The sequence below is a fragment of the Physcomitrium patens genome, chromosome 2, assembly GCF_059467195.1.
Source record: "Physcomitrium patens ecotype Gransden chromosome 2, ASM5946719v1, whole genome shotgun sequence".
NCBI classification, from domain to species: domain Eukaryota; kingdom Viridiplantae; phylum Streptophyta; class Bryopsida; order Funariales; family Funariaceae; genus Physcomitrium; species Physcomitrium patens.
Window position 1 is genome coordinate 18,619,940 of NC_143411.1, and position 72,089 is coordinate 18,692,028.

The window sequence follows — 72,089 nt, forward strand, 5'->3', positions numbered from 1 at the left end:
TAAAAATAACTTAATTTTTAGATTTCATATTTTTATATAATATATATATATATAATTTAATATCCATATAAAAAATAATTAAAATAAATAAAAATAATATTTTTATCTATTATTAAAATCATATGCTATTCTAATTATCTTTAGGATAGTATTTCCTTGTTTAAAATACTTCCTCTTTTATTCTAATATTTGCAGCACAAGATTGCATTTCACTATTATATTCACATGGTACATGGTCAATATTAAAATATTATGTAAATTTTTTTAAAATATTTAAAAGAAGTTGATAAGATAAGTTGTCTATAATAATTTGATTCATTAGTGCAAATTTAGAAGACCAATTTATGTGCTTCTTAAAGTCCAACATAGATGTCATTTATGGTAGTAGATATTTTATTGATATTTTTAAAAAATTTATAAGTACTAATTATATTTAATAATCTTCAACCTTAAAAAAAATTAGAAACTTTAAAATCAATTTATTTTTCAATGATAATGTATATGTAATAAATAACATACAAATATTCAATGTATCTTTTTAATACTATACTAAAAAGCTTTACTATGAATAGTCATATTAAGATTTTATCTATTTTTATACTTTATCTATAGATAATTATATTTAAATTGATTTTTTTTAATTTATGAATCTTGCTTGTATATTATATCTAAGTAGATGAAAAAAATTAAATCAATAAGATTTATTGATCACCAATAAGTAAATTGAAGAAGAAGAAAAAAATGATGAAAAAAATGAAAAAAATTGAAGTAGGAATAAATGTGATTTATATCCTAAAACTGAATTACATATCAAATTTTTAAAATTTTAATATATTTTTTATGCACAAGTTTATCTTATAAGCATATGCTAATTTTATGCTTATATGACAAACTATATCCCTAATAAATTATATTTCTATAAAAACATAATTTTTTTTAAATCAACAATTTCATTTGGCAATTCATAAATTGGCTAGCAATTGGACTACTACCCAAGGCCCCATCACCCCTCAACATCAATTCCCTACTTCAATGCATATTGTTCTATCTCCATATTTAGATGAGTAGAAAAGCCAAATTTAGAGGCATGTTTGCAAAAGGAGTGTATCATAGCAAACATATGTAAATCCAATGCAAGGTAGACGATCCATTTTTGATAATTTAAGCATTTCAACATATTTGCAGTAAGTGAAGAAATAAAAATAAAATACTTCTATGTAAGGAAACAAAAAAGAAAATGATTCCAAGTATTTTCACATAATTTGGCCTTTGGCCCAAAAATAGAATTAATATAAATATTTTTGGTGAAGATTCTTCTTGACCTATTTTTGACATATAGACCAGCCTAATTTCATGATTGCTTCATGCACACTCTCTTTTTGTTGCAATGATGTTTTCGTTGTTGTTGTTGGAAGCGCTGCTGCTATTGAAGATTACTGGCGCTATGAAGATCGGCTCTGCTGCTTGCATATACATTGATGGGAGGTCGACTATCGATGTAGGCGCTTTGACGGGCTTTGCAATGGAGTCAATTACCGATGCGGGGTCGGCCATGGTGGGCTCCACTGCTGCTATGGCGAGTTCCGCTGTTGGAGTGGTATCAATCTATGTATTTTGATATTTCATGGATTTGGAGTGAGGTGGCTTACTGTGTGTTCTCCCACTCTATGATGTATCAAAATATGGTTATTGTAGAAGGTTTGGTGATTTTGAGTAGACCAGCAATGCTTAAATTGTTGTAGAATAGGTTTCTTGTTTTGAATTGAGAGGAATAAGATACATGCTTAGTTGAGATAGGCACTGAAAATATTTCTCTTTAGGAAGAAATTTTATAAATACATCGGCTGTCATATGTGTGGTTGGTACATATTGTAATTTAATTTCTTTGGTAAGTATCTTTTCTCTTATGAAATGGTATTGTATATCCACATGTTTGCTTCTAGAGTGATATTTTGGATTTTCACTAAGAACAATTATACTTTGATTGTGTGAGTATATGATGGTTGGTGCATGTTGAGGGAATCTAAGTTCATGTAATAATTTTCTCAACCATATGGCTTCAGTGGTTGCTTTTGTTAAAGCCATGTATTCAGATTCTGTGGATGACAAAGCAACAGATTGTTGTTTCTTGTTCCTTCAAGAGATAACTCCTCTAGCTAGTAAGAAGCAAAAGCCAGAGGTGGAGCGATGGGTGTCCTTATCACCTGTCCAATAAGCATGAGAATAACCATGGAGAATATCACCTTGAGGTAGGTGTTGATATTTTATTCCAAAGAATAATATGCCTTTTATATATCTCATAGTTCTTTTCAAAGTTTGAATATATGTAGGTCCTGGTTTAGAGAGATATTGTGCTAAAATGCTGATAGCATAAGCATAATCGAGTCTAGAATTAACAATAGCATACATTACATTGCCAAGAACTTGAGAATAGAGATAATTAGATAAAGTAATATGATCTTCATTGCTTAAACAAATTCTTGACTGAATTGAGGTACTTAATGGATTGAAATTCAACATATTGAATTCATTAAGTTTATTTGTTAAGTATTTGGCTTGTTGGAGGATGATCCATCCTTCTTTTCGATTTCTTAATATGGCATTGCCTAAAGTATAATAGATTTCTCCTTCATCAAACATATCAAATTCTTGCTAGAGAATGTCTTTGACTTTTTGAATTAAAGGAAGCTTGTTGCTGATAAGAATATAGTCATCAACATAGACTATAATTATGGTAAAATCTTGATTATGTTCTCTTTTGATGTATATGTTTGCATCTGATTTGAGACGTTGGTATTTGTGAAGGATTAAGTATTGATCTAATCATTGATACCATGCCTTAGATGATTGTTTAAGACCATATAGGGATTTATTTAATTTACATACCTTATTAGTATATATAGAAGGTAATCCTTCAGGAATAATCATATAGATGTCTTCTTCTATAAAACCATTTAAAAAGATTGTTTTAACATCTAGTTGATGTATTTCCAAATTATGTTTAGTGGTTAAAGCAAGAACTTTGATAGAGTTAAGTTTGACTATAGGAGAGTATGTCTTTGTGTAATCAATAACTTGGGTAAAACCTCTAGTAACTAGCCTTGCTTTATATTTGTCAACACTTCCATCAGCTTTAGTTTTGATTTTAAAAATCCACTTTGAACTGATTGATTTTTGATTAGGAGGTAAATTTGTCATATGCCATGTATTATTTTTGTTTAAGGATGTAATTTCAGCATTGATTGCTTGTTGCCATTTTTGAGCATCAACCCTCTCCATTGCTTCTTAAATAGAGTTTGAAGCTTCTATGTGAGTAGAAACAAGGTGGGCTTGGTGATGTTGATTACATTGTCATTTATATTCTTTTCTACCTTGTATAAACTCCAACAATCTTGTGGTTGGTTGAATAATTCTTGTTGGTCTAGAACTAGTAGGAAGATTTGGAGCCTTCAATGTAGAATGTACTTCATCATTTGTAAGACGTAAGATCTCTTAATCATTTGGTAATGATAGTTGAGAAAAGTCTTCTATGACATCAATGTGAAAAGGAGGTTGTTCTCCCACATTTGAAGGAATAATATGTATTGGTGATTGATCTAATACATGTGTTTCTTGTGGTAGTGACATTGATGTAGAAGACATGCCTTAAAGAGAAGGGAGGATTTACTCATTGATTCTTTTAGTTATTGAAGGGTGTTTTAATAATTCTAAATCTAGTAAGAGTTCTTCATTGTGCTTTTGCAAGTATGTGATTGTTTTTGAATCATGTAGATTTTCATTGAAGAGAATATCTCTTGAAATAAGAATTTGCTGACTTTGTATATTTATAAGTCTATAGGCTTTAGATTCTTCACTATAGCCTAGAAAGATAGCCTCTTGTGAATGAGAGTCTAACTTCTTTCTTGTTTCTTTAGAAATGAATACATGAGCTTTGCAACCAAATATTTTAAGGTAGGATAAATTTGGTTGTCGTTTGTACCATAATTCAAATGGTGTTTTGGTAACTTGTACAGATTTTGTAGGGCTCCTATTTTGGAGGTAATTTGCTATTTGGAGTGCTTGATCCCAAAAATTTTAGGTAAGTTTGAATAGGATAGCATTCCAAGTACTGATCCTATTAATGTTCTATTTTTTCTTTCAGAAACACCATTTTGTTGTGGTATATAAGCTGCAATATATTTTTATTTAATGCCTTCTTTGTTACAAAATTTTTTAAAATCATTGGATGTATATTTATCTCCACGATCAGATCTTAAGGTTTTAATTTTGAAACTTGTTTGTTTTCCTACAAATTTTTTGTATAAGGTGAATTTTTCAAATGCTTCAAATTTGTATTTCATCAAATAGACTTAGCAATATCTTCTTAGATCATCAATAAATGTGATGAAGTAAGTACATCCTGAATGTGTGCCTACTTGCATAGGTCCACAAATGTCAGAGTGTATAAATTCTAACAATTGGATAGCTCTTTGTGCACATTGTGTAGAAAAATTTTCTTTATGTTCTTTACCTTCTATGCAAGGTTGGCATAAGGTATTTTTTCTTTCATCAAAGGAATCAATCTCCTTTGTCATGGTTTGTATTTATTTGAGTCTTTGAGGATTTATGTGTCCTTGTCTTAGGTGCCACAAATTAGCTTTATTTAATTATATTGTTGCTGGAATAGCAATTTGAGGCTTGTTTGAAAGTATAGATATACCTAATTCATATAAATCAGGGTTTAATTTGCATATTCCAATGGTTTGACCAAATTTATTTATAAGTGTAGTGGTGCCAGCTCTTATGCGAATTTTTCCTCTTGCCTTAACTAATTGTTTGGCAAAGAATAAATTCTTTACAAGTCTAAGTATATGTAATAAATCAGGTATGATCTTTTCATCACCATTTGTAAGTTTGATATTTACATCACCATGTCCTTCAATTATACATGATGTAGTATCATCTCCTAAGTAGACAATTTGTTTGTCTTCACTTTTGATGTATTTAACAAATCCTTCTAATTCATGACACATATGTTGAGTTGCTCCCGAGTCCACATACCACATTAAATTTGGGTTTTCTTTAACTGTAAGTGTTGCCACATATAGTTTATTTGTTTTGGTAGCAACATTTGTTTCTTTTTTGTTATTACAATTTTTACTTGCTATTCTTGTTCTACAATCTTTAATCAAGTGACCTGTTTTCTTGCAGAAAAAGCATTTCTTAATAGCAAAATTACTCTTTTCATGTGGTTTGGAGATACTAGTCTCTCTTTGTGAATTCCTCCTGAAATTCTTATTAAAATAAGATTTCTTATTATTATTCTGAAATTTCTTACCTACATACAAGGCTGAATTATTATCAAATGTTAAATTCATGTTTCTCATGAGTGTTTCTTCTTGGATCAAATCTGTTATCAAGGATGTTAATGTAATCCCAGGCTACCTTCTTAAGGAGCTAATGAAGGATCTATAACTTAGAGGCAAACTTCTCATTAAAGTGAGAATTGCTTCATCATTTGGAACTTCTGATCCTGCTGCCAACAATTGTTCCATATGTGCTCTGAAGGTATGTATGTGTTTAATAACACTATCACCTTCTTTCATTTTTAAGGTGTATAATTTGTCTTTTAAATACATCTTAGTTATTGCATCATGTGATTCAAATATTTTTACTAATTCTTGCCATGCTGAATTTGCTCATATATAAGATTGTATATGTGAAACAATATTGTTTCCTATGCAATTATTAATTATGGTTAAAGACAAGGTATCCTTGTCTACCCATGCGCTTATACTCCCTACTCCTATGGTAGGTAAAGCTGGGATTCCGGCAGCAATTTCAGCTTCCGTTGGTTCCACTGGTAAGAGTTCTTCACCACTTACTATGGGCCATAACTTTTCAGTCTTAAAAACTAATATTAGTCTATGTTTCCATATGTTAAAATATGAACCATTGAATTTTGGAACATGATTAATGTCCACTTTTTGTGTCATCTTCAATATTCTTAATTTGAAATTGAATTATAATTATTTATAAATTTGTTTTTGATCAATTCAATTTTATCTTTGCTTATAGTTTGTATGTTGCCATTTTTAGGTCTCGAATTGCTTTTCATGGTTTGATGAACTTCTAGTTCTTCATCAACCTTTGCTATTATAATGAATTGTATTGATATTATTTTCATTATAAACTATTTTTGTAATTTCAACAATTATTTTCTTAATAAAGCATTCACCAAAGCTTATTCTAAGGATCGAATATTTCTATAGCTCTGATACCATGTTGAAAACGTCATTATTATTATTATTAATATGATCAATTGACACACAATATATATATTGTGTGTACCACAGTGACACCAAGAGTCACAACTCTTGGTGTAAGGTCAATATAGAGTAGATAGTATTCTACACATGAGACTAGTGTATTATACAGTATAATTCTCCCAATAGTTGGACAGTCTGGAATTTGCTGGGATTGCCAATGTTCGGAATCAGAGGTGGGAACTGGTCGAGTAGTTGAGGTTGTAGAGGATCTGACAATGATAACTATGATAAAATAACTTCTCCACGGGCTTCTGAACTGTTTACTCATGAAAGCTGGATGAGTTAACGAGATTAAAATCAGATTCAACAGCCGTTTTGAGATTTTTGTTAACGCTGAATGACGAAAAAACTGACTGTGAGTACCAAGGAGAATTACAACGTCTCTGAAGGATATGATGGGTATGAATGTGCAATTATTCTTGTTCTCCTCCAAAGGAAGATGAATTTGAAGCTGCTGTGAAAAAATGCTGGGCACTTAGGTCACTGTCTCAGAAAAAGTCTAAAGGAGGACGTTCACGTATTCAGAAAGGAGCATGCAGTTCAATTGAGTACAAGGATGCCAAGGTCCTGAAACTGGACAAGTAAACCTGGCTGCGAGATGTACCAAGATGTAAACAATCAGATAATAGCTGCAAAAAGCAATAAAGCATAATGCTTTTATTGGCAGTCACAAAAATAATAGCAATAACTTTCTGCTGCACATAGCTAACTCTGTAGTTGCCGCTACAATCTCGTAGCTAGGAGGTTGGTTGAAGCGGGAACAATATACACAAAAACGTTCGCACTCCGTAATAATGTAATGTACAAATCTACCACAGTAAAATGAGAAAACAAATGGAACCGAAACACACAATTTCCGTGACAATGGTGGACTCTACGTCTGTCTACCAATAACAGATCTGTCGAGGGCCGTCGAAGTCCGAAGACATTATCTGCACTCATTGCAGTCATAAAGAATCCATGACCCACTGAAACCTGTAATCCTCTAAGTATAGAATCGGGGAGTGCAGGTTAAAAACAGGCACAAATCCCCTTTAGCATGAGAACTCTGTGGGTGTGTGCGCATGTGCGGGAGGAGAAGGGACCAAAGGCAAGCACCCACTTCAGCTCCAAATGAAGAGGCAATAGCCCCAAGGATTGCTTACCACCACCCCGTGTTGATGGCTAACTTTGATAATATCCTCCGCTTGTTAGAGGAACAGTTGACAATCCCACGCTGATACATCCATCGGCACAGTCATGTCAAGCCCCCATGGCTCCTTGATACATGAAAGCAAGGGTCGCGTAAGACTGCTTCTTCTGCAAAGATCCTGGGGTCTTCCGCATAGATCCAGAAGTCTGTAAAACCGAGAAGCACAAACAGAATATCAGCACAGAGGATCCCAATACTGACCAAAATAATGTAGCTTCATTCTTTAGCTCCCTAAAATTCTATTGAAAAATAGGCTGTGTACCTTTTGTATTTGCTCTTCGACTGCGTCAGTCTTATTGCTATCACTAGAAGCCTTGCTAGAGTCTCCAGTTAGGGCATCTCGCGTAGTCTTCTCCAACATGAGCTGCCTCATGATAGCGCCCTCTTCGAGCTCTGGGTTATTATGCCAGTAGCTACCTAGGAAAGTCTTTGCGCCATCAAGGCTGGGAAAGTATGGTGGCTCGAAGTATATTTGAGATAATGCATCTGCGGCAGAGATTTCTGCTTGTGCAGTTGCCTTGTACTCTCCGCTGCCCATGACAGCGATCACTAGCTGCTGATATGAGAAGTAAAACTGCCGAACTGCTGCCTCAACCGCTTGAAAGGCTTGGAGTAAATGTATTGTAGACGAGTGGTAGGCCAAGGGTCGCCGGAATGGCGGAGTTATGTGAGTTTGCATCCCGTGCGAATGGAGCAAATCCATCACTGCCTCCAGGAGCCTTGGACCGCCTTTGGGATCAGCCTCTACTCCCACCACCTTGGGGACCAGATGCCGAAGGTCTTTGCAGCCCTTACTGATTTGTCGTAGCTTTGTGGATCGCAAACAGTATGCACCTGAAGAGTTCACAACTCATCAGCACTAAAAATTGCGACTCATTGACGCAAGGAAGCTCAGTTTGAAAGGATCATACACATTGAGAACATGAGGGTTATCTCACCTCCGCCAATATGTTCTGTGCTGACAGCTGTCTCATCCTGGGAAATTGCAAGCTCCTCCTTCAAGCGCATGAAATCGTCCGGGTCCATGATTTGGAGTAAATCCATTGTGGAAATGAGAAGCTTCCACACTCGCTCGATGATCCAGCAATTCTTGGCAGCTAATCCAATATCTCCTGCTTTGACCATCCTCTCAACATTCTGCAGCAGGCCGGAAGCTACTTCCAACCATGCCTCCATGATTTGATGTACAGTCGAAAGCGTGTGATCTTCAGGATGCCCAGACATGACTTGTCTGCACGCATAAACCTGCAATAGAAACTCTCCGTAAGATTCCTTCGTGAAAGTACTCAACGCCATTAAGAAAAGATCTATGAAATGATTGTGGCATGGAAACTAATGCTGCGAATGCAATGCATACGACACGAATTAAGTGAAATCGATCACGGCGTTTTCCGATTGGGGTAGTTCACTATACTAAAGCTCGTCTAAAATGCCTGCACTACTGAGAAAAATGAGCAGAATAAGATTGTGAAATAGAATGTCCCGAACCTTGTGAAAACCAAAAATTTATAATCCAGAGCAGAGGTAAATCAAAGAGGCAAAGTCCTACCGTTGGCGACTGATTGACACAAAGAAACTCCATTAAATTTCAAATCTGTAAGTGCAGACCTAATTGAGAGGTTCTGTCCAAATCCTAACAACAAGCGAGGATTAAAAAGTTCTGCAGAAGTAGTATACCTCAAGAGGGGTGCAAATTTTGTCATACTCTAAAACCGGCTTGGCAGCGAGATTAGGCTCCCCAAGGCCAAGAGTGAATGGTGCCCGCGCCATTTGACCCTCAATGGCAAAATGTAACCGAAAGCTTACGCTTTGCGCAGTCCTCCAAGCAGCAAGGCGGGGCAACAAGCTTTCTTTGCTGAGCCTGCTCACGATGGGCTTCGAACCAGACTTGTGCCACACTACCGACTCCGTTCCCACGGAACTACAACAATTAGAGAGATTGGACGTGGGCGCCCCCTCATCTCCCTCTACGATGCAAGCTAGAACTTCCAGCTGCAAGTTTGCAAGCGATTCCAGTCTACGAAGCCACTCGTCGCGATCTATGTAGGGCCGAGTGTCGCACAGAACGCCTGATATCACGCGGAAGACCAGCTCTAAACTGTGTAAAGCAGGTCTTACTACGCTTTCGTTTTCCCAAGACGGAAAATCTCTTGCCCGCCATAGCCGCCTCAGCTCAGGGAGGTGCAGGTAAAGCTCATACGCTTCAACCTGCTGAGGAGTCGGTTGCACAAGAGTTTCGATATCATATTTCAAGAGTAATGCCGGTACGGGCGTTCCGGGGAACACAGGGCAGGGCACCGGGCAGCGCCCTTTAGATCCCAATTCATCTGTGTCCATGCGTGGGGGAACCTCCATGGTTACAGTCCTGAAGGTACCCGAGCGGCGGTTTCAAGACAGGTCACGGACCGAAACACCGAAGCTACAACCAGGAAGTTTAATGACACCCTACACGTGCACGATCCCCACAATGCAAACATCTCCTGTTCAGATATCCACGAAGTTGTCTTCTACGGGCGAGGCAACAGTCCAGCACCAAAAACACCCCCAGCCCCCAGAGAGTTTCAGCTCCACTGGCGTCGGCAGCTTTCGAGAGCCACTGTCGCAGGTCCTCCCAACGAGCTCCACACAAACAAAACGCTCACAAACCCACCCTCTGGATCGACCCAAAATGTTCAAAGATTCAAACCATGCTTCGACGTCTGATACCGTAACCTGGCCCAGAACCTTTAAAGCTCTGACAAAACCAGGATCCTACTACGACACAGGTTTGTGAGCGCCGAAGCAGAGACTGGCTCTCCAGGTTCACCAGCTCCGAACGATCCAATTGGGGCTGTTCAAGGACACGCTCGTCTGAAACACGGCGCAACTCGAGATCGCGGTGCAAGGCGACGCATCGGACGGACGTCCGGAGTCTGAGTTGTCGCGCCGAACATGTGTCTAGAGCTAGTAGCGGGGTCAGTACCCCAGCAGAGCACTAAATGATCACCGGAAAGAGGTTCTCACACTATCGATCAACCAATCAAACAAACAAAGAAACAAACGTATGCTAGAGCTGCCATCGACGCAGTGCGGATGCTGGTGGCTACCGATCGATAATTGGTCAACCACGACTGATGCAGTTCGACACATGAGGCTCCGCTCCGAGGAGAGCACTCAATGTTTTGAAATTCCCAGTCTCTTACTTTATTTATAAACATATCAATATCATGATAAAAAAATAATAATAGAACTACTTATGTGGAGGATGGATTTCACCTCACTGAAAGAGAAAAGAATGGGATATGAAACAAGTCTTCTCATTGGCCATGATCTTGTTTTTCGTTTCAGTAGTAATGATTTTAACTGGAAATTTGTATGAAGTTCAGGAAAAGTATCCTTTTTCAACGTGAGATTGAAGTGGAGTGTACATGAACTGTTTTTGTGGTTGATAACAGATGCATTTGCTTGTTCATTAAATGTGATTGTAGTGTACCTAACCATTGAGTTTTGTGCAGCCTTTGTCGTTCGCAGAAGTTGTTAATAATGATAAGTTGTAATAAATTTGTTTCATTGAGTAATGTAAGAAAAACAAAAAACAAAACAAAACCAACAACAAGAGGTTCACCTCTGGAATAACACATTTTTTGAAATATGACTTTATGATTATTATTATTATTATTATTATTATGTTTTTTATCTTGTGTTTTTTAAACGTGCTTATTTATATTACAATTTCAAACAGCCAATTTTATTTTTAAAATATATAATACACTACTTTTAAAGTAGTGTATTATGTTTTCTAATTGAGTTTTTGAAGTAATCTCCAGAATCTAAGAATTCTTTAAATGAAAAAGGTTATACTTTTATTGACACATGATCATCAGCAGTTCTTGTAACTATAATAATGAAAAACATATAATAATAATAATAATAATAATAATTTGTCATTTAATTACATGCAAAAACTGTTGGACATTAATACATTGATCAGTAGCAGCTAAATATCAAACTTGGAAGATAGTTTGGAGCTTTGAGCAGTAACCAAATCTCAAGTTTATCATTGTTTGATAGTTGATTTATTACTGTAATCTTCAAGTCTCGAGCAGCTCTTCCAAAACTAGATTCAAATTTTTACATCAACCTTATGCTTTTGCTTCTTCAGTCACATGCACAGAATTTAAATCTGTTTTTCTTTATTTTTTTTTTAGACTTTTGCAATAGCAGCTTTCATCTGAAAAAGATATAAAATAGTTTATACCTATTTCTCTGGATGAAATGATGCATCAGCATTGACTTGTAGAGGAGAACAAAAATCAAAAACAGCATATTGTTTCACTAAAACAGTGTAGTTGGTCAGTGAATAAAAAAAATATTATATATACCATTTATAATTGATATTTTTAATTGGATAATAATATATGAATTATTAAATTTACCATGAATACTGTACTAGCCAACTTGATCATTCACTTTTTATGATTGTACTAAATAGTGTCTGAAATACAAATTCCTCCAATGAATCATAGGAAGAAAATAAATAAATAAATAAATAAATAACAGAATGTAAAAAATTAAAAAATAAGAAATGGGTATAACAAGAACCCAACTACACAACTTATTCATGCAATATACGACTGCAGTATGAGTTCTAAACCTTAGGCATTAAACACTGAAACTAAAACCACGAGCACTAAACCCTGAAAACCCTAAACCATCTGCTTGAAGGTGAGAAATGGATGAATGAATGGTTTGGATGGATGGGTATGTGGATAGGTGAATGGATGGATTAGTATATGCTACAAAAGAATGAAGTGAGAGGGAGTAAGGCAACATTAGAGCACAAGTGGAAATCATAAAATTGTATGAATTTACTAGTGTGCAAGAGTGTGTGTATTGATTTTTAAAATAAAATAAAATTACAAAAAAAAAAACTTATTAAAAAAAAAATTGTGTTTTTGGGACTTCCAAAAATCATGTCTCAATGATCATGATGTGCCACCATCCTACCATTTTTTTTTTTTAACTATTTTTAAAATCTCATCCCAATGAAGTGGATTTATGTACAAAGGGCCTATTCAAGAGCTACATGAGCAACTCTTCTTCAACAAGTTAGCATGTCTTGAGATTACACAACATGTTTGGTGTTTTCTTTTACCACTTTCTTCTTGTGGGTTGTCGTTATTGTTATTATTTGTAATAGTGTTACTAATTTATTGAAAAATACCAGCCCATATAAATCACTGGAAGCTGTTGAGTTTGGGCTCCCCCTCTCTCATCTTCTAACTCCAATTTTGTCTGTAGATTTAGGTTTTAAGTTTGTATCCATTTGTTCGTCAACATGGTCCAATGCCCAGCCTCACAATAGCCTATGTATACACTTCTTTTTTCTCCTCAGATGAGTACATGTTTGCCTATGCATCAAACAATGAATTCCATTATCTTTGGTTTCAAGAGACAAAGAAACAAAATATTAAATTTAGATCGTAATTCTGGTGTTTTATCCTTTGGTTTATATGATATTGTTTAATGGGTCTTATGATATTTGTGACGATATGCTGTATCAAACTCATTACTGTTCACTGTTGTATCAAAGATTATAAAACACACTTTACAACGATAAGAATCATAAACAAATCAAAAGAAACTATTGTCATTTCGATTCTCTGTTCTTTACAAAGACAAATATAAAGTTGGTTGATCACAGAATTTGTAAGAAAAGCAAAGATTTTGATAAGCACCGAGTTTTATGAGTATAAACCCAAACTAGGAAGTGGCGGAAGATGGCATATAAAATTTAAACATACTAGCCAGAATATTATGTTACTCGTTACCAAGTAAACAACCCAATACATTGTTAAAATTTAAACCTATCAATATTTACTTTCTCTTCACCTGTACATTATAAATTATTCTGCACACTTCGTGTGCAGTTCTGTGATCAAGGTTCAGCATCGGACACACAATCTACACTCGTGGCTTGCCGGTAACGAGGAAATTCAACCGAGTAATCAGGTAAATCCAGTATTTCCCCTGCATCGAAAACTGCAAACTCAGCACTCGACCCAGAAATCGTCGAGAGACCAGTCTGCGAACCACGCGCCGGTGCCTGCCTTACACCGATGCAGAACGCCACATTCAAAGACTAGTTGCAGCATCACCACGGCAGCGGACTGGCCATAAATAACCATATCCTAATCAACAGCAAATCGACGAGCATTTCAATGCCGCGGCTGCGACGGTTAGAATCGACGCCGCGTTGGCCGCAAATCGAAACTAAAGTGACCAGTCGATGCGCAGCGGCGGTTGCATCGAGCGGTGCTGGATGATGCCAGGGGTGTTGCTTCGACGCTGAACGTGCGATGGGGGAGTGAGGTCGCCCCTGATGTCGGGATGGGGTCGATGTGGGGGAGCGAGCTGGGGTTCAGAACCACGCGGCGGCGATCATGACCCAATTGGAGCGGGACGAATCCTAGTTCAGATGCAACAGTGAATCTCGAAGGCGCCGTCGCCGTTGCTGCTGGTCCTGCTAGTGCTGCGGGTGCTGGTGTAAGCAATATGGGTCGAAGCCCATGACTTGCTGATGTGGAGGCGGATTATTATAGTCCACTAAAGCAGAATTTAACAACCCGACACTGGAGGGGTTGCGCTGCTCTGCTGCTTCCAGCAGCGCACCGGCGCCAGTGCATGTGCATGTTCATCGATCATGTCGCTCCCGCAGCGGACCCAAGTGGGACGGAGGGGGCCTCGAGGGATCATTGCGTTGCAGCTGCTTGACCGACTGATTCTTGCAACAACAACCCCACTTCCAAGGTCTGCTCATCCGGATCCATCATGTGTTGGATTGTTTTTATTGTTGGTTATTATGTTATTACTTTATTGCTTTCGATACAAGCTAGAGAGAGTTTCTTATCTTGCTTTCTTTTTTCTTTTCTTCTTCGTTTTTTTGAACACATGAGGAGTCGTTACTTCTGTGCTAGCTTTCGTCAGGCAGTGTTAGAGATTTCATAAACGTCCGGGGATTTTCACCATCAACCTCTTGGTACCAACCTGCCAATTTCCTAAAGAATATATATATATATATATATATATATATATATATAATTTCATTTGGAAATTTATGGTAAATGCTTAAGATGATTGTTTTGCGTACACAAGAATTTAAAGTTGGGGGTTTTATTTCATGCACCTATTTTGCATCATGTTTTTGGCGTGTAAGACTTCAAAAGACTACTAATGCAACATTAAAAATAAAGAATGAGTATATCAATTTTCTCACAAATGTATTCAAATTCAAATGGAGATTTCATTTCAAGTTGCAATTTTTCTAAGGTAGATTGCTGCCTTTAAAATTCACTTTAATAGTGTTGTCTTATTTTTATTTATGTATAGAGCAATCTCATTTCATAATTAGTTGTAGTTTTGTAACCAACAACACAACTGAGCTTTTTTGAAGAATACATTCAAGATTCAATGCTCTCTTATCTGCTCTGATTTGACTATGGTGTACAAGTTTGTTTTGATAGTCAAATAATTTCATGACTTCCATGCACATCTTTATAGTTGATTGAAATGACAAACTTTGAATTCTCAACTCCATGGGATCTCTATGTGCTTGTGTTGCATTAATGGTTCTTTAGATTATTTTTATTTTTATTTTCAAACAAGATAGAAAAAATAATGTTTTAATATTTTTTATTTTATGTTTTTTTCTAAAAAAACGATTTGTAGCGCACAGAGTACTACAAATACACACAAACCACATAATATATATATATATATATATATATATATATTCAAATACACTCTTTTCAAAAAATAAAAAAATAGTGTGATTTTAATCTAAAACCAAAATATCATAATTGGTTTATTCAACGGCTATCATTATCATTGTTTTGAAGATTTATAATAATAAAAAAGTCTCTATTCATTTGGAATTTTTTCTTGATAAAAACTTGAAGCAAAGAATATTTCGAAAATAACCTAAAATAATAATAATATTGATGAATGATAATTCCAAATACCAAATTAAAATTTTTAACTTGACAGACTAGAAGTTGTTGGAATGAGATGTGGCATATATCAAAATCCTCAAACAACTCTTGAATTAGGACTTTTTGTGCATGAGGTGGTTAAATTCAAATTTCATTATTTAAGCAACTCCGATGTGCACAATAAAATATCGGCAACAGTTTGAAGTTTTCTTGGTCAATAAGTTTTCTAGCCTTTAGTAGGGCCACTTATTGGTTGTAGATTTGATACTAAATGTTGTTGTGGGTTTTATTGAAGACAGATGATAATAAAATTCCTATTTATGGAAACATCTGGAACAGTTATCCAAAGCCAACACTGAACCCAATGAACTATCTAGCTCATGTCATTGACTTGGTTTTGGTTTAGGGTTGAGGTGAAATGCCACATCATCCTTTGTTGAAAACAGCCTCTATCTCTACACACAAACACATGCTAATTCATCCCATCTTAATAAGTTAACAAACTTGGCTTAAATCTTTTTATCCAATGAGCAATGAACAAGAAATATTGGTGAAGAAATATTTATACTACTAATAATAATAATGATAGATAAGTGAACAAATGAAAACAAACCTTTATGAAGAGATTGTGCTGTTTTGGAGTATTCTTATTGCAATATGTGTATATATATATATATATATATACATACATACATATTTGAGTTCTATGTATCCATATATGGAGAGGTAAGGCTATGAAAGCTTGCAATCATGTGAGAAGAAGCCCATACTCAAATTCTATCATTGTTTGTTGTAAAAAGTCTTGCTGATGCCAAAAAGCCCCACACTTTGACCCATGAATTCCACCTACATAGTTTAGGTTCTTATTTTTAAAATATAAAATAAGGACCTAATATTTGAATGCATGCAAAGAAAGTCAATGTATGAGATAGATGGGATTTGAACATTTTGTTTGTTGACAAAACATCATTCTTTGACACATAATGGATAAAGAAATAGCTGCAAATAAATGTTCTGAATAAATAAAACAAAAAACTCTTATATATATATATATATATATATATATATATTTACAAATAAATGTGGATGGAGCTACTCATTTCAATTTTAATATCTTTCTCTTGTGTCCTATGGGGGTCCACTTGTAAGATACATTCTTGCAATTGGGTCTCCAGAAAATCCTCACCACCAGGGTAGCTGGCGTGTCCACGTAGGACTATCTGCCAGCTATCTACGAGGGCACGCCAGCGGGGTCAAACGGGACCGCGCCGGCTGACTGGACGTCCAGCGTGGCAATTCCCTGGCGCCAGCTCACTTTGCCGGGGTCGGCAGTAGGGTAGGGTTGACGTCATCTGGCGCCCCCAGTTGGATAGGGTTGCCCAGTGGCCTCGCTAGTTGTGGAGCTCACGTGTGCACAAGCGTTGCATTAATACAAAGTCTTTGAGATCTGCGTGTAATTCATCGACTTTATTATTTTTATTATTATTATTATTATTATTATTATTTTCTCCTTTGTCCTTAAGTTGTATGCTTCACTATAGATATATCCCTACATTTTTCTTGCCCTAGAATATATTGTTTTTAGCAGCAAAGGAGCTATCAAAGTTGTGCATTGATATTTGAAGAATTTGCAATGTGTACAAGTTGGAAGAATTAGGCAAAATGAATGTTTCATTTCATGAATAAAGATGGGCGTTTTGAATACAGAATTGTGATTTTCAAATTCCAAAGAATGAAGCGTTATTTTAAAGAACACTCATAATTATAGAAATTGTATGCTCAAACTACCACAGAATTTGCGATTTTTCACAGTTTGCAATACATGATGAAATTATACAATAGGCACTTTTTGAACCTCAAATTTTCGCAATAGACAGTTTTAAGTAAGAAAGATTTTCAAGTACTTGAAAAATTTCAGTTACATAATGTTGATTTTTATTAGTAAATGAACCACTTAAATAATCTTGTCCATGAATTCACTCCTTTTAGCAAATTTATCTTCTTCATTGCTTTTACCAAATATTACAAAGTTTTGTAAACCCAATTTTGTTCTTCTGTTGATCATGTTGCTAAAATTCAATATCATGTGTGCAAGAGTTTCTCTCTTCTTGTACATTAAAAACAAATTACAATGTGAAGATGCCCAAAATCTCTATTTCTTTTGAAATAAAGCCACATAAGGCGTTGATTTGTCTTTTTGTTTTGTGAAGTACCAAACTCGGTTAAAAGTGAGAATACAATTCAAAAATGGTTTTAAAAAAAAATTACCATAAGAGAAATATGATTGAATCTCATTTGCTTTGTACCTTGTTATGCATGGAGGTTTTTCATTTTATTATTATTATTATTATTATTTTCCTCCCACTTGGCTTGACTTTAAGTTTTTAATATGAAATCCATATGTTGTACTCAATTTGTTTAATAAGGTACAATTTAATTGAAAGAAAGAGTTGTATGCTTTTAAAATTGTGATACGAATTTTATGGTTATAAATTTAATTGCTATTATTTGAGCTTGTGATCTGTATCTCAGTAAATGATGAGTTTTTAATGAAAAAAATAAAAATAAAACCTTAAGAGCAAAAACGCTTCAATTGTTTACTCATTTGTAATTCTATGATGGTATAAATGATGAGAAATTCAATTTCAAAATTTTAGATGTAAATTTATTTCATTTTTCATACATATAAATGTTATTTATTCAAAGATTAGAAATAAAATTATTATGTGAATGTGCAAATCTCCTCTACTCTTCCAAGTTCTCAATTCACTAGAATTCAAGAGATTAGACATGTCTCTTCATTGACCTTTCTTCACAACTAAACCCTAGAATTATAACACTCTTCTCATGCCTAACCTCTTATCATTCATGTCTTTCCTATTCCACAAATATTAAGAATGGTTAGCTCCTCGAGCATTAATTTCTCATCACAATTGACTTAATTAATTTATTTTTCTTCTTCTTTATTCACATATTTCTTCACAAGATACGGAGGATGGAATGTATGTCGAGATATTCAACCATCATGAATGAAACAAACAAAGGGTCCACTTGTTAGAAGAACACATCACCATGAGAAAGTAAGCCAAAATTATATACAAGCTCCTTCCTTCCATAAGGTCCATTTTCTTTTTGCACATTGATAAGCCATATTTTGCATTCTCCTTACCAATAGCTACATGTGCCCTATACAAAATTGACTTAAGTGGGAAGGTGGTCAAATTCAAGCTGTCAGATATGGCTTGCCATGTAACCTACTTGACACATCATGTGGGGCCAATTTTTGCATGATATTTTACATTACTTTTTATTTCATTTTTTTGTCTTGATTTTAGGGTCAAATAGGTTTCAAAGCGGAGGTTTTCATTCCACCAATTTATAAAAAGGATCTTTATTGAAAGACTACCACAGAAACAAAAAGAAGGACCTATTCATAAACAGCCATAAAATGTAGTTTAAAAAAAAATCAAAATATGAGAAGTGTGCAAGTTCAATGTACAAGGGGGACAAGTTGGGTTGTGGGGGTTCCACAATTGGTGATGTGAGGAATATTGTTGGAATGCTTGTTATCTGGCATGGCCACAGCTGCACTTGTTTTGTGGAATCTGAATGTTTGTGCCATCAGATCTAGTGGAATAAGAAAGTATATTTATCACACTCAAAGTGAATTTCATTCACAATGATAAGGTTTTAGGGTTAGGGCGAGTTACTATTGCAATGGAGATGTTTGCAGATTGTGTAAATGTATGAATAAATAAATAAGTATTTTTTATGTCAGAGGATCAGGATTCTATGCTGCATGATGCAACACAATTGTATAACAACAACATGAGAAGATGGAATAAAAAGAAGAACATGACATCAAAAATGTGTTGAATTGCCTCAAACAACTAAAACCTCAACATCTCATTAATATTATTAGGACAATTTTTTTCTGAAGGAATATTATATAGTTATTTAGGGTTTTTTAATTCAAATCATTTAAATTTTTTTTGAAGTAAATAATAATATTGTTATTGTTAAAACATTTTTTTAAATTAGTGCTACAGTGATAATTTTTTTTATAGGGGAGAGAAGGAGATATTTCCATCAAAATTGTTTACAAAAAATAAATTATTGGATAAAATTTTTAAGCACACAAAGTATCTTATAAATATTATTAAAGATGAAAATGATCATTAACTTATTGATACAACAATAGAATAGATTGAAGTACAAGAATTTGCAATTGTGATTGGTGGTTACTAAGTGGTGAATTTTAGATAGATCTATAAGAGGATAAGATGTAATAAAAAAATGATTCACATTAGATAAATCAACAAATCAAAACCAAAAAAAATATGAATAAAATACAAAGCAAAAGGAACTTCAAATGTAATGTTGAGATTTTATCAATAATAAGGAAAAAAGAAGTTACACAAATACTACACGAAAACCAATAAATTAGAACTAAGAAAATATGGAAAAAATCCAAACTTGCAGCTATGTAATAAATTTCTCCACAAATTCACTTTTACAACATATAAAACATAAAAAGTAAAAAATTATTTTAAAAAAAAGACATAATAATAATAATGAAAATATAAGAAAAATTAGATTAGTCATACTGATTTTAAATAAAATTTTATGTTATCTAAATATAATAAGAAAATTAAGATAAAAATTTGAAACTAAAATAAACTCATTATTTTTATTAAATTACTCTTTTTTTATATTATTGGCATTAGAACACCAAAAGTAATGTTAAATTTTAATGTTATTTAATTTTCAATGATCTTATTATAATTATTTATACATAAAGAAAATTTTAGAATCAATGAACATAAAAAAAAAATATAAATATTTCTAAAGAACTAATAAAAATTCTTAGAATCATGAACCATTTTTTAAGTGTATATAAATATCACATATATATATATATATATATATATATAATTTTTATATTCTAATTTTTATACTAAAATTAAAAAAAGAGTTTTGATTTTTGGTTATTTGATATTTTTTACCATTTTTAAAATAGAATTATCTACCTTCCACCAAAATTTATAATTTAAAAAAATTATATATATATATATATATATATATATATATATATATATATAAATATAATAGCATTGTATAAAAAAAAGTATTTTACATAGAGATAAATAAAAACCAACCGTAATTATTTAATATATATAAAATAAACTCAAAAATTAAAAAATATATTTATTTTAAAGATAAGAATATTTTTTTGATATATAAATATTTTTATTCATAATATAAATCATACAAAAAAATATGAGATTAAGAAGATACTAGTATTACAAAGTATTAGTATTACAAAGAAAAGATATGATTAGTATTAGGAGTTTTTTTTTTTTTTTATAACTTTGAAGAACACATTTATAAAATACAAAATTAATCAATAAAAAATTAATAGGAAGATTTGCTAATACAATAAAATTTCATAACAACATATGTAATGAAATTTTTATTGAAACTTATAAAATTTTCTTAATTATTCTTTAAAGGCTTTTGAAATCATTTAATTTATATTAGATAGTATTTTATGCAAGATTATGCAAAAGACATAATTCTTTTATTAACCAAATATTAAATTAGAAATTATATTATACAATTGAAAAAATAGCTAATAAGAAGGCATTTGAACTTGAAAATTTGGTGCAAAGTTTTAAAAATATTTTTAGTTTAATTTATTCTAAGATTAATTATAAGTAGTTTTTGGAGTTTTTTTATAAGGTGTTATTTTTTTTCTATTACAACTAAGCAAAATATAATACAATTTCACAATTAAAGATAAAACAAAATTAGATAAATACCAACCAATTTTTTTACTTGATAGCATATATAACATCTTTGTTGATATCTTTTAAATAGTACTATGACCATTTTATTATAAAAATTAGTAATCTTAATTAAGTAAATCTTGATAATTTTTCTATATATTAGACTAATAAATTAAAGTATTCGAATTTACTACTTAGACAAGAAGATCTAAGATTATTATAATTCTACTAAAACCAAATAAATCTTAAGATTATACATATTTTTTTGATACAAATTAAATTTTATAATAAAAAATTCTTGGTATAACAATACTTTTACTTGAAGTGGCATATAAAGTTATTGGTATAAGTAATAACTTTATTCTAAGATATTTAATTTATAAAATTATGCCTATATTGAAACAATGAGTTCAATCCATATTTCACTTATCATTCATATCATACTTACAAATACTACAATTGGTCTACTTCACACTATTGTAGTTATAATCCAATAGTTTTAGATCTCAATCCATATTTTTTTACCATGTGGTATTACATTGGTTTTAAGTTGATTATATATATTATTATGTTATACTTTTGTTCTTTGCATTACTATACTTAATCTATTTAGTTTGATTATCTTACATTTGTTCTCTCATGGTATCAGAGCAAACTTCCTTACATGGTATTAGCTTATTATTATTATTTTTTTGAAAACTTGAGTTCTTTTTTCATTGATTTAAAGTTTTCTTTCTTCATTTTTCTATTTGCTGCCATACTAACTCTATAAGAGTGTATTATCCAATTTATACATCTAACTCTTATTTTATGATAAAACTAATATCAATATACATTCTTTTATTGCTTTCTACAAACTACATATTCTAATGATACAATAACACTTCAATTTCTTTCTTCTCTTCTATTCCTTTGTTTCCTTTGTATAATATACATTGAGCATTACCAAATACAATACACTATGAATACTTATAAAAGTGTTTGTTCTGAAGAAATAATGCCAATAAGACTCAAAAACTACAAATTTTGAGCTATGACATTGCAAAGCATCTTTGAAAAAGAAGATATATTGGACCATATTGAACCTAAAAATAACTCTGCTATAGAATAAGACAAGAAATACAAGGAAAAGGTAATTGAGGATATTATTGCTACATGTAGGATCTTTGACATTAATTGCAAGTGCATATGATATTTTGAAGCCTTCTTCAAATTTTTACTAGTTCTTGACTTGCACCACACCATTGTTAATATCCAAGATCCATGAGCTGCTTGGAATCATTTTAAGAAAATCTTCTTCATCAATACTATATTTGATACTATGGTTGTATTTAATAATTGAGAACACTTTCAAATAAGTGAACAATAAGTTGTTAATTCTTTTATGCAACATGTAAATGTTATTATTAAAGATTTAAAAGTTATCAATCTAGAGCTACCTTTAGAAGCCATTTTTTACAAAATATCAAATCATTTATCAAAATATTTTGAAAAAATTATGATACACATGTAAAATAAAAAATAATTACCTTCTTTAGATGAGTTGTGGAGTCGACTTCATATAAAAGAAACTAATGTGGTGCTTAAGAAATCTTAAGAACTTACTGATGAACCTTTTTTTTATAAAAATTCAAAACATCTATTATAATCAACTCTATAAGGGCTCTTTGCATCATTAAGGGTGAAATTGTGGTTTATCAAATAGGCTTCAAAGACCTTGATATCATCATTAAGGCCTTCTATAAGAGCTCTTTATTTTTTCGCAATGCAAAAAAAAATGTCATATTTCAAATATATGCTATGCACTTGCTAACATGATTTTTCATTAAGAGTATACCAACAATCATTCATTTGCTAGAAACTCAAGTCGATTCTCTTTAACATCACTAATCCACAATAGTTATAGAATTAATATTATTAAAGAAAATTATGGTGATCCAAATCTGATTGATTTCTTAAGTAATAAAACTATCTTAGAAACCTTTGAGCTACTAATGCTTGAAAAAAAAATAAAAAATAAATGGATTTTAGATTTTGGTGCTTTAAAGCTTTTTATTGTCAACTATTTTATCTTCAACTAGATAGATTACTTCAAAAGTATCACAATCATATCATCTAAGGGTAATGCCTATATAATTATAGACCAAAGGTCAATCAATTTTTCTATGTCTAATGAAAAAATAAAAACTCTCAAAGAAGTTTTCTATGTTCTTGGTTTAGAGAGAAACATGCTATCTATCAATCAAATTACAAATCTTAGCAACTTCTACATTTTTGGACTTAAACAATATGTTGTCATATCTGCTACTAAATCTCATAAGATTATATGCCAAGATTAATGAAATTGTGAAAATAGACTATATAAATTAGAATAATTATCTACTCATAATTTTGATACTAACACTGGTACAACAATACTACATAGGTAAGATATAGAACTTCTCAAATTAGAAACATCTAGCAAAACTACAAATTTTTTGATTGATGGTTGGCACTTACATTTAAATTACTTAAATTATAAAAGTTTTGAATACTTATAAATATACCATCTAGTTTCAAGACTTCTTTTTTAATACAAATTGAAATTTGTAGTCATTATTATAAAAAAAACAAACCAAGTATAGAATTCTTAAATAAGCCAAGAGTAGAATTACAAAACCACTAGAATTCATATATTTAGATGTGTATTTAGTTAAATCCTTAGTTCACTCATGTTATTTTATTTTTTTTTATAAATATTTTTTCTAAAAAATCTTAGATATGCTTCATAATTTCAAAAAATTAAAATCTTGACATGTTTAAGAAATTTCTTGTATTAATTGAAAAAAAAACATTTGAATACATCCTCTTACTTTAATTCGATTGAAGAAGAGAATTCATTTTGTAATTTTTTTTCAAGTACCTATAAAAACATGGAATCACTTCACAATTATCGATTGTTCATATACTTCAATAAAATGGTAGTTTGAAACATAAAATAGAACCATATTAGAAAAATTTAAAAATATGCTTATAAGTAGAATTATATTTTTATTTTTAAGGACCAAAGTAGCTCACACTACTATGCAACTTGTTAACTATACTTCTACTCTTGCAAACTAAAGTATGCCACCTAATTATCTTTTCTATGATATAAAAATAGATGTTAGTTCAATAATTTTTTTTGGATGTTTTTGCTTTATAAAAAAAGATAGCATATAATAACACAAGCTTGAATAAAGAACAAAGTTTAAAATGTATTTAAGAATTGATGACAAGTCTAAGAATTATAAAGTATATCTTCTTACTGATTGCAAAATCCAAATTATTTAGAATGTCTTTTTTGATGGAACATGCTTTTTCAACTTAGATCTCACTATGACAAATCTTACCATTGAAGATCTTCAATTATTCTATTAAAAAGAAGCTATTTCCAACAACAACAATAACAATGATGAAGAAGAATTAAAGACCACACCTACTTCTAATACTACTATACTATTTCTTGGTAGTTTAGATATCCTAGACTCTTCCATACTCACTTTGACTTCAACTTCACCAATTTAATCCACATTAATTTCAAGCTTACTATCAATCTCAAAAGAAATATCTACATTAGCATCTATATTGAATATCATGCCTTACTATACAAACTTTGATGATATTTATACTTGGCCATCTTGCAATATCAATAATATCCCTTTTACTAAATCTAATTACGTTGATGATCTAGTCCCATGTTCTTAATCATTCAAACACTTATCAATTAGCTCTATAATATCATCTTCTACATTTTGCTTAAGAAAATAATCTATAAAGCTACTAGAATGGATATAAGATTATTTTTGTAGATTTATTACTTTACCTATTAGGAAACCATTTTCATATTTTGAAGCTTTCAAGGATGTTGGTTGGAGGATCTCTATGAAAAATAAAATAAAATCTATGTATAAAAATAATACTTGAATAGTCATATCACACTTAAGGCTTAGCTCAAACCAAAAAGTATCTTATAAAAGAAAAATCCAAGGTTAATAGTCCAAAGTTTTGAACAACAATCTAGAATTGACTTTGAAGAAATCTTTACTCTAATAGTAAAATGAAGCATAATTCATATGATAATAGTCTTAGAAGCACAAAAAAATTATAAATTTTTCCATATAATCACTAAGACTATGTTTCTCCATGGCAATTTAAAAGAAGAAGTATACATCATCCAACCACAAGATTTTATTGTAATTGGACAAAAATATCTTGTATACAAACTTTATAAAGATTTCTACAATGTTGTGCTAGAAAGTAGCATAATATGTAAAAAAAAAAACATCAAATTTTATGAATATTTAGATTATAATTTATAATAAAATAAAATAAAATACTTATTTAATTTATTTAAGTTTTTAGTTTAAATTTTGTAATTAAAAATAGAAGTTATAGAATTTATTGATAAGGAGTTTAGAAGGACTTTGATATTAAGGTGTCAAGGACAAAGACTCGATGAGGAAAAATATACACCAAAAGGCTATCTCGATATAATAAGTCAAAATATAAACAAGTAGGTATATTAAAAGGAAACTGGAATGGCTATTGCCACAAGACAAGAAACTAAAGACTCTTGAACCTGGACTAGAAGCAAGAAAGGAGTTGACAAGAGTGAAGAAGCCTTCACTCTTGTCTCTATATATACTATCTAACTAGGGGCTACGTGGCGACGTTCTATAGGACCTCCAATATGTGTTGACTTTGTAGGACACATGCCTTGACTTACAAGGCAAGTTTTTCTACGTGTGGGCCACATAGTTAGCTTGATCTTCAAGCTAACAACATGTGTGGCACATGGCCAACTTGTTGACCACGTTTCTAATCCAAAAAGTCAATTAAAGACACCTATGAAGTCAAAGCAGCGTCTAGGAAGTTTCTAGGAAGCTTCTATATGAAATATTATACAATTAACTTACTTTTATCTACTTTTACTTACTTCTACCTATTTCTATATGTAATTATTAGCTTACATGATTATGGCCGTGACATTACCCCCCCTTCTAGAGACGAGTTCCACGAGGAGCGGTCATCATATGTTGAGGAAATCTATGATGCGACGAATTGTATTCGCCACATACTCTGATCTCTGTTCTCTTCGAAGATGATTGATAGGGCCTCTCAACCATCGGTAGTGTCCCATACCAGGGCGGGAAGACCACCCAGTTATTTGATCATTATTGAGGCCTTCATAACTTCCTTCGAATAGAATATTCGGAACACCATCAGGAGTTGTTCCTACCTCTAGCAAAATCACCAAACATCGGGAGTCCCTTCCCAAATCGTGATACCAAACGCGTTGTATTTCACCATCTGTTCGAGGAAGAACATGTCGTTTTTGAAGATCTTCATCTCGATTGCGTCGTCTTGAAGGTTGTGACAATCGTAATGCCTCGTCCAGCAGGTCAGCAAACGAAGGTTTTTGAGTTGAATCTGCTGGTTGTTGGCTCTCCATCTAATTAGCGTCACAAATGCAAAGAAGTTACAAACAAGGATAGGAAATTGAATGTTATCTTGCCTCAATCTTGTCTCTTTTATAAGAGAGATTTTCATCTTGGTTTTGATGGATGTCGTTGATGAAAAACTTTGACTTTAGTTGATGCATTTGCTAGATTCCTAGATGGCTCCCATGTGCGTTCACTAATATCATATCCGCGCCAATGAACAAGATATTCCAGCTTATTTTGGCGCCGCCTTGAGTCTAATATCTCTTCCACCTCAAATTCTTCATTATTATCTACTTCTATAGGAGGCGGTGGCATTTGTCTTCTTCCTTATATATCCACTATCTTATATGGTTCAAGAAGAGATACGTGGAATACAGGATGGATCTTCATTGACTCTGGTAGATGTAACCGATATGCAACTGGGTTGATCTGTTCAGAAACAGAAAAGGGGCCAAGCCTACGATAGTCCAACTTGTCACAAGGTCGAGTAGTCTTGATATTGCGACGAAGTAGCCATACCTTATCACCGACGTTGATCTGTGGTTGCTCCTTACGATATAGATCTGCGTTTATTTTTTGTCGTTCTTGAGCTTCCTTCAATTGTGTCTTCATTATTGCATGTAACTCTGACAACCGATTTGCCATATCTTCTGCTGCAGGATTATCAACTTTTGAAAAATCAAAAGTATCAAGTCGTGGATGATAGCCATAATTGGCAAAGAAAGGTGTTTGTTGCGTGGAAGAATGTACCGTATTATTATAAGCAAACTCTGCCAATGGCAGAAGGGTTGTCCAATCATCTTGTTGGTAGTTGATAGTACACCTTAAATATTGCTCCAAGACTTGGTTTACGCGCTTTGTTTGTCCATCAGTTTGAGGATGAAAAGCCGAAGATAGTTTTATGTCCACTTTTAAAATCTTGAAAAGGGTCCTCCAAAATCTTGACACAAATTGAGTTCCCCTATCCAATATGATATCTTTAGGTAATCCATGATAGCGATAGATATTATCAATGAAAAGCTTAGCTGTTTCTTCACCTGTGATAGATTTTGTACATGACACAAAATGTGCCATCTTGGTGAAACGATCTACTATCACAAATATAGAATCATAAGATCTTGAGCTTGGAAGATCTGTGATGAAATCCATAGAAACAGAAGACCATGGTTGTTCTGGTATAGGTAATGGCTGAAGAAGTCCGTAAGGTCGATGACGAGGAATTTTTGATCTTGAACAAATATCACATGATTGCACAAAGTCTTTGACTGACTTCCACATTTGTGGCCACCAAAAATCTCTTGATATGAGTTCCAAAGTCTTATTATATCCAAAGTGCCCTGCTGCTGGAAAGTCATGATGTGCTTGAAGAACACGTAAACGTGCTTCTCCTTCTGGAACATATAGGCGTCCTTCAAAATATAATAGATTATTCTTGAACTCGAACTTAGAAGGATCATGAGACTTGGAAGAATTATTCTCGATATCATAAACAAGAGGGTCTGAGGACATACTAGACTGGATTTGCTTGAGAAAAGTTGAATCAACAGTCAATGTTGATTTCATTGCTCGGAGATGAAATTGCTCCGGTTTCAAGAGGACCGTTCTTTGTTGCTCAAAAGCTGCATCTCCTTCTTTTGGTGCAAAATAAGAACGTCTAGATAGGGCATCGGATAAACCTTGTTGTTTTCCTGGCCGATAAGTGATAATGAAGTCGAATCTTGACAAAGACATACTCCAACGAGCTTGACGACGATTCAACACGTGTGCTGACATGAAATACTCGAGGTTCTTGTGATCTGTATACACAGTGACTGGACTAGAAGCGCCTTCTAGATAATGACGCCATTCTTGAAAGGAATCCACGATCGCAAGAAGTTCTTTATCGTGGATCTCATAATTGATCTCGGCTGCTGAGAATTTTCTTGAATGAAAAGCTATCGGATGGAGTTTGTCATCTGTTCCCATTTGTGATAAAACTGCACTCAAGGCAAAATCTGATGCATCTGTTTCCATAAAAAATGCCTTGGAAAAGTCAACACGATATAAGACTGGTGCAGAGACAAACGATTTCTTCAAGGCTTTAAATGCTGCTTCCGCTTCTTGATTCCATTGAAATTTATCTTTACTAGTCAAGCGTGTAAGTGGAGCTGCAACTCGTGAGAAATCTTTGATGAAGATCTGATAGTAATTGGCAAATCCCAAGAAACATTGGACATCTCTTACCGTCCTTGGAATCTTCCAATCCACGATTGTTTGGACTTTCTTAGAATCCATCATGAGACCATCATTTGAAATGATGTATCCTAAAAAGTCAACTTGAGTAGTGTGAAATACACACTTTTCCATCTTGGCGTACAATCCTGCATCTCTAAGTTTTTGTAATACTTGATGAACATATATTTCATGTTCTTCGACGTTCTTGGAATAGATCAGGATATCGTCTAGATAGCAGACGACAAAATTGTCTAAGAATTCACGAAATACATCATTCATGAGATGTTGAAAAGCAGCTGGTGCATTCGTGAGTCCAAAGGGCATGACATTATATTCGAAATGTCCATACCTGGTTCGAAACGCAGTCTTCCATTCATCTCCTTCTTTGATCCGTACTAGATTATATGCTCCTCTTAGATCTATTTTTGTATAGATCTTAGCTTGATTCAACTGGTCAAGGAGTCCTGATATCAAAGGTAATGGATACCTGTTCTTGATTGTGATCTTGTTGAGTCCTCGATAGTCAACACACATTCGTAAAGATCCATCTTTTTTCTTTACGAATAGAATTGGAGCTCCTGCTGGAGATTTTGAATGGCGTATGAAATTCTTCGCTAAATTCTCGTCAATATATGTCTTGAGTTCAGCCATCTCATCTTGCGATAAACTGTAAATTGGTCCAAATGGTGGCTGAGTTCCTTCCTTGAGGTCGATTGAACAATCATATGGACAATGCTCAGGAAGAATATCTGCATTCTTTTTCTCAAAAACGTCTTGATACTCCTGATATTGACTTGGAATGCCACTTGAAGTCTTTACGCTTTCAGAAATAGGTGCAGCATAAATAGCAAAAGTTGATCCTTCTTTTGCTGCGTGTATAAATGCTTTTGCACCTATCAGTACGGGTTTTACTGTATTAGACTTATAATTTTTTACTTGGTTCGTAGAACTATTAATAACGCTTTTGGAAAAGTCAAGTTTACGCGAATTCCAATCTATTCGAGGATTATATTTTTCTAGCCAGGATAAACCTAAAATAACTGGATTGGACGGGGATTTAATTATGTTAAAAGCTATGTAGCTATCATGACCGTCTATTGTTACTTTTATAGGATGAGTTTCATGAGTGACATCTCCAGAAGACAAGGGACGACCATCTATGACTTCTACATGTACTGGTTTAGGTTTCTGTACATAGGGTATTTTATGACTTTTAACAAATTGTTCATCTAAAAAACATGCTGAGGCTCCCGAATCTAATAAAGCAGAGGCTTTGTAATTCTTAGGTCCTAAATATAAGTCTATTATAAAACAAGGAGAGGATTCTGAGGAGAGGATAGGACCTTCATTAGGAATTGTACAAGGTTCCAGCTGCACGGTCCCTATTGTAGCTGGACGAATCCGTTTTCCGACATGTTGTCTTCTTTGACCGTCGTACCCCTCATTTTATAGTTGCGTCGTTTCTTTGGACAATGTTGAGCAGTGTGCTTAGGTTCTCCGCAATATAAACATAATCCTTCTTGACGACGACGAATCTTTTCTTGCTCAGTTAGAGGTTTAAAACGTACTGCGTCAATTTGCATGTCTTCTACTTCTGAATGTATGTTTGGCAAAGATGTTGATGTTGCCATTGAGTAATAACGTTGAGGTTCCCGTGAATGATTCTCAGATCGAAATTCAAAAAGTCGATTATCACATTTTACCGCAAAATCGATTGCTTGACTCAAAGTTTGAGGATCAGGTAAGTTGAGCATCAATTTCTTTACTTCGTATTGCAATCCATAAAGAAATTGACTGATGAGTGCAGCATCATTCCACTTGATGTCAATTGCAAGTTGTCGAAATTGTGAAGCATATACTGTTACTGAGCGATTTCCTTGTCGCAGAATTCGGATCTTATTTGTTGCAACACGAGTTGCATCGTGTTCACCATACATAGATCGAAACTCCGCCAAAAAAACTTCCAAATTGTCTAATATTGGATTTCGTTGTTCAAGAAAAGACGAAAACCACGATAATGCAGAACCAGAAAGTAGAGTGCCAATAAACCTGACTTGTGATCCTGAAGTTGGATAGCTTTGCGGTTGAAGTTCAATTGCCAATTGTACTTGATTGATGAACCCTCGAAACTTTGATCTCGTACAATCAAATTTCTCAGGTAAGGTAATTCTTGGTTCTCTAGTGCTTATAGGATGTTGTACAATTGGAGAAGGAACGTGATTTGTTGTAGATGTTGAAGCAGCTCCGATCATCTCTATATCTCCACTTTCTGCTATTCTTGTTCTTTCCTGTGTTGGTGAATTGAGTTGATGCATCGCAAGCATTAACTCCCTCATTTGCTCTTGCATTTGTGCCATTGCACTCTTCATTTCAACAAGCTCTGCCATAATGACACTAAGAAGAAAAATTTGTTTGATATTGCTGAAGACAAAAGAAAAGAAAGACTTGATAACAAAGAAGATACTAAGAACAATATCAGTTTAGAAGTGGGTAATCCGCAAACTTCTAATACGCTTATGTCTTGTCAAGAGAAAGGGGTAATCCACTCTTACTCAAGAAAAAACAAAGCTCTGATATTGTAAGTGTACTCTTGTCAATCTGTCAAGGACAAAGACTCGATGAAGAAAAATATACACCAAAAAGCTATCTCGATATAATAAGTCAAAATATAAACAAGTAGGTATATTAAAAGGAAACTGGAATGGCTATTGCCACAAGACAAGAAACTAAAGACTCTTGAACCTGGACTAGAAGCAAGAAAGGAGTTGACAAGAGTGAAGAAGCCTTCACTCTTGTCTCTATATATACTATCTAACTAGGGGCTACGTGGCGACGTTCTATAGGACCTTCAATATGTGTTGACTTTGTAGGACACATGCCTTGACTTACAAGGCAAGTTTTTCTACGTGTGGGCCACATAATTAGCTTGATCTTCAAGCTAACAACATGTGTGGCACATGGCCAACTTGTTGACCACGTTTCTAATCCAAAAAGTCAATTAAAGACACCTATGAAGTCAAAGCAGCGTCTAGGAAGTTTCTAGGAAGCTTCTATATGAAATATTATACAATTAACTTACTTTTATCTACTTTTACTTACTTCTACCTATTTCTATATGTAATTATTAGCTTACATGATTATGGCCGTGACATAAGGATATAATATTTTGACATTTAGGCCTTCCCATGAAGATGGATAAGGCAAGTTGATGGAAGATTTTATTCCTATTATTCAAAGATCATGCCCAATCGGCTTCAAGATGTTGTCCAAGACCATATTAGAATTTGAAGCTACTTTAGGATAGCTATTTGAAGTTCAAAGATTAGAATTTATTAGCTTGTGTTGAGGGCTATAAGTTTTTTGCAAAAATTAAGGACTTTAGAGTTTTTATGAGAGAAAAAAGATGCTTGAAGTTAAGATCTTAAAATTGTATCTATTTTTTTTTTTTTTTTTTTTTTTTTTTTTTTTTGTATATAAAGAATTGTATGAAAGCTTTTGGAGATCAAAAAGTGTGGTTCAAAAGCTAACTTAAGAAACTTCAAAATTGGAGTTTGTAAGTGAGTTTTTTTCATAGAGATTTTGGTTTGGGCCATATCTTAAAAATTGACATGTTTAGCACTTGTTAGATATTAGGCCATATTTGAAGATTTGTAATTACTTTATAATTTTTTTTATTTCTTTATATTTTTTATTTTTTTATTTTTTTATTATAAATGTAGTTAAAGATATCAATTAACTTGTAGGAAAGTTTGAATTCAATTAGAAAGATAGATTAAAAGATATTGGATGATACAAATTTGAAAGAAAACTTTATAAGAATAGAAGTGGTTTTAAAATATCTAGTCACATCTTGGAGATTTTTGTACATTCAAGATTTGCATATTTGAAGTAATTTTCTTCATGAAGATAAGCTATAAATAAAATTTGTTTTTTTTAAACTTAAAACATGTTTGAATAATTAATGGTAACTAGAGGCTCAATGACTTCTTAAAGCAAATTCTTTTTACTATAATGGATTGAAATAAGCATTTAAAGCTTAGTATATCCAAATTGACTTCTTTTTATACAAACAAGGTTTTTTATAAGGAGAAGGCAATTACAACCTATACATTGTTAAATAAATAGGAAAAATATTACTATTGGTCTTTTATGCTGATGATTTACTATTCATTGACAATTTTCAAAAGTGATTGAATTGATTCAAACAACAGCTTATATTCAAATTCAACATGTTAGAACTAAGTAAAGAAGACATGACACTTTATTTAAAAGTAGAATGTACCAAACTTCTTGGAAACATCTTTATGACTCAATGTAGTTATATACTTTAGTTACTAAAATACTTTGGTATAAAAAACTATGTGCTTGGAACTACACTAATGTAGAAATAACTAAAGCTAATAGTTGATATGAATGCACAACCATGTGACCTTACATACTACCATTCTATGGTTGGAATATTGATCATTTTATAAAAATCTGCTTTGATATCTCTATAGAAATTAAAATCTACTTAAAATTTCTTACTTATCCTCAAGAATTGAATTTAATAAAAACCAATTAAATCATTAGATATATTAAACATACTTTAGACTAAGGCATTTTCTACCTATAAGAATCCAATATAAATATCATAAGATTTGTAGATATAGACTTGAGAAGAAGTGTGACTAATAGTTGATTTATAATAGATCCATTTTCATGTTGGATTCTAGTCCCTTTACCTAGCTTTCAAAAAAACATCGTATAGTGGAAATGAACTTCTTTAAAGCTGAGTATATTCGATTATCTACCACTTCAAAGGAGGTGGCTTGGCTAGCCAAGCTTACTAGAGATATTGGCCTTCAAATCACTAGACTTACTTCCATCTATTATAAAAACAATAACAACATTTATATGGCAATGAATCTTGACATAAATTCTATGACAAAATATATTAATATTCATCATCATTTTAGACAAGAAAAAAATTGAAGTGACAAAATTATACTTCAATATATTCGTTTACTAGAACAAGTTGCTAACATTTTTATAAAGGCTTTGGAAAAAGAACTATTTGAAAAATACAAGACAAAACTAAATTTCATGTCTTATTCAAAATTTCTATATTTTTAGCTCTATTATCTACATTGATTTACTTATTATCTCTAATTTCTGGAAAATCAAAAAAACTCTTATCTTTGGACAATTGCTCTATATCTACCTAAAGCTGCAATCAAAAGGCATTGATCATAGTATGCCACTCATTGAACTTTTCTACGATTTCTTCTAGATCCATTCTTTCAACTCTACTTTCTTTGGCCAACTTTCTCTTTTAATCTTCAACTATCATTTGCAATGAATACATGACTCTTAGAATTCTATCACTATATTTAAATTCTATTAATAATCTACATATTAATACTTCTATTATAAATAGCTTTGGTATTGAAATATAAAAAATAATCTATGTTTTAAAATTCTCTGATAATATCCAATAATACATGCTTTATTTTTACAAATATTTCTATCTTCTTAAATTTTCTTCTCTAATTTGCTATATTTAGTATAATTATTTTCATAAAAATATCTAATTCCAAAATTCACCAATTTTGTATTTCTTCTTATATCTTTATACTCTATTACAAAATTACTTAGATACTTATAAAGACCTACAACCTTCAAAGAATCTTGATCAATTTCTTTAGAATTATTACAACAACTCAAATAAGAATCTATTGATAAAACATTAATAATTCCTTTATTACAAAATCCAATCAATTCTTTCTTGCATACAACATTATAAATCCTTATCACTCTTTGGCTCTTCTACAATATAAGACATAATTATCAACCACAACCACATTGTTCAATATACCAAAATCAAAATACAATTAATTGGCATAGTTTAGATACACTCAATTTAATACAAAGGGCAATAAGTGAACTCAAAATTCACAAAATTTAATCCATACATATTTCACCAACACTCCAAAAAAACCAAGAAAATAAGCACTAATTCATCTTTTATAAAGACTTCTTATTATGGAACTTACTCTACACAAAAGTGACTCTACTCAATAGGATGTGATAGATAGGGCTTGCACAATAAATAGAACTACTCACCTATCACCACTTGATGTAATTATTATCTTAGAAAAAACAAGTTGAATCAAAATATCATTGTGCATTTGTCGGCAAAGAGACCTGACATCATTTTGTTAACTTTATGAAATTCCAATCTTATTGTATCTTTTTTTCTTTTTATTTATTTATTTTTTTGTAAAATTGGTATGACTTGGCTAAGCTTACTAAACATGTAAAAATATTATGTATTATATTAAAAAAATATTATTTTTTATAATAATTTATTAATTTTTTTCATAAGTTTAAACTATTTTTATAAATACATGTATAGTTTTTTGATAAGTTATATTCCAAAATGATTAAAAATGATACTTATATATTTATTTTTATATAGTTTCAATCAAATTTATTAATTTTATTATATTTATTTTATTTTTATATTAAAATAAATTATATATATATAATAAATAAATATATTAGATACTGTTTTAAAATATAAATTACAAGATTAATGCACATTCACACTCATATAAAATATCTATTTAAAACCAACGTACAAGTATGTATAAAATATAATTTTTACTTATTTAAAATATTTAAAGTAATATTTATTTCAATAATTGATGATTTTAAAATTAAAATAATTTAAAACCATAATGAATTTGAAATAGTTGTTACTATTAATTATATTTGTCTTTGCATAAAAATAATATTAATCTAATTATAAAGTATAATTTTTGATTATATTTATTGATCCAAAAGATATTGTAGGATTACCTTTGACAAGCCTATAAAATAATATTATTTAAAAATAATCTCTCATGTTTTTATTATTATAGACTATATGATCATCTTTAATTGAATTCTATAGCCATTATTGATTTCTTGGATCTACAAAGCTTTAAGATTTTTTATGACAACAAATAAACTATTGTGTTGATTGAATTTTTTTTTATCTTTTTTACTATTAGTTATTAAATAATAATGTAGACATTGATGAATATATTGTACACAACCAAATATTTTCAAAAGATAAGATTTTAATACTAAGTATTGTACTACTACAATTAGCCAATAAGTTGCATCAAATAACCATTATTGATAAGATAAAGGTTTATACCAATGCTATTATGAAGATGTTATGAAGCAAAAATATTGACATTATTATGTGGTGAATTAATTTCTATTATATATATATATATATATATATATATAGAAAAATGATAAAGCAACCAAAATTTTTACTAAATCAACCCACATGTTTAAACTATCATTGTACCTTTTCAACCCCATTTTCATTCCCAACCATTGCCCCCATTTCCAACGTTCCCAACCTCCTGCCTCCATTCTTAGCAATACTTAGGAATGTAGAATGGCTGCGAATATGGATAGCACTACAAGAGTATAATGCTCGTTAAGATAGCATGGGTTGCTTTAATACAAATTTGGGTTGCTTTATCATTCTCTCTTGTATATATATATATATATATATATATATATTAAAGTACAATGAATTATAAAGCATTAGTATTATGTTTATCAATTTGTAATAGCCAATAATGATAGAAAATGTATATTCTAAGGTCAAAATAATCTTGGTGTGCTAATGTTATGATTAAATTATTTATAATTATTTATAATTTTAAATTAACATTTATAGTTATTATAATTTTGATTATGCTAACTGATAATAAAGTTTAAAATTTTAATTAAAAGATGACATCGTAAAGATTCTATTAGATTTTTTATTTATTTAAATGCAATATATTTAATTTAATTTAATTTTTTTCCTATTCAAATGTATTTTAAAATACTAAATTGAAATTAGAGTGAAAATTTCAAACATGATTTATTTGATTAGATGTACTAATAAACAGTTTTGTTAAAATTATGAACTACTTTTTCTTTTTCTTTTTTTAGATGTAGCAATTCTGGTCATTGAGATTTCAAGTGAATGGATGTCACAATTGTAGAATCGAAGGATAATGCAAGATTGATGAAGCAGCAACACACAAACTAGTTGAAATTGTCACAGTAAGCAGAACCATTGAACGAAAAATGCATTGTTCTTATATTGAAACCAAGAATAGGACACGCGGAACAGTAATAAATTACAGTAAAATAGCTTGCTACAAAAACTGTGTAGAATCCAAGTGTACAAAGTAAATTCGAGGAATGGTGTTGAAGAATAATAAAAGTGGCAATCGGGTAATGTACGGTGTGGAATGAAACTAGCAAGCCGACCATCGGCGTGACGGTTTCTCCACCTCTGTAACTTGCAAACTTATTTCAGAAATCCGACCTTGTATCGTATTGGGGTCTTCATTCATGGCTCAGCGAGTGGAAAGTCATGCACAGATCGTGATAAACAGCGCTGGCCGATGTGGGGGAACTTAGTGGTGGATGATCCTGCCCAACAATCCCGACCTCCTCTTCGGCGCCGCTGTGTGGGTGGTGTCCAAGTCTGTGCCGGTTGTGGTTCCATCGAGGGAGTTATGGTGATGGTGCCCTGGAAGACCAGTATCCATTGAGTCAACCGTTGTGTTGTGAGTGTGGAGGCCATGCTCATTGTCAGATGATGATGAGGACGACGAACTGCTGGTTCTGTTCAGCAAGCCGCCAGTCTTGTGACCGTGGTGGTGGTGGTGGTGACCCATAAGGTTGAGGTCCGATGGGTTGACGAATTCGCCAGCGGGTGCCTCGCAGTAGCTGCACATGACCGCAACGTTCACGTTATAGCATTTTCCCTCCAAAGTAAATACCGAATTGCAGACTGTGACAAATGGGGCTGCACTGAACGAAAAAAAAAATGAGATGGAACGAGGTTTGGAACTTACTTTCCGGTGGGAACCTCGACCATTCGGGTGACTGGAACCTCTCGGATAACTGGTACTCTGATTCTTTCCTCGATGTCCTCGACGATGACCCGGGGAACTCTCTCAATCCTCGGAGTATCGACATACTCGACCAAGGGTACCATGTCGGTTACCTCACGCTCCTCAGGAACAACTCTGAGAAGAGGCAGTGAAACTACTAGAGACTTGTCCTTCATATTTTGAGTATGGATGATTTCATTATACTATTTGTTAAGTCGATATCGGATAACTTTAGATGTTATGATGCACTGCTACCATTGCTTGAGAAAATGATGCCTATTTCTTTCCATACCTTATTTCAAAATATGACTTACCATTTTATATCAGTGTTACGCTTAGCTTGAATATGATCAAAGACGAAAGAAAGTATTTGTATTATTTTAGTTACTCCCTTTTATTTGGTCTTCTGAGCGGACTAGCAAACTTGAGTAATGAGATTTTTAAGGCTCTCTCAATGCGCGAAGTCTAGGACAAAGAGAAGTCGAAGCCTCACCTATACACAATCTCGATCCGCGACTTCGGCACATCTCTAATAATGGGTAAACGATCGACGTGTTGAACCTCATCCATAACAACCCTAGTCTTGGGCACAATGATGGTGCGCTCTTCATTCACAATCTCCTTCACGTAATCGGTCTTCTCCACAGTTCGCATCTCAGGGTATCGCTGAATGACCTGCACCCTGGTCTCATATTCCTTCGGCTGCAAAACACATCAAGTCCAAGAGCTACAGACGGATATTGGATGTCACACAAGTACTTACATCGTTCCAGACTTAAAATTTCACCAACAGCACAGTAATCTTTACAACATGATTGTCACCGGAGCAAGTTCACATGCATCACATCGGCGTCGCAATGTTTTCTACATGTGACGCTACAGCTGAATTTCAGGAGCAATAAGAGCCTGAGATTTCTAGAAGGATGAAATGATATTTCGATGCTTACAAGGTTCCTTGCGTTGGGATTTGGGCAGAAGGCCTCTCCTTCGTTGCTGACAACAGTCCTGACTCCCTCTGCGCCATGTCGGCGTCGCATGCTTTCCTCATCGGAGCTGCTCAAAGAACTGCTGACGCTCCTGCTCCTGCTTTGTCCGGGGAGCCTCACGCGTCGGTGCCTGGGCCTTCCCACCCGCCCGGTAGCGGCGGCCTTGGCTGCCTCCATTCCTTGACCTGCTGCACCGCGACCCTCCATGCGAGCTGTTTCGGCGCCAATGGCCGCACGCTCTCCTGCAGTTTCCATCTCCTTGCAGGTTTTAAGAGATTCCTGTTTTCGAACTGAGTTACGAAAGAAACTCGACAGTGATTAGTGCCTGCACTTACCAGATTTACACTTTTATTAATATATTGACCAGTGAGGGATAATGAACCTGTTACTCGAATCAGCCAATAATAGTTTATTCAGCTTTTACAGAACGTTGGCATGAGACACATTGTTGGACAAGTTATGATCTACAGTCACGAATGCAATGTGCGCACATTCTGACAACAGCAGCCGAACCAAGCAAGCCGCACATTCAAAACACCAATGTAGGTACCTTCTGTGGCCGAAATCGCTCAAGGATTGCTCACAACTCCAGAGGAAGCCGACGCGGTGATGCTGACAACAATCCAATATGTACACAACTGCGCAGACTGCTAGAAGCTCAGAAGAGGGGAAGAGGATTTTTATGCTCTACAGGTAGGAGTCGAAGCACTGAAACAAGTCACTTCGGGCGATGTTCGAGACGAGATTTTCTGGTGTAGAATGAAGTATGAGGAGCTCTGGGGACTACTACTTAACTGCGAGACACACACAGCAAAGCCATTTTGAAGAACTCTCCTGCAGCAGAAGAACAACACGTGTGATGAAGGCCGAATGCGGAGGGATTAAGCCCGAGATCCCACTTCACTATTTTGCGCTTTTCACTGATTTGAGGCAAAGTCTCTCTAGATTGGACATGTGTACAATACAGAACCTGCTTGAATTGGTGACAAGTCCTATGCCAGTGCGCTACCTGTAGCTAGTGGCGTGATGGCATGAAGTCAACACCAGTCCCTAAAACTGAAACGAAATCATAAAATGTGATTATAGAAGTTAATATATTACTGTAGGGAGCAGAGATCAATGGTCCTGACATCCGTTCCATCAGCAAAAAGTCCAACTCATAACATCAATAATAATTCGATGATTCAGCATGAATACTAGCCATGAGCTATAGTTGTTTGTTTTTGTGTCCTGGAGTTATTAAGCGCAACCACCCAGTTTAGATTTCCCAAAGCCACAGCTTTCATTAAAACGATCCCACCATGAGATTCTCCCAAGACTTCATGCCTTTCAACGTAAAATCGTCGCAGGGGTGGTGTGATAACCAACCAAGCGGAACCGATCGCGAAACCAACAAGAAGTTGTGAGAAATGAGGAGAAACAGCCGTCGACACATGGCGCAAGGTATAGCCAAGGACTAGGTCACCGGCTGGCCACCGCATCTAAAGACACCCTGAAAAGGTGTTCATTTACCGCAAACCGCAAGCTGGAGGGGAATCAGGCTTGCCATATCTGGCTAATCAGCAAGCACTATTGCAGGATTTGGCGACAATTGGAAGGGTAAGCTGGTGTCAGATCGTTGTCCGTGGTCCTTCATCCGCCAGGTCGCAGTGGGCACTTTTACAGGCCATGCGGTCTCCTGCGGGACATCCATGTGTCTCTCATCGGTGATGCTCATGGGCTTCATGGAAGTGGTGACAACTTTTGGTAGATTCATCTTCGGAGCAAGCGTCGCACGAAGCAACGGACGCATCGGCACGCAGTCAAGCCAGCAACGAGGGAGGGCGGGCGAGTTAGCTTTGTGTGAAGTTTGTGGGATGCTCGAAGGAGCTTCTTTGTTGAAAAACGAGATTCATGGACCAGGCACAAGTGTGGAGGACGAACCGAAGAAAGGTCTTGTATATATTTTAAAAATAAATTAAAAAGATGTATATATATATATGGTTTTAAAAAATTTGTTAGAATCTTATATGGACATGGTTTTTATTTGGAGATATAAGTTGGCAATTTAAAGATTTTTGAGTTTGAAAAATGGTGTATCAATCCATGTAAAGAAGACAAGACCATTTGTATTATTTGATTTTTTTTTTCCTAATTTATTCTCTTTTTTTAATTTCTTAAAATAATTCATTTAATAATTACTAGAAATTGATAATCTTATAAGTGTTATAATAAAAAATTTAAATACAAAGTTTTATTATATATTTATTGTATTGGTACATTTAAAATAACAGATTGGCAAAAAATATTTTTTGATCTAAAAATGATTTGAGTATTTTTTTATTTAAAAAAATGAATTTAAAAATAAATAGCTTATGTATTTTTAGATTAAAAAATATTTTTTCATTTATTATAAAACTTAAATCATATAAATAATATTATTTAAAAATTAGAATTAAATACGAAATGTTAATTATAGTTTTTTTATAACTTTTAAATTAATATAAATAAAAAAATGATATAAAGGATCTTTTATTGAAAAAATATCAAAATCTTTTTAAATTTAGAGAACTAATTTTTTTAAATGAACAAACATATTTTATTTTTGAAGTTGATATAAATATTGATTTAAATATGAAAATAAAGTAGCATTGAAGTTCTTTAATTTTTTTAAAAAATATACTAAAAAATATTTATAGATAGAATAATGAATAAAATCGAAAAAAATATAATTAAAATTTATACAAATATATTCTATTGATACCATTAAAATATTTATTTATATATATATAAATAATATAATAATATATAAATAAATTTAAAAATATTCTTACAATATCAAGAACCAAATATTTTTATAAGCATGACAAATAAAAGATCTCTTTTATTCTAAAACCAATTAAAAGTAAGCAATGTAGAAATATACAATACTATAAGTTTACAATCACTAATGACATAACAAAAATAAGAATTCTATAAAATTTAAAATAGAATAATTATTAAAAAACTTAACCACTAATAAAATTTAAATAAGATTTTTTTTTTATCTAATCATGTTTTAACATATTAAAAATATATATATTTCATCACACCTAATTTTTGTATTTTAAGATACACAATGTAAGAAGTTTGTGTTGATTGATGTTTCAAAAATAAAGAAGCTAGTATCACCACATGTAACTATTCATTTAGTCTAGATTTGAGATGATAGATAATAAAGTACAATTTTAATTTAAGAACATAAATAATTTTTTTTTTAGCAAAAATTTCTATTTTAAAAAAAGCACTTAAGATTAAAGGATTCTTTTTTAATATTATAGATGATAAAAGTTATTAGTAAGTTTTTCAAGATATGTTCCATTCGCAATCAAATAACTAATTTTTAATTATTTTTTTGAGATAAAAAAGTTTTCAAAAAAAAAATAAAACATACAAATCATATTAATAAGATATTTTTCATAGATACCTATAATTAGTGGTATAATTATTTTATTTAATAATAGAATTAAGTAGAAATAAGATAAATTTTTAATAACTTTTTGAAAAAAATTTAGATAAAAATTTAATTTTATACATATTTATAAGTAATAAATAGGTTAGAAATTGATGACAAGAAAAATAAATAATTACCTAAATCAATATTGTTTGCAACTTTGGCAATACACCACTCATTGAGAGAAAATTGCTACTTTGCAAGTACTTATGTATAAAAGTGATCTTAATCACCAAAAATAAGATAATGCATATCATTGCATTTTAAAGGACTCATTAAGATGAGAGAATGACTATTGCATAAGACTTGAGTATTTATTTAGATATCAACTAGCAATTGAGTTTTAACTTTAAATTTATATAATATTTAAATCAAAAATTAAGTTTATTGAAATATCACTTTTAACTTCTATTTTATCATGATTTTTATCTTTTTTTTAAATAACAAAATTCAATACTAAATAATTTAGAATATTTTTGAAATTCTTTTTGGTCTATATAAAGAAAATATAATGTAATGTGTATTGCAATCAATAAAATTGGTATTTTATATAAAGTCAATTTTTTAGTATTCTTACATGCTTTAAAATTTCAACAACTTGTAATTAATATCAAGTAGAATGATATTACACTTATTAGCTATTTTTTCTATTGATTGCAATATAATATAAAAAAATTGATGTTATATTTACTTGATCCTCAAACCAGATACACTAATGCCATGTGATTTACATAAAAAGAAAAACGTGTTACTAAGTAAGTAATATTAATACTTATTCAAAGCATATACCATTGCATTATTATTATTATTATTATTATTTTATAGTAGTATAATTCTTCTCAACAAAATTTTTCTAAACAGAATTCAATAGTTTAGGAATATAAGAAATTGGCTAGTCGCACTTCTATTTTGGATTTTGGGCTAATATCACCTCTATTGCTTTATTTGAAGCATTTGTGCACATGTAGAACTCTAGGTCTTATTTGAAAGAAATTAAAATAAAACATTCTAGTATCACTTTTTAATCTCATTTGAAGCTTCCTTACATTTTTTTGACTAGGTGAACTCTTTAGCCTTCTTTATGAACTTGGTGATTAATTTGATGATATAAGTATAAAATCAGATATAGCACTTGTTGAATTGGGCAAATCTATTAAACACTAAAACATTACTTGGCCTTTTGAACTGATTCATATTTTCTATTTTCTTGATTTATTTTGGATAAAAAAATTACTTCTTTTAGATACCTCATAGCCCAATATGATATCCAAATAGACCAATAGTGAGCATTTTTTTAGATTCAAGTTTATGTCAGATTCTTGATACTTTTCAAAACACAACTGTAACTTATCTAAGTGACTAGTTATATAACTATAAACACTAAAATCATCTAAGAATAGTTTCATGAAATTACAAATAAAATCACAAAAAAATTTATTTACTACCAATTAGTAGGTCAATAGAGCATTTTTCAGTTCAAAGGGCATGACTATTCATACAAATGTAATTTTGTACCTATCTTCTAGAGCTATTTGAATCTAATCATAGTTCAAATATCCATCTAGGAAAAAATACACCTTGTGCTCTACCACAATATTCAATACTTCTTAAATAAATGGTAATGGATACAAATTCTTTTTAATAGCAATATTTGATTTTCTAAAATCAATACATATATGCAATTTTTAATTTTTTTTGGCACTATGACAATAAGTGAGAATCATGTGGCAACACTCAATGATGTTATAAATCTAGCTTGCAATAGTTTTTTTAGGTTATGCTTTATAATATTGATATAGTTCAAATTCATTTGATATCTAGCCTAATGTACTAGTTGCATATCCTTCTTTAACTCAATTTGGTGTTGTACTATTAAAAAAAGGCTTTTCTTCAAATCTTTGTATATCTACTCAAATACATCCTTGTACTTTCAAAAGAGTAATTTTTCCTATCCTACAAACTCTTCACTGATGTAAACATTGATTCTTAAGTACTAGAGGCCGTCATTAGTCTTCAATTTCTTTTTTTCAAGTGCTCTAATTTTTGTAAGGACAAGGCAATAAATTTTCATTTTTTAATATTTATTTGAATAAGAATCTTATCCACTTTAATATTTTTTTTATAAACTTAAAAAATTAGTTTAGATAGGGCTATTTTGTTCCTTCTATTAATTCTTGTTCTTTATCAATCTAAAAAAATATCATTTTTCTAATAGCCAATACATTTTTTTTGATAGCCAACCAATTTTCCTTCTCTTCATCTAAGGTAGATGAGAGGCATTGATAAGAGTGAAGAAGCCTTCTCTCTTACCTTTATTTTTACTATTCAATTAAAAAATTAAATGATAAAGTTCTATAGGCCATGTGTAATTTTCAAAAACAATTTCTAACTTGTGCATTTTGTGGCCAACTTGTATCATAAGTAGTCAACATGTGCAACACATGGCTAACTTGTTGGCTAAGTTTTCAACCTATTAATTACCTATAAACATTGATAAAGTCAAATCGGCATCTATGAAGCTTCCAATGACCATCTCAGTAGAATATTATCAAATTAATACACTTTTATGTACTTCTATCAAACTCTGCTTTTTATCCTAATTATTAATGTCAATATTGATGTTTGTGACATCAATAGATGGCCACCATGAAAATTATATACCACCACTTATCTTACTTTTATCTATATATCCATAATATAAATATGTAGCATTATAACCAGCTTTCACATAAATTCCATTATATATAAAAATTAAAAAACTTGAATTTTATTGTCTTTTGTTATAGTCATTAAATACAAGAAGTTGTTAAAGGTACATCCAAATTTTATTAAAGTCGCACCCTCCCTTGCTACTATGATTCAGTTTGTACCTATTCTTTGTCTTCAACTCTATTGTTGTTCCTCGTTCCCAGTCTTGTTCTCAACCACTGTCCTCACTTCATTTCAAACTCCACTCCACCTCATTCCGAATCCCACCTTATTTCTATCTTCTCTCAACCCTACTTGTCTTCAGTATGGATATCACAAATTTATCCTATTTTTAATATAATTTAAAATTTTAAATGCTAAGATTTTTTTCTTTTTATTTTTTTATAATATTTTTGGTGATGAAATAAAATTTATTAAATTATTATACCAAAACTCCATGCTTTTAGTGGATTTTTTGAACAACTAATTAAGTTTTAAAGATGATCTCCAAAATAAATTTGTTTCACATGGTATACATAAAAGAAGATATTTTCTATTATGTTTGATTTTATGAAGATTAAAGACTACAAATTATCAAATATTATATAATTAATTACATAAATTATATGTTTCAACTTTCTTTAGTTTTTTATTTAAAAAATAAAATAATCAAAAAAATAAATAAAATTTTTAATAATAAAATATAAATCTTAAAAATATCAAATTTATTAGTTTATTAATAATTATTTTTATTATATAAATTATTTGATTCTAAAAATAAAACTTATAATTAACTTCAAAATGGTTTATTTCATAATTTAAATTATATTTATGTACATAGATAAAATTTACATTTTAATAAATATTCTATATTAATATATTAATAAATTATTTTGTAGAAACATTTATATTTTTTACATAAATGTTTTTAAAATTATATCAAAAGAAAATACAATAGAATATAATATTGATTCTCTAAAAAACAAAATTAGATGAAATTAGTGAATACCATCTCATGGCTTTATAATATATGGCTTTTATATTTATTATATATTTTTTTAAGATGATATTTTTATTTAAGATGACAATAAAATTTAGCCTAATTAGTTTGACTAATTAGATATAATCTTTTTTAAGATGATAATAAAATTTATTTTCATTCTTATGAATAAATATAATTTATGATTCTAAACAATGAATTATTATTTTACATGTATGTATAATTATATTAAAAAATATGCTTAAGTTTTTTCAAATTGATGTTTTTCAACTTGAGTAATTTTTATTAGATTTCTTTACTTAGGTTTTATTCTACCTAGTTCATGACTCTTTCTTTATTCTAATTAGTTTGACTTCTATTCGAATTTATTTTGATAGGAATAGAATAAAGATAAGATGGAGTTTAGAAAAAAATAAACTTTGTGGATAGAAATGGAACCAAGAATGGAGGGCAAGAATAGAACTGAGGACTGAAGAGAGATACAAAATATTAAAATTATAAGTTTTTTTTATATAAAGTAATTCACAAAAAGTATGTGTGTTTTATAAGAATTGTCTAATTGAAGGAAAAACAATTAGATTGTCACAACTTCTAAGTTGAATGAAATTCTATGACTATTACTTTAGTTATTTTATATGTATGATTACTTGAAGTTATGTTTTGATATACATATTTAATCACATCATGTTGTGGCTGGAATTTCTTTTCTAAGTATATCTAATAATAGAAAATATTTGGCAAGATTCGATTCAGACAAAGGTTTGGTGAATAAGTTTGTAGGCATATTGTGCATAGAGTACTAGCAAACTTGAAGTTTATTGAGATTTGTAAGTTGCTATATGAAGTAATACCTAACCCCTATTGTGATGTAACACAAATAATAAGTAAAAAAGGCAAAGAAATTATTATATTATAAAAGATCTTACTTCAAATATTGTAACAAATTATCTTAAAAAATAGATAATAATCATAAAGAAAATAAAACTAAAGGTATAAATACTATATTTTGGTAATGTAAGCTTCTACTTATTTTGTACGACCATAAATAAAGCAAAATAAGGTAAACTAAAAAATGATATAAGCATATATAAGAAGAAGTTAGGAGTCGATTTTAGCAAAAATTAACTCAAAAAGACAAAATTTGATACTTGGAGAGGACCAATTATCAATCTGGGTCGAAATCAGACCCCAAGGCACAAAACCGAGCACCTATGGCAACTTAAGGGTTCTTTTTGCAAATCAAAGAGTAAGATTTGAGAGTAAATTTTAAAGGATTTTTTTAGACATTAAATTTTGTTGATTTGAATGTTTAATGACTTTAGAAGAGCTTTGCAAAGTCACAGTTGTTTTGGGTGACTTTGGAATTTGTGAAATAAAAAAGATATTATGTTTTGGAGAATTTTGTGAGTTTGGTAGTAGATCTACTATTAAAATTTTAAGGACTTCTAAGAATAAATATCTAAAGTATATGTTGTAAGTTTGAGCTCAATCAAATAGTTGAATGGAAGATTTTTTATTTTTTCTTTTGAAAATTTTCAAGGTTTCTTTTGAATTTAATTAAAGGTTGTTTAGCATTATTAAAGTTTAATTAGAGTTCATTTAATATTCTATTAGAGTTAGGAATTTTTTGTAACAATTTTCATTCTACCTTCTATAGTGAGGTGCTTGATGTATTCATGATCAAGACTTCATACAATGTAATACTGCAATATATTTTATTTGGAAATAAAACTTTATTGTGTCTACTAATACAAGGATAGATTAATTGTAATAGTAGAATATTAAGAGTTGGTTAAGGATTTTATGTTATTATATGTTGTGCATTAGATAATGGAGCTATACTAACTTGGAAGTAGCCATGGCCATACATTAGTTTTAGTAATTGGAGAGTGTTGTAGTATTTGAGGTAGTAGCTAAGGTTTTTATGTAAGTAACAAAGTATTGTTATGTAGTAACATAACCATTACATAAGAGTAAAAAGAAAGTATTTTATTATAAAATAACCTAATAAAAATATATAATAAAAAATAAAAAATAAAAAATAAAAAAATAGTAAATTTTTTAGTCTTAATGCTACTTTTTTTTTATAGAAGAGACTTATATTTACTTTGTAGGGAGATAAATGAATTAAATAAAATAAAATTAACTTAACAATTAATTTAAGCATATTTAGGAAAAGATAAAAAATAGATTTTAGCAAAAATTACTTCAAAATATGAAGAATTGATACCTAGAGAGGACCAATTGTGAACCAAGGTTGAAATCAGATCCTAAAGCTTAAAACAATGCATCTATAGTGACTCTAAGACTCTTTGATTGATTAGAGAGAAAAAATTGAGAGTAAATTAGTGAGAAGATTTTTGAGAGTTGTTTTCATGTGATTTGAAGATATATTGAGGTTTTAAAAGCTTTTCAAAGTGAGAGATTTATTCTATGGATTTGGATTCTAAAAAGTAAAAAAAGTTCATAAATTTAATGATTTTATGAGTGTATGGATGAAAAATTGTCAATTGGTCAATATGTGTGAGAAATTTTATATCAATTGAGTAGTTAGATTGAAGGTTATGAGAATTTTTGTAGATTATGGTTTTGAATGATTAAAATTTAAGATTAGTAAAAGCTTTCACAATCTTACAACATTGGATATTTTGATTAAAGAAAAAATTGATGAAAAAAAATTAAATACCAATTAAATTTTAGAGCGATTGAATAGTTTAGCAACAAAAAATTTGTATTGAAAGATTAACATTCAAGTTGGAGAAGGAAGGTGGCCAATATATATATATATATATATATATATATATATATTTTTCTTTCCATTGATAAATTTAATTCTTCTCAAATTTTGTATGGTTGTAAATTATTTGTAGAATTTTATTCAAGATCAATAGTTCAATTCATATTTATTGAGGTTTCAAAAATACTATAATAATTGATTAAGATTTTTTAGGATTAGTTAAGAAATAGAATTTAATTAGGATTTGGTAAGGATTTAGGATTTGATTAAGATTTGATTAAGAATTTTTCTAGGATTTGATTAAGATTTGATTAAGAATTTTTCTAGGATTTGATTAGGATTTGATTTAAAATTTGATTGGAATTTGATTAAGATTGATTAAGATTTCATTAGGATTTTTTGAAAGTTACATTAGGATTTAGTTAAGATTCAATTAAGATTTCTATTTTTATTATTTTTTAAATATTTTTTTGATATATATATATATATATATATTTTAAGATTAATTTATGATTTCTTTATATTTCTTTTGTAAGTTCTTTAAGATTCTTTTAAAATTTAATTAAAGGTTGATTAGCATTGTTATAATTTAATTGAAATTTGTTTAGGATTTTATTTGAGTTGTTAAGAACTTCTTGTTGCAAGTTCCATTTATCCTTCTACAACCAATTTCTTGATGCATTCTCAAAAAAACTTCATAAAATACGACATTATATGTTTATAAGTATATATGTGAATAAGACCCGGATCATGCATAAATTATATCAAGATGCTTATCACAAAGAAAATGTTAGATTGCATACAAATTGTGATCAAATTCGAGGATTCTATGGCCTTTGCATATGAAAATTTAGCAAATTGGCAAAAATCTTTCAAGGTGGCAAAGCAATTTTTGGTGGATAGTCATGTACTTTGAATGATAGATGTAGAGATCAATTAAAAGTCAAAAATCTTAAATTCTATTTATTTTTGTTTAGTATATAATTCTTACAAAATACAAATTCAACCTTGGTGGTGATCTTGGATAATTTTGAGATTGAATATTTACTGAATTTTTTTAAGATTTGAGAGAAGAAATTATAAATAAATTTGTTTTTAATTGTGCTAAGCAAGAAAAGGCTCTTACTTGCAATAAGAGTATCATCCACATATAAAGTAAGGATTTGTAAAAGACATGAATATTAATGAATCAAAGGATCAATATTTTCTTATATCACTTGAAAAAAATAGATAATCATTCAAAGATGGTAAAATATTAAATTAAAATGGCTTTTGTTAAAGGAAAAAAAATTAGAATATCTAAAAATAAGACCAAGTACAAGAAAGGCATTAACAAGAGTAAAAAATGCTTCACTCTTACCTCTATATATACTATCTAATTAAGAGCTATATAGCAACATTATATAGGACTTCTAAGACGTGTCTAACTTGCAAGACAAGTTTTTTATATGTGTGCTTCATGGTTAGCTTGTACTACAAGTTACCTACATGTGCAATATGTGGCTAATTTTTTGGCCAAGTTTTTAATCTATTAATCAACTACAAACACATCTAAAGTCAAATCCATATCTACAAAGCTTCTAAGAAGCTTTGCTACAAGATAATATCAAATCTACCTATATTTACCTTTTATCTAATAATTTTTATTTAAATAATTATGTATGTGTATAACAAGATGGCAAAATTAGATCCATAATAAAGGTAATAAATATTTCCATTAGTAGTTGAATTGATAAATTTGAGAGTTTCTAAAAATATGTTAATCATCTTCAATCATTTCCATAGAGAATCTTTTAATCCATAAATAATTTTATAAAGATAGCACACCATTTTAAGGTACAAAAAAGTGATGCCTTTTAAAAACTTTTAAATTTCTTCTTAAAAAGATCCATTCAAAAAGATAGTTTTAACATCTATTTGGTGCACTTGGAAATCAAGCTCAATTATAAAAGTAAGAATGAGTCTAATTGACTGATTTGCATCATTGATAAAAAAAATTCATTGTAATCCAATCTCAAAATCTAATTGAATTTGAATGCCGTAAGACAAGTTTTGAAACAATCTATTATTCTTAAGCTTTTAAACTTAATTTTGAATATCTACTTATATGTGATTACTTTTTGATAAAGAGAAAAATTTGTGAAAGTTCAGATTGCATTTACTAAGTAAAAATTTAGCTCTTTTGTTATTGTAAGTTTCTATTAAAAGGCCTATGGTAAATTGACTATTTATGTAAAAGTTGTGGATTTTAGAGGTATTATTATAACAAAAATAAGGATTTTATGATTTTAAAATAACTCACTATATTTAGAAAGAAAATTTAAAGATTTTAAATTATTATTCTTTGTAAGATCTTTGGATAAAAAAAATAAATTTATTTGAGCATGAAGATATATAAACTATGACCATGATTATTGACATGGTCTAACAATAAGGAATCATGGTCAAAGTTGGAGGATATTGGAGCTGAGCAGCTCCATTGGATGTAGTGGTTCAAATACAATATCAATTTTAATCTATACTAATGGTCCACCATCCATTGCATGGTGTATTTTTTTTAGTGTGGATAAGAGATAGTGATAATGACTAAATGTTTGCTAGAGTATCAAAGCAAAGCAAAAAAGAATAGAAGAGGGCAAAGCAAAATTAGGCAAAATAAAGGCTAATAATTCAGATTTTAAAGACACAAATTCATTGGTGCTTGTGGAATCAAGGATGCTGCTTAAGGTGAGACCAAGAATATTATAATTGTAAAGTGAGATAGAGGCTGCAAAAGCAAATCAACATCCATAACAGATATTGTTATGATTGAAAATTTTGGAAGTTGATTGAAAATATTATGTGTATAAAATATGTCTATGGATTTATAAAATAACAAGTCTACTTGAATCTTTGAATTGATTGAGCTATTGCAATGCGGGCAAGAAGAAGCATAGAAGTATTTTAATTTTGAAATAAGACATTGCTTAAAATGATGAACTTTCTATTGCTAAGTTTTTGATCTTTATAGCCTTTACTAAAAGAATTGTATCTTAGAAGGATACATTCATGGATTTTATCATTAAATTTGATTTGAAAAGAACTAAGAATTTTTGTAAAATATTAGCTACCAAAGATCAAGAAATGATCATTTTTGGATTTTATTTTGTATCATAGTTTAAAGGAGTAGTGCCATGAAGAATTGTTTTAGTAGAATATCTATTTTATTAATAGATTGCACATGTGATGGCTTTTTTCCAATAGGATTTAGATAACTTAGCTTTATAGAGCATGTATCAACTGGCATCAAGAAGAGTATAATTTTTTCTTTCAACAACATCATTTTGGCAAGAAATCTAAGTCATATTGAATTATTATTAAATACCATGAGCTTCCAAATAATTGTCAAAATTGGAGGAGATGTATTTTCTTATTTAATGAGAGCAAAGAGCTTGAAGTTTATATATCATTTGATTTTAAGCCAAAGATGAAAATTCTTAAAATGATAGAAGTATTTGCTTTTTTTGCAAACTAGATAAAGTACTATGTATTGAAAAAAATCATCAATAAAGATAAAATTGTATTCAAATCTTAAAAAGATTGGTGTTGCAATACAACTACTTAAATCAGAATATCCCACTTAAAGAGGTTGTATAATACAACTTACAATAATTTTTAATAACTTTATTACTATTTTCTTGCTATGTAAATAAATAGGACATATTTTTTATGGTACTTGCTTATTTAATAATATTGTGATTGAATTACTAGTAACCAATTATTAAAGTTTATTAGTATTTATATAATTAAATCTATGATGCCATAGATTGACAATCTTATTTGTTTGGATAATTTTTTTTGAAAGCTAGTGATATTTGGCATAGTGTGCGACCATTATCATATTATAGTTCTGCAATTGGTGGTCCAACATCACAAAGTTAGGTAACATACACATGGAATGAGGCTAAGGTTGCAAAAATTGAGCTCATTTATTTATTTATTTTATTGTGGAGAAGATTTGTTGCCATTGAGGCGGTCAAATATTGCAGTAATATGACTTGTGTTGCATTGTCTTATTGCAAGTCTAGGATTAAGGAGAGTTCAATTCAGCCATGGCCAAAGTAGGAGAGAGACATAAAAAAGGTGTTGTTGGGCTTTGATCATCACTGATTCCAATATCCATGGCTGAATTAAGTACATATTGGTTTTTGATATTATATAGCTTAGGCTTTTTGTGATATGTTGTTGACATTAATGGTAATATTGTAAGTTAAGATATTACTATTTTGGAGTATTGTTTTTTTTAAGATGTACAAGTTATCTTAAAGTGAATAAGATACTATTGTAGAATCATCTTATACAAGAATTTGATAAGTATAATTTTTGATTAAGATGCTATCACCTTGTTGATCATAGTCACTAATAGAGAATAAATTCTTTTGCAAATCAAGAATATAAATTACATTAGTGATCCAAATTATTTTTATATTGATCATAGAGATTTCAATATTACTTTGGCTATAAATAAAAAGTATATTATTATTTTTAAGGAAAATTTTATTTTTTTGAAGTGAAAGTGGTTCAAAATTAATGAATTGGTTTTTCTTGTGAGCCAAATGATATGTTGCTTGAATACTGATGAATTATTTTTATCTTTTTATGCTCCTAATTATGAAGATTTCTTTGAGCAATATACTTTTGTAAGATAGACATGAATATAAAATGATAAAAAAATTTCTTCTACATTTTTGACTTTTATTTTTATTTTCTATTTTTATGAGATATAATTATCATGTATGCAAAAGATTTTAATTTTTTGTTTTTTTTAAAAAATTATGAGTTCTAATATTCCATCTTTTTGGAATGAAAATGTAAAGTTATTGGCTTTAATTTTTTTTTTGAATTTTTATAATCTTTTCATAGTTTTTTTTGTAGTAGAACATATTTACACTTGCCTTTGTCTTTGAGTCTAAAAAATAGTACATATAATCTAAAAGAAGAGCCTTTCATAGCAATTTCCTTCTAAAGAAGGATATTAATTAATTTTGGTAATATTCTTGCTTTGATAGTACAAAGAGTTTAAATAATTTTTTTATATTTAGATGACATTGACATGTTAAGGTTAAGAACTTGAAGAAGATATGTAAATAAGTTAGAAATAAATCAAAGAGAGATGAAAAAATAAAAATAAAAAAATAAAAAAATTTAATAAGATACTAGAATGGCTATTGCCAAAGACTAGGAACCTAGAGACATTTAAAACTAGATTGGAAGTAAGAAAGGAATTAATAAGAGTGAAGAAGGCTTTGCTCTTGCTTCTAAATATACTACCTACCTAAGAACTATATGGCAATATTGTCATATTACATGAAGTTTACTTAAGAATGTACTAAATATTTGGCTATGGAAGGAAAAATAAAACTTGCAATAAGATGATCCTAACAACTCTAATAGAATTTTAAAAAAACTTCAATTAAATTATAATAATATTAATCAATTTTTAATTAAATTCAAAAGAAGTTTCAAGAACTTATAAAAGAAACATAAAGAAATCATAAATCAATCTTAATAAAATATACACAATAAAATAATCTTAAAGAAATATCAAAAATAGAAATCTTAATTGAAATTTAATCAAATCCTAAAAAAATCTTAATCAAATCTTAGATAAATTTTAGTTAAATTCTAAATAAATCCTAATAAAATCTTAGATAAATCTTAATCAAATCATAAGAAAATCTTAAATTCTAATATTTTATCAAATATAAATAAAATATCAAATCCTAATAAAATTCTAATCAAATCCTAAATCCTAATTTTATACGAAATCTTATACGAAATCTTTAAAAAATTCTAATTAAATTCTAGATAAATCTTAATTAAATACTAAATAAATCATAATTAAATCCTAAAAAAATATAAATCATAATCCTTGATCAAATCCTAATAATATTCTAAATCTTAGTAAAATCTTAACCAAATTAAATTACTTAATAGATTTTTCTTTTTACCAAAATATCTGCATACACTTCTTTGTCTAAATAATTTGACTCCCTTCCCTACTATAAGTGTCTTTTATTTTGTTCCATCAAGTTTTTGTAACAAGTATGTTTCATTGTCATAGACTTCTATCACTACATATGGTCCAAACCAACATTTATAAAACTTTTGTAATATATTATTTTGATTATCCAAACTATCATCATAAACTAAGACCTAATCACCTTCTTCAATTTGTCTAGGCCATAGTCAATGCGTTCCATCAAATCTTTCTTTACTCCTTTCTCTTACTTCTTTCAACCTTTCTATTGCTATTTCAATATCTTTAGGTCTTCTTTCCAATTGTTAAATATGTAATATTGAAAGCTTCTTTCATTTAAGATCATTCTTCCAACACAACACTTTCCATGTATGTATTGTTTCTTCTATTGGCATAATTAGCTTTTGTCCATACATTAATTTATAAGGCATATAACTAGTCACCACGCTATGAGTGGTGTAGACTATCTATAATGCAAATGATAGTAGTCTAAGCCATTGATGTACTTTGTTGTTGTATACATTTATTAATGCCTTAACAATAGATAAATGTCCTTGCTCATTCTTCCTATTACCTTTTGGATTATATATTTGTATCAAAGAAAGTTTAATTTCTATTCCATTGAAGAGTATTTTTGGTTCTTTTGCATCTAATCTACTTCTATTTGGAGTAATTTTTCCAATACAATCATAGCAAAAAATAATATCTTTTAAGATAAATCAACATACACTTTCAATTCTTTTTGTTCTTTATATTTGTCCTTCAACCATATTTGATAAATCTTCACATACAAATACCAAATACTTCATTTGTCTAAGTCTCATAGATATTGCAACTAAATCTATTATCCACTTATAATATAATTTTAGAAGATAAATTGGATGTAATCCATCTTGACGTCAAATATTAGAACAAATTTGAAAAATCTCACATGATCCTATAAAATCCACATCTTTGTACATGCCTTTTTACTAATATTTCTTTTTTAATTTAATAAAAGTTTTTCAAATTCTTCTGTATTCTATCTATAAACTTTCATAAAATTTCTTAATAATCTTTTATTGAGATTTTAAACCACATATAATCTATTGAAGTATTTTTTTTGGATGCTTCTATAAATATCCATCATGTAAAAAATATCTATAGGCTTTCGTATAGATTTTCTTAAATTCTTAATCTGTTCAATCTTTTTGTCACTTTAATGTATTTAAATATTATCCAATATCTTTCTATTTTTTTTTATATAAATTTCTTGAAAATATTTCCAATAGTATATTTAAATATAATTTTTTTTAATAATTTATTAGTATAAAAATTTGTACCTATATCATGTTTTAAATCAATCATATCTTTTCCATTGAGATATCTTATTTTTGATAATATATGTACAATTAAATTTTCTTTCTATGTAATTTATTCAAATTCAGGGTTTATAGATTTGATATATGCTATCTACCTTAATATAACAATAATAGAAGTTGAATAACTTATAATCATACCTAATAAAGATAGAACATATATTTTTATAACTATCAATGGACAAATCAAGTATTCTTTTTTTATTTTTCATAGCTATTATTACATCTCATAATTCTCTTTTGATTTGTGCATATATCTTCTATTTAGTATTCAAAAACTTTGTTCCAAATCTTACTACATATTTATTTTCTTGTACATCATCTTATCCAATTGCTCAATCTATTCTAATTGAACTTATATCAACTATTAATATTATTAGCTTTCAACATTTATAATTTACTTTCTTAAAGTTGGAAGTAAAAAAAGAAGTTCTTTTAATTTTTCCATGGCTTTTCTTTGTTCTTCTTTCTACTGAAATTTTTGATTCTTTCTTAACAATTCATACAATAGATCTGCTACATGTGCAAAATTAGATATCCATATATGATAGAAAATACATGCTTTTATAAACCTTCTGACTTTTGTTGTATTTGCACATTCTTTCATCTTTTTAATAATATCAATTCTTTTCATATTTGACTTACATCCATATAATCCGTACATGTGCCATACTATCAAAACTTTTTTTACTTTAAACATTGATTTTAACCTTGAGAAGGTTTAATGAACTTCTTCTAACCTTATTAAAGCCTTCTCATAATCATCAATATGATTTGCTACAAACTTCCTACATCCCTTTGAATTCAATGTCTCATCTTTTTTTTTTTTTTTTTTTTTTTTTTTTGCTTCATATCCCTTAATTGGAACATTATCTAAGAAAGACATTGTTATTCTTTGAATAAAATCCCTTAATATCTTATACATTCTATTCATCATGTATATCATAGAATTTATAGCTCTTTGTGGTAATGTATATATTTTGATCAATTTTAATGGTATTGTCATAATTATCAAATATTTACTTTGTATTGCCAATTTAAATTGATTATATCTTAAATAAAGATCTCACATAGAATAAGTTGCTCTCCTTATAAATATCTATAAATTCATCTATAATTATAATTAAATCCATATTTTTAATAATTATTTTATTTACAAGATACATATCTTGAAAAAACCTCAATATTCTATTTTTCTTAAGTTTTATGAACCATCAATTAGAATATAGTATAATAAATGGTTTTAAAATTCTTATTTTAATCTTTTTATTGAATAATTTAATTAAATTTGGAAAATGGATCTTTGGAATAAAAATTGGTCTTAAATTCCATGATTCATGTGGAATTATAAAAATAATAATAGATGCTACAATATTTAGATCAATGCATCCTATTTCATGTAATTCAAATGCAAATACTTTATCATGTTGTGAAAGCATTTTTTGAAACATCTCTCTTCATTCCTTATCAAATATTTTTCATACTGAACTTTCAAACCATCTAATATTAATTCATTCTTAAATTCATGACCTATTTTTTTAGATCTTTTAAATTCGATTGCATAGAAGCCTTCTCAATTCTTTCCTCAAAATCAAATGGTAGTAGTAATGCCACTGGTTTAATCTTTTTTGCAATAGTTTTATATGTTGTATTCACCTCCACCTCATATTTATCTATATATTCTTTCATTACATCATAAAATTACTTAGAATTCATATTTATTATATTATCAAAATCTAAATCCAATAACATTTGTAAATTATCCATAGTATCACCAAAGCAAGATTCTTCAAATATACTTGATATATATTCATCTTTTTTAACTATTTCAAATATCTTCATTTTGTATTCCATGTTTTTGACATTTTTTTTAATATTTTTTAAATTATTTATACTTTTTATGAAATATATCCATTTTGTAATAATCTTATAATGGCCTTATTTCTTCTACTAAGTAGAGAGCCATCACCCCTTCTAACATTGCAACTCTACTTTAAAATATGCTTCTCTAATAATTTCTTTAAATCTATAGAAATTTTAATATCTAATTATAATTTAAAAGCAAAATCCTTTGCTTTTTCTTTTACATTTTTTTTTTTTTTTTTTTTTTTTTTTTTGTAGAAATATTCTTTATTTTCTCTTCATGTATAAGATTTTTTTATTGTCGTGTTTATTCTTCTTTTATAGTTTTTTTGTATGGTCTTTCATTATTTTCATCACTAAATCATTCTACCTAGTAATTTATCAAATGTTATTGCTAACTCATTTTAAATAATCTCTAGTAGTTTTTTTCTTTTCAGCATAATTCATTGCATTTGATTATAAAGAACTAGATTTTCTTAAAAATTCTAAATTTATGCTTAAACATTTGCCCGGATTTGCTTCCAACTAATATGTTGATACTTCATTTCTTAAGTTTTCAAATACTTTCGTTGTAATCACCTTCATTCCCTCTTTATCAAAGTTTGTTTTCAATTTTTTTTCCACTCTCTTTTAAATGTATGATATCATCTTTAAAAAATATAAATCCTTTGCATAATACCTTTATAAAATAATCAAATTTTCTTTTTGAATGATCCATGCTATCACACCACATGTACTTATGCTCTACACCTTCTATTAGTTTCAATTTTTGTCTTAATAATATTCTTAATGATTGATTCTTTTCTTCAAGTTTTATAAATTTTATTTGTAAATCTCTCATCCCTTATATGATTTCATCAATGTCCATTTCTTCTTTCTTTGCTATAATCATTGAAGTTTGAATTATAGATATAACATGGATAGTAGACATTTTTACCTTAGATGCTTAAAATGGTCTTTAAATATCTACCATATCCTTTCTTCTTTTCCTTTTTGTAACCAATTTTACTATCTCTTCTACTTTCTTCCAATTTTTTTTCAATCCTTCATCTTCTTCTTTATCTTCAAGTAAGATTTTCAACTTCTCTTGCAACTCTCTATTAGCTGCTTTAAGAAAAAGTTCTATTTTATTTGGATCTAATAATTGCATTTTTTTTTTTGATAAATAAGAATATTATTTTTTAAACTTTCTTAATAATAATGTTGCTAGAAGATTCTTCTTAGGCCTTTTAATCCATTCAAAAAATGACTACTTTATAAATCAATTACTATCTTTTAAGAAAAATTCATCCTTCAATAATTGTGAAAAATTCTCTCATGAACCTCCAAAATGTCCTATAATTGACTTCATTTGATTTCTTATCTTTGGTATAGTAGCCAATTCAAATAATTGATATGCTTCAATTCTATCTCTTTTATATAAAAATTTAAATATTTTTTAATATCCTTTCCTTTAAATTAATCAATCTTGTCTACAACCACTTGTAATGCTTTTTTTGACATACTATCTTTGTGATCTTTAATCTATTGTTGTTGCATGAATAGAAAAAAATCCTCAAATATGCTTACAGAGTTGGAATCAAAATACATATATTTTCCTCCACTTATAGTTCCACTTTCAACTCCACTTGAAGTACTATCAAAAGCCTTTTCCTTCTATTTTCTTACTTTTCTTCTCTATAATTCAAATAAACCAAAAAAAATTCCAAATACCTTCTACTTCAAGCTTTTTATATCAAATTCACCAAATATATTGTATAATATATATTCTTACTTGAAAATATACTGGACATGTAATTGTCGAAGGTAAAAAAAAAAAATACAACAACTATTCTACCAAGTCTAATAGAGCCTTAAATAAACTTCAAGTAATCTCTAATAAATCCAATCAAAATTTAACCTATCAAAATAAATTTAAACAAATTTACAAAAGAAATATAAAGAATTCTAAAAAATATTAAAAATAAAAATTCTAATATAATTCTAATTAAAACCTTAATTGAGTCTTAATCAAATCCTAATTTAAATCTTAATTGAAACCTTAATTAAATCTTAATCAAATCTTAAATCAAATTCTAATGAAACCCTAATGAAATCTTAAATCTTACACAAATCTTAGATAAGTTTTAAATCAAATCCTAATCAAATTCTAGATCTTAAACAAACTCTTGACAAATCCTATAGCAAAATAGAACCTCAACAACTAATGATCAAATCATTGATATTAACTCAAAATTTGCACACTTTTTAATTTCTTAGTTAGGAACAAGTATAAGAAAGATGAAATCAATTGTACTTAATAGTTGAGAGAAATGCAAGGTAATCCAATCAAATGTTGGGCGGCCTCCTACTCCAACCTAAATGCTAAACTTTCAATACCAATATTTTCTTTTTGAATCATTGAATTTCTTTCAAATTTCATATAAATATTGCAAAGCAAGTCTAATATCTATATAAAAATATTTCTTTTCAATCCAATTAATAGATTATTGAAGATCTTAGAAACACTTAGTGACCCTCAAATTCCAATTTCTAAGTCTTCAATCTATAAAAATCTTTATATACTTTAATCTAACTACTCAATAAACTTCAAAATTTGCATATAAATTAATAATTAGCACAAAAATATACTTTCCAAATTTCACCTATATATCTACTATAATATTCAAAAAATCGTCAAATTTATAATCATATTTTTATTTCTCAAATCTTAATTCTATCAAAAAAATTACTAACTTTGAAAATCCTTTAAAATCTCAATATTGATTCAAATGATATGAAACCAATGCCTAAAAATCTCTTTTTAAATTTTTCCTTAAATCTCACTTTCCAATCTACCAAAGAACTTCAAAGTCATGGTAGATGTGTAGTTTTGTACCTCAAGGTTTGATTTTGATCTAAGTTGACAATGGGTCCTCTTTGAATATCAATTCTTAGCTTTTTAAGATATATTTTTCTAAAATATAATCTTAATTCCTTCCTATATATGTTTATATCATTTAATTTTTTAATCTATTTTGTTTTGCCTTATTTATGGTCCTACAAAGCGAATAGAAGCCTATTTTGTAAAAAGGTAGTATTAACACTTTTTAGTTTTACTATCTTTTTAATCATTATCTATATTTCTAAAATAATTTTTAATAATATTTTAAAATAAAATTTTTCTATAATATAATTTTTCTTCTCTCTTTTATTTATTAAACGTGTTACATCATAACAATGTATAAAGTCAAAATGATGTCTTTAAAGCTTTTAAGAAGCTTTATTAGAAAATATTATAAAATTAATCTATTTATACTTATTTCTATTTAATCATATGGATAATTATTAAAATAATTATATATGATTGTAATATTATCTTCATTTCTAGAATCAAATTTCATAAACAGTGGTTATCATCTTTTATAAATCTTGCTATTATTTATCTTGGTTTTGATAGATATCATTAATAAAATGCCTTAATCCTTATTATTGTATTTGCAAGCTTCTTTATTGGCTTTCTAGTATATTCACTAATATCATATCCATGCCAATGAACAAAAATATTCCAACCTATTTTGGCACTACCTTCAATCTAAAAATTCTTCTATCTCAAACTCTTAATTATTATCCACTTGAATAAGAGAAAGTAGCATTTTTTTTCTTCTTGAGACATTTTTTGTCTTATATGACTCAAAAAAAAAACGTAAAATATGAGATGGATCTTCAAAGACTTTAGTAGATGTAATCAATAAGCAATAAGATTGGCTTTTTCATAAATAAGAAAAGATCTAAGCCTATGATAGTCCAATTTATTATAAAGATAAGTAGTCTTGATATTATGACAGAGTAATTATATCTTATCACCTATGTTGAATTATATTTGTTTCTTAAAATAAGCATATGTATTGATTTTTTTATTGTTTTTGAGCTTCTTTTAATTGTGCCTTCATTGATGTATGTAGCATTGACAAACAATTTGTCAAATCTTTTGCCACAAGATTATCAACTTTTGAAAACTCAAAAATATTAAGTTATGTATATTAATCATAATTAGTAAAAAAAGGTGTTTATTAAAAAAAAAGATGTATCAAATTATCATATTCAAACTCTACTAATGACAAAAAAATTATCTTATCATTGTAATGATATTTAATAATATATCGCAAATACTACTTCAAAACTTGATTCATCCATTTTACTTGTTGATTATTTTAAAGATGAAAGGCCAAAGATAGTTTTATATCTACCTTCAATATCTTAAAAATGGTTTTTCAAAATCTTAATATAAATTATGTCTCTTTGTTTGATATAATATACTTTAGCAATCTATAATAGTAATAGATATTATCAAGGAAAATCTTAGCTATTTCTTTATTTGAAATAGATTTTGTACATAGTATAGAATGTATCATTTTTGTAAAGCAATCTATTATTATGAATATAAAGACATATGAATTTGAACTTAGAAGATCCATAATAAAATCTATAGAAATAAAAGACCATGGTTATTTTGATATAGGCAATGGTTGAAAAGTCCATAGGATTGATGACAAGGAATTTTTTATCTTAAATAAATCACATGACTGTACAAAGTTTTTATTAGCCTTTTATATTTGCAGCCACCAAAAATCTCAAGATATTAGTTTCAAAGTCTTATTTTTTTCTAAAATATCCTGCTGCTAAAAAGTCATGATGTGCTTGAAGAATACATAAACATGCTTCATCTTCTAGAATATAATAGCAACCTTTGAAATATAGTAGATTGTTCTTGAACTTGAACTTAAAAGTATTATAAGACTTAAAAGAAGTATTCTTGATATTATAAACAAGAAGATCAAAGGACATATTTGATTAAATTTTCTTGACAAAAGTTGAATTAATAGTCAATATTGATTTTATTGCTCAAAGATAAAATTACTCAAGTTTTAAGATGACTATTCTTTGTTGATCAAAAACTGCATCTTCTTCTTTTGATATAAAATAAGAACCACTAGAAAGTACATCTGAAAAACCTTATTATTATTTAAGCCAATAGGTGATCTTAAAATCAAATATTAATAATAACATGATCTAATAAGCTTCGTGACAATTCAACACCTGCACTAACATGAAATACTTAAAGTTCTTGTAATCTATGTATATTGTGATTGGACTAAAAGCACTTTTTAGATAATAATGCCATTCTTAAAAAGAATATATAATTACAAGTTCTTTATTATGGATTTTATAGTTGATTTCTATTGCTGAAAATTACTTAGAATAGAAAGCTACTAAATGGAATTTGTCATCTGCTTCTATTTGTAATAATATTGCACCTAATGCAAATTTTGATGCATTTGTTTCCAAAAAAAATACCTTAAAAAGTAGATACTATTGTTATGTATTTATACGTAATATATAAAAATTAGATAAGAACTATGAAATATATTAGCTTTTAGTTTATATTTTTTTATTAAATAAAATATTTAAAAAATAATTAAAAACTAAAATTAATTAAATAAGTTTTAAATTAAAATAAAGATTAGTAAAAAATATGTTTAAAATATTATATATATATAAATATAGATAAATAAATCTTATTAACAATAAGTATCATAGTTATTAGAAAAAACTAAATTTGTATAAGAAAAAAATAGGATTTATAATAATTAATTATTTAAATATCTATTTATTATAAAATTTAGTAGATATATCTTTAATTGATTTATAAATAGGTGTGAAATTTTTTATAGAAAAATAATTTATAATTTATAAAAAATATAGATTTAAAAAAAGAGAAGAAGAAAAGCAATAAGCTAATAAAGAAAAGAATTAAAGTTTTAGACATTAAGTAGCAGCTTGGAGCTTGTAGAAGTGAATGGATGATAAAGTATTTGGGTGGCACCTAGAAGGTCCTTAGTTCAAAATTCCACAGTAGTATATGGGAGAGAACAAGAGAAAATATTCTCTAAAAATTCCAAATTAGTTTATTGAGGATATCTAGAGGGTTGGCTCTACAATACTCACATTAGAGGATTATGTTGGGTGATAAGGACACTTGTCACCTATGGCACAAACAAAGAATCTCCTTTAATAGTAGTATGATGTGTAATGCTCAAACCTTCTATATATTTGTCTTCTTAATAGATTGGTATGTAATTACTTTTAAAAATAAAAAAAAACCACAAGTTGGTAGTCGCTAAAGTGAAATAGCATCAATTCTATAGAATCTTCAATCTATTTTTTTTTAAATAAAAAAAATTAAAATAAAATAAATAAAATAAAAAATAAAATAAAAAATTTAGGATTTAAGATTTGAAAGTAGGATTTAGGATTTAAAAATAGACTTTGAGATTTAAAATTTAAAAATAAGATTTGGAGTTTAGAATTTGCAATAGGATTTAGGATTTAAGAATTGGAGTAAGGTTTAGAATTTAGAGTAGGATTTATGGTTTAGGATTTTAAAAGAATAAAAATCCTCTTAAGAATGAGATATAAAGATTCTTTTAGGATGTTTTTGTTTTGTTGTAATTTTCTTTTGCAAATGTTTAATGGAGAAATTTATTGATATGAGGGATTAAGAAACTTACAAAGAATTCTTGTTTTATGGACTGTTGTATATGTTGTAAAGTTATAAGATAGTAAGGCAATTAGTAGCAATCAAAAACATCATTTTTTTTAAAGCAAAATTTTTCTCTATGCCATATAGGTGCTTCCATTGAGAGAGCCTAAAGTCACTTATTTTTCTATTAAAAATAGTAGAAGTTATTGATTTAGGTTTTAGAATGTTAAATAAAGTTGCTTCAAATGACTTCTTTTGAATATTTGCACAATTTATAGAGCAACAACAATAAGTTCAAGAATATGGCAAAGATACCACAAAACCCTTATAAGTTGTAGTTGATAAATTTGGACGATTTGAAAGAAGAAATATTACGAAATTTCTTGAGATCTTCATATGTAAGATGGAGATATATCAAGTTTCAAAAATAAAGATAATCTTTTCTTTAATCTTGCTGTTATTCTTAAGATTAAAGAAAGAATAAAAGAGTTGTATAAAGACTCTATTTTTTAGAAAAAAATTGTATAACATCTTAAAGATGAATTTTTTGAAAAATATTAAAAAAGAATAATCAATAAGATATTTTTAGAATAGATTGAACAAAGGCTTGGATGTCAAATAGATCCAAGAAAATTAATTAAGAATTTTGAAAAGAAATTCAGTCAAATATGAAGGTATGAAAGGCAATTACTTGATATTAAAAAAATTAAGTTATTTTTGCAAGCAACAAACTATAATTTGAGAAACAAACAATTCTTTTATTTAGTACATTTGAGAATGGCTTTACTAATGATTGAAAGAAGATAAAGGAGGTAGTTGGAATTTTAGTTAAGTAACAAAAGTTCAAGACTCAAAGTTATTTGATATGATTAAATCTCGTATTTATTATTCAAACTTCTTCATTAACTCAAAAAATAAGATTATTTATGATGAATAATTAGAAAAATTAATTAAAGATATAAGAGATTTGAGAGTGGAATGACAAAATTGAAAAGATTTCAAAAGCCTAATATATCAAATATTTTGGAAGGACCTAAGAGATATGTGAAAAGATATATGTGTGTAATAATCTATGCCACAAGTTTAATGAATGTGATAACTATAATTCAGCAATCCGAGAAGGTATTGTTTATGTTAAAGAAAGAAGCATAAATCTTTCAAGCTTTGATGAGCTTCTAAAGACCAACTTTGAAAAAAGAGATTTAAAAAATTAGATATAGCAATAAATTAATAAGAATAGTACCATATCAAAAAGAAAGGAGGGTCTTATGCCATTAAAGTATGACAAAGAAAAGTAAAGGTTTTGGATTCACTAATAATTAATGCTTTGAACAAAGAAGCTAAGGTTATTAAAAAAATGATTAAGTGAAAAGATCTGGTGTCATACTAGTTAGTAACATAATATATAAAAATAATATGAAATGTTATGAGAATTTAGATTTTAATTAAAAATAAAATATAAATATAAATATAAATAAATATAATAAAATACTTATTTTATTTATTTAAATTTTTATTTAAATTTTTTAATTAAAAATAAAAATTATAGAGTTTATTAATAAAAAAATCAAAAGAGCTTTGATATCAAAAGTATAATATTTTGACTCTTAGGTCATTCCATGTGGGTAGATAAGGTGAATGATAGAAGACTTCATTTCTATTCATTGAAGATCATATCTAATAGACTTTAAGATATTATTTAGAACTACACTAAAATTTGAGGCCACTTCAAGATGGTCCATTTGAAGTAAGGCAATACATTTGAAGTTTAGAGGTTGGATTCAAAAATTTTATATTTTAAATTAGAAATTAGATGAAAAAAATGTATGATTTGGATTTTAAATAAGAGATATATGATTGTTTTCTAGTTGGAATGTGAATTTGGTACCTACTATTATTCTTTCAAGCTTAAAAAGAGTTGAAAGAAGGCATTGAGTAATCAAAAGAGGGCATTAGAAATTTAACCTGAAGAAGTATATTTTATAAAAAAAGGATTGATAAGTTCTAAATTATAACAAAAGATGAAGAGTTATTGAAGTCTTTCCTTCAAAATTAAAGTTTGTAAGTGAATTCTTTTCATAGAGGTTTTGATTTGGACCAAATCTTGAGTATTTGGATAAATTTTTGACTCAAAATATCTTCAAATATAAATAATTATGTTAAAAAAATTTATATAAAAAATTTATGATATTTGAGTCTTAAATTTTTGAAATATGATGGATTTAGTGCATAGATGCCAAAAAAATAATATGTTTAATACCTACTAGAAATTAGATTATATCCAAATATTTTTAATGGATTTATAATTAATTTTTTTAAAAAAGATAGTTAAGGATATAAAATAATCTATAAAAAAATTTGAGTCCAAGTAGATGAATAGATTAGAATTTATAGGATAATACATATTTAGAAGGAATTTCTATAAGAATAGAAGTGGTTTTTGGATATCTAATCATATCTTGAGAACTCTTGTGAATCCTAGATTTATATGTATGATGTAAATATCTTCATAAGCATAAGCTATAAATAAGATTTGGATATTATATACTTACAAGTTATTTGAGTAATTAGTAGCACCTATAAGTCTAGTGCTTTTTTGAGGCAAACTCTTTCTATTATGACACTAGTTAGTGCTATGAGCATTAGAGATTTTTTAGGTGAAGATCAAGAAGTTATTGGTCCATATGATATTGCAGTTAAAGAAAAAAGAGGTAGAGCTACTCAACAAGAAAATTTTATTATACTTTCTAATAAGAAGAGAATATTTGGAGAAAAAAAAAAGAGAGAATGAAAAAGATGCATCAAAGAAGGCCAAAGGTAAAAATCTTACTTATAAACTTCAATCTAACATTGAAATGTATTTTAATATAAAGAATATTTTAAAAGAAAAAATTTTGAATGTCAAAATTGAATTTATCTTGAAAAAAATCTTAGTATGATAAAAAAATATTTCTATGAGTTGATCATTCATATAATAAAAATAAAGAGACAAACAACAACCAAAGCTATTATAATTGAGGCATTAAATACTTACATGATTCAAGATGAAAAAGAAAAGATAGGACATGTATTTGTCCAATCTATAATGCCAAGAGTAAGGAAAAAAGGAAATTTAGTAGACAAGGCTTTGTTCAATAATAATATGCTTACAGAAGTACATCAAGCATAAGAAGTTCTAATTATAAAAAGTATTAAGTACGATGATCATGAAGAAGATAAAGTGAGCTATTTAATTTTTGATTGGACTAGAGTAACCACATAGATATAAGTAAAGTTTTGTAATTTAAATAATTTAATATTAGCTTTGGTTGATCATGGATTGGAAATTAACATCATATCAAGGAAGGTATATGAAAAGGGTAAGTAGCCAATTGACATGAATCATAGATGGATAATTAGAGTAACAAATAGAAAATAAAAAGTTCTTTATGGAGCTTACTTAGCAATAAAGACAATGATTAGACATGCAGAGGTGGAGCAAAACTTTTTTATGCAAAATTCAGTTACATATTTGATAATTCTTGATCAACCTTATATTAGTATTGCAAGGATGGAAATTAGAATTTTAGATGATGGTTCCTATTATGCTAGGATTTGTACTTGTGATGAAAAATAGGTAATATAATTCTTTACAATTAAGCCTATTTATAAGAGACATTGAAACCAATTAGAAGAAATATCTTTGAAATTCAAAGATAGATTTTTGGATTTTTAGAGAGCATCCTTGTAAAAAAGAGACATGAGGGTGCAAATAAAAATTATACCAAATTTAATATAAATATTTTAAATAATATATATTTAAATTTAAATGATAATAGATTTATAAATTTTAGAAAAATTAAAGATTTGAATTTAGTAGAAATAAGAAGAATGAAGAAATAAGATTTTAAAAAAATATATGAGTTTGATTTAAAGAGATGGGGCTATTGATGAAGTAATAGAAGAAGTAAGTTTAGAAGACAATTTGATGTTGGTTTTGGAAAGCATAGTGAAAAATAAAGAAGAAGTATGTATAAATTTTCATTCAAAAGAAGCTTATAAAAAATTGAAGGAGGTAATAGAAAGTGTAGAAGATGGTACCGGCTATGGATTATTGCATGAGGCTATAGTTCAAATAAAGTATAAGTTAGTAGCCAAAAAGGTTAAATTAGTAGCTATTCAATTACCACCTAATACCATAAAATATATCAAGCAAGCACTTAAATAATGAGGCTTAAGGGAGAAACAAAGGATTGAACATTAATTCATTAAGGAATCATTGGCTAAAATAAAGATTAGAGGAGATGAATTTTTAACAACACCAAAAAAAGGGTATTTCAAGAAATTCTTATTAGATATGATAAGATATTTTCTTTGACTCATAATGAAATAAGTTGTATAGATCCTAGTATTTTTGTACCAATAATAATTTTCACTTTGCGATATATTTTATGGAATTTAAAACCTATTTTGGTACCAAGAGCTTTACTTCTTAGATTAATAGAATTATTGAAGGAAATGATGAAGATGAAAATTATAAAACCTTCAATTTTTCTTTATTCAAATACATGGTTCATAATGCCAAAGAAATTAAAAGCATTGAGATCCATTGAAGATATACAACTAACAAACAAGTTAATAATTAAAAATATGGAATCCAAATCAGTCATATATAAAGTAGTAGAATAATTTGCCAATCATGCTATCTATTCTATTGGAGACTCATATTCAAGGTATTATCAATTTTAATTGGTAAATAAAAATAGGGATCTTACAACCATGAAAATTCCTTTAGGTTTAATGAAGATGTATATCTTACCTTAAGATGCAACCAATTTGATGGCTCATGTGTAAAATGCAATGAATTAGATATTAAAAAAATTTGTGTCAAAAAAGACTATTCTATTTTTAGATAATATATTAATAAAAGATTGTAAATATAAAAAAAGAGATGAAACCATTGATGTAAATGATTGCAAAATATTTATTAAAAAATATATTGAAGATGTAGCTCAAATATTGGAAAAGCTTCAATCAATAAATTTGACATTATGTTTACAGAAATTAAGTTTTGGAATTGAAGAAATTCTAGTAGTTGAATATATGTGTAAAAAATATGATAGGAAATCAAATCCAAATAAGATGAATATTATATTCAAAATAAAAGTATGCAATAGTGTTATTAAAGTTAAATTTTTTTTGAATATATATATATATGTTTTATCATATTTTGGTGCCTTATTTTTCTACATTTCAAAGCCAACATATAATTTATTGAAAAGATTAAAAAATTATTTGAAAAGAACATGACAAAGCTATTGAAAATTTTAAGAAAATTTTAACTTTACCATCTATCCTTAGATAAGTAGATTATCAATACAAAAGATCAATAGTAGTAATGGTGGATATTAGTACAATAGCAATTGAATGGATTATTAGACAAAACGATCAAAAAGAGAGGAAATTTGTTATAAGATTTCGAACCAAAATTCTTACAAACAAACAAATGACATATCTTCAAGTTAAATATGAATTTTATAAAAGCACTTATGGCATTAAAGATTTAGAGGAATTATTTGATTGGAGCAAATGTGATTTTAGAAACAAATTATCTACCATTACTTGGCATTGTAAGTAATTATTCTATTCTTAATATTGTTATATTAAGATAGATTACTTACATCCAAATATTAAATCTAATTTTAGAATATATCATTGAAAAAAATAATTTGATAGAAAATATATTATTTAAAGCTAGATATATTGGTGAAGAGGAGATGATGACTTATAAAGATAGAAATGATGGAAATAAAAATACCTATAGATATTTATTTGCTATTGAAGAAATAAATCATAAAGATGGCATTGAAGTCTTTGAAGAAGATTTATATGAAGGAATTCTTAAAGATATTGGATTTTATTTGAGTACAATAAAGAGGCAAGAAGGTTGGATAGATAAGACTTTTAAGGATATTTGACATTAATCTTATGACTATCTTCTCAAGGATGGATTTTTGTAGAAGAGACTAAAGAGAGGTGATAAGTTCCCATTGCGGATAGTAAAAGATCTAATGACTAATAAAAAGGTTCTAGAAGAATTTCATGATATATTTTAGGCTAGATATAGAGGAGTTTGAACCACTTATATCCAAATCAAGAAAAGGTATTGGTGGAAAAGATTATTCAAAGATATACAAGCTTTTATAGACTTTTATATAGATTGCCAAGTATAATCTAAGATTAAGTATAGAAATTGAATTTGACCTACCTATTCATATTTTGTATATTTTTAATAGATAACTGATTTAGTATCTATGCCATTTAGGCTTTGAGACATGAAATATTTGCTTTTGGCAAGAGAAGAAGTATCAAATTTTGTTGAAGCAAAGGCTTTAAGGACCAAGTTTACAGAAGAAGTATGTCAATTTATATTAGAAGATATCTTTAGTTGATATAGAAGTATTGGAAAGATGAAAGCAAATAGAAAAAAATTAGATGGAACAGAGTTTAGAAGATTCTTCAAAAATTATAGAATTCAATTATAATTAACTATTTTTTATAATCCAAAAGCAAATAATAAAAGTGAAAGAAGTCATTTTCCTATCATTAATGTATTAGTGAAAGCTTGTAAAGATAAATCAATGTAATGGCCAAAATTACTTCTATTTGTATATTTTTAATATTTCTAATAGAAAGATTAAAAGAAATTCAATTAAAAAATAAAGAAAGATTTGATGAGACACATCAGTTAAGATCTTAATCCATAGAAGTTAGAAATTGGATTTTAGTTTATGATAATAGCTTAACCTATCAAAATAGTACAAAAAAGAAGTTAGCAAAGAAGTGGTTTGAACCTTATGTGGTAATTTTAGTTTATGACAATGTTACTTATTATTTGGATGAATTAAATAGAATTATTATCGAAAATTTAGTGGCAAGCAAGAAAATAAAGGATTTTAAGTAAAAAAATACAAGGTTCAATAAAGAAGATAATATTGACTCTTTATAATAAGAAAAAGAAGAAAATAAAAAGAATGAAGAATTTAAGGAAATATTGACAAAGTCTAAAGAAAATAAAGAAAATTAATAGTACATATTAGAAGATATATAAGATTAGAAGAAGTAGATGTTTTGTCATATTTATGTACAATATATAAAAATTAGATAAGATATTATACATAAATATGATAAATCCTAAATCCTATTCAAAATTAGATAAAATATATTATTTTTTATTTTTTATTTTTTATTTTTTTATTAAATAAAAATTTATACAAAATAATATAATTTATTATAAAATTTGATAGATATGTTGTTAATTTATTTATAAATAGATATATAAATTTTTTTAGAAAAAATTTTGAGTTTTTTTTTTAAAAAAAATTATAATTTTTAAAAAATAGAGATTTAAATAAAAAAGAATTGAAACAGCAAGCTTATAAAGAAAAAAAATTGAAGCTTAGACATCAAGAGGTGGCTTGAGGCTTGTGGAGGTGGATAGATGATAAGGTATTTTGATGGCACCTAAAAGATGAGAAAGAGGAAGGAGAAATATTTTTCAAAAATCCTCAATTAATTTATTAA

General features: G+C 29.0%; 2 protein-coding genes and 1 long non-coding RNA gene across 4 annotated transcripts; all 3 read right to left on the minus strand.

Annotated features, from left to right (window-relative positions):
- Positions 1-6,933: 6,933 nt before the first annotated feature.
- LOC112278984 (nematode resistance protein-like HSPRO2) lies at positions 6,934-10,189 on the minus strand. Its single transcript, XM_024512972.3, has 4 exons — positions 9,178-10,189; positions 8,439-8,745; positions 7,763-8,334; positions 6,934-7,646 (listed from the first exon to the last, which is right to left on the minus strand). The coding sequence occupies exons 1-4, from the start codon at positions 9,853-9,855 to the stop codon at positions 7,551-7,553; spliced, it is 1,653 nt and encodes a 550-aa protein (XP_024368740.1). The 5' UTR covers positions 9,856-10,189; the 3' UTR covers positions 6,934-7,550.
- Positions 10,190-15,604: 5,415 nt separating this feature from the next.
- LOC141045085 (uncharacterized) lies at positions 15,605-17,838 on the minus strand. Of its 2 annotated transcripts, none has more exons than XR_016501785.1 (3): positions 16,657-17,838; positions 16,241-16,316; positions 15,605-15,925 (listed from the first exon to the last, which is right to left on the minus strand). It is a non-coding gene; the product is annotated as an uncharacterized LOC141045085 (long non-coding RNA). The 2 variants fall into 2 exon arrangements; XR_016501784.1 differs by having other exon boundaries at positions 16,567-17,838.
- Positions 17,839-36,806: 18,968 nt separating this feature from the next.
- On the minus strand, positions 36,807-39,749 carry LOC112274115 (uncharacterized). Its single transcript, XM_024503294.3, has 5 exons — positions 39,417-39,749; positions 38,828-39,191; positions 38,374-38,582; positions 37,842-38,015; positions 36,807-37,713 (listed from the first exon to the last, which is right to left on the minus strand). The coding sequence occupies exons 2-5, from the start codon at positions 39,119-39,121 to the stop codon at positions 37,398-37,400; spliced, it is 993 nt and encodes a 330-aa protein (XP_024359062.1). The 5' UTR covers positions 39,122-39,191; positions 39,417-39,749; the 3' UTR covers positions 36,807-37,397.
- Positions 39,750-72,089: the final 32,340 nt, after the last annotated feature.

Coding starts and splice junctions, on each gene's coding strand:
- LOC112278984 (XM_024512972.3), bottom strand. CDS start 9,855: ATGGAGGTTCCCCCACGCATGGACACAGATGAATTGGGATCTAAAGGG. Junction 8,746..9,177: donor AAATTTGCACCCCTCTTGAG/GTATACTACTTC, acceptor TTTCTATTGCAG/GTTTATGCGTGCAGACAAGT. Junction 7,647..7,762: donor TCGAAGAGCAAATACAAAAG/GTACACAGCCTA, acceptor TCGGTTTTACAG/ACTTCTGGATCTATGCGGAA.
- LOC112274115 (XM_024503294.3), bottom strand. CDS start 39,121: ATGGAAACTGCAGGAGAGCGTGCGGCCATTGGCGCCGAAACAGCTCGC. Junction 38,583..38,827: donor ATCCCAACGCAAGGAACCTT/GTAAGCATCGAA, acceptor TGTGTTTTGCAG/CCGAAGGAATATGAGACCAG. Junction 37,714..37,841: donor GTCGAGGTTCCCACCGGAAA/GTAAGTTCCAAA, acceptor GGTCATGTGCAG/CTACTGCGAGGCACCCGCTG.